This window comes from Anastrepha obliqua, chromosome 6 (genome assembly GCF_027943255.1).
Source record: "Anastrepha obliqua isolate idAnaObli1 chromosome 6, idAnaObli1_1.0, whole genome shotgun sequence".
Taxonomy (NCBI): Eukaryota; Metazoa; Arthropoda; class Insecta; order Diptera; family Tephritidae; genus Anastrepha; species Anastrepha obliqua.
This window is the reverse complement of record NC_072897.1, coordinates 69,592,802-69,664,890: the sequence shown is the minus strand read 5'-3', so window position 1 is coordinate 69,664,890 and position 72,089 is coordinate 69,592,802. Positions and strand designations below refer to the sequence as shown.

Below are 72,089 nucleotides of genomic sequence, written 5' to 3'. Positions count from 1 at the left end.
AGATGCAATTTTTAATATCTCTCTGCAGCTTTTTAATCGAACTGCCACATTCAGTTTCGATTGCCTGCAGATTCAAGAGGATCTTTAGCTGCGTATTAACCAGAATCCTCTCGCAAAGGTTTCTCCATGCCGTTGAAAAACCGTCGTAAGGGAGCGGGCACTTCCTCACTATGTCTCTGACTTCACCCTGCGTTTTCTGGTTGAGGTGGAATAGCTTTTCGACCGGGGTAAGGCGCTTATTCAAAATATAAATGGCCGTGAACATATCGCGGAATGTTAGCCAAGATTGTTAGTCACTTTTGTATCACACGGTGGAAGGTGACTGTTGTGTTCACGCACTGATAAATTTTCGCCTTCCTGGTCTGCTTTTTCCACCCTCGCAGAGAGATCAGCCATAGTCGACACGCCTCGCAAATATGTATGGGATACGAAATTTGCGCGGTATTTAAGAAATCGCTCCTTCACGAAATGGAGACGAATTTAAGACGAGACCCTTTATATAGTATATTTATTATTAAAAAATTATATATTATGTGTATTCGCGCCTTTAGTTTATTTAGATTGAAATAACTGCCGCGCGCACTTATAATTTTATTGTCTGTTTGCGGACAATGGGAATCGTTGACCTCTTTTGTATTATTTTTTTTTTTTCACCAGAAAAAAAAAGTGTGTGCAATAAAGTCCACGTACCTTGGTAGTGCTGGAACAGTGCTGGTCGAGCTGGAAATTCTTTGTCCACTACTTTTTCTTTTTGGAGTTTGGTTGGTGATTCCGTTGCCTTGGTTGAGTTGCTTTGGTGAGAGAGTGGTGGTTGGTGCTTGGTACTGGTGTAGGTGCTCTGGTTTAAAAATTGCTTGTTAATTTATTTTATCCGAACCATGTTTAAAAGGGGAGAAGCGTGTCAGTCTCGAGTTATTGTAATTTTTTTATTAATAGTTGGATGTACATATGTATCTATAAATGGACCTATGTGCATGATACAATATGACACGGTTTATGTTTGTATTAATATACTTATATGTATATGTATGTATGAAATTATACAATATATGGTAATCCAGAATCATCCTTACCTCTGTCGGCTGACATGTCCTGATCCTTGATGTACTAGAATCGCAGTGAATTTAAATTAAGAAGTTGAGACGAAAGTAACCTCGCCGAACAGTGTTTAACACAGTAAATGTTTTAACTGTTCGGCGGGGAAATGCCGAGGTTAACGGTCTTAAAGTTGCAGCGACTGGAACCGGTGGTTTGCAACAGTCGGAACGGTAGGCGCAATTAACATTAGGGTGGCTAAACATTTATGAGACCTTAGGGTGTGGCCTAAACACCTGCAAATCTATAATATATTCGGTAAAAAATGGGGACTCAAGCCACTGGTCGTACTTTGGATGTACAACGTAGTGGTTTTGCCAATTTTAACGTATGGATGCCTGGTTTGGTAGAAAGGGTGCAAAGAACTGCATTGGCATCACCGGAGCATGTAAAATTGCCCAAGTGCTGCCCTGAATGCAGTTTTGCACTTACTTCCAATCGACTAGTGTTTTACAAGCAGAAGTCTTTGTGATCCTGCAGGCATGCAAAATACTTAGGGAACGCGGGAGCGGGGGAGATATTAACATTTTCTCTGATAGTCAAGCCGCGACCAAGGCTCTGACGACGCTATGATGCAGAACGAAATTAGTAAACTCAGGGCAGGTAACATTTATCTGATCTGGGTTCCAGGACATAGGAACATGGAGGGATATGAAATTGCTGATGAGCTTGCCAGGAAGGGGACTGAATTGGCGTCAGAGACCTCCTACATGGTCATCGGCATCCCCCTGACAGTTGTTAAAGGGGAAATGCACAAATTATTTCTCAGGAAATCGCAGAAAAATGGAGCTCCATTTCTTCATGTGCTATTTCGAAAACTCTTTGACCCAAGTACAATAGACGAAGGACTCAGAAAGTCCTTTGGACTCCTCGCCATTTAATTTCCAAACTCGTAGCTGCGTACCGGTCACTGGACGATCGGCACACACGCGGAAATGCTAGGGTTGCCATTTAACCCCAATTGCAGCGTTGGACCTTTCAGTGAAAGATACTATTGAGCACTTTCTCTGTAAATGCCCGAGTTTGGCAGTTAGACGATTAAGGTCACTGGGCTCCTTTCTTCGATAGCCTGGGACAGTGCGCCAACCTAAATCCCATCAATCTTCTACATTATATCAACAGTCCTGGTTGGCTGTAGATATATGCCTGTTGGAGGTTTTATAATGGTATCAAAACGGCGCTTTAGTGCTACTTGAGGAGTGCCAGACTTACACTTCAACCATTTCGCTTCTTACGTACCCCAAGCATCGTAAATACTTCTGAGGGTTGTGGCCGTTATTAGAAAAATAGTTTTGTTTTTTATTATACTTCTTATGGAAGCTACCTGTGTTTGTGATGATACTAGTAAATATGATATTAAATTTATATTGCAATGTTCCCGCGCACTCTACTCATCTATTTGTGAGTAGCCTCCAGACCTTTCTCTGAAAAATGCATTGTGATAATGGATTTGTAGAAGCCTTAAATGTAAAACAGTCACAAATATTAGCCAATTAGTAAATCGCGAAACTTGGTCACCTCGCTTCCATGAAGAAAAGTGGTTATTTTGAAGAAGTCTTTGAGTGCGTCGATGTTAATAAACATTCCACATGAAAGTATTCGCAATGTACTTGAAATATTCTGAATAAAGTGTCCGTTAATGTCAGCAACTTCGGCAGTTGAAAAAAAAATCGAGCATTGTTTCTGTCAATTATTGTTTTGACTTGATATACTATCAAGCCTTATCTACTTTTAAAGTCGCTTCGAATCCTTGTTTTGTTTTATGAAAATACATTTTTCGGTTCTTTTTGTACTTGCCAGCATCCGAATGGTGACGGTATGCAAAGTGAAGTAAAGACACAAAACATCGGATCCATGCATGCAATGCATATTTATAATTATCATCTTTTGGTAGTTTTGCAAAATTAATCATGTTCGTTTCCGTCAGTGTTGCCAATTTAGCGACTTTGTCGCTAGAATTGACGACTTTTGCTTGAGTCTTGGCGACAAAAAAAAGTTTTGACGACAAAAATGGTTTAGCGACTTATCTGGCGACTTTTGGAGAGCAAATCAAAACCGTTTTAGGCAATAGATACTTTTCTGTCAACTTGATTAACGGTGAATGCCCTTTACCTTTCAATCCGTCGCCATTTTTTTTCAAATGAAAATTTTCGAAATTCCGTACGTACAACGATAACTACATTTATACAAATTAACAAGCAATTTCAATTTTTAATTCCAGATGATCCGTTTTTAAGTAATCGATGCGACCATGGAGGAGGAAATGCTCCACGAGATTGCTTATAATTTTTTTTATAAATTAATATTTTCCCATAAAATTTAGGATGACAGTCTCTAATGGAGATTTAATAAAATAAAAAAAAATCCGATCCACAAATTCCTTCATTTTCGCCCCAAAAAAAATCACTTATTTCATTGGCTGTCACAGTGGTGTTCCCCCTTAAAGCGTAACTTTTTTATGCCACTTTTTCTTTACTATGCTTAAATATATTTTATAAATCCATTTCAAGAACTTATTAATAATAATATAGTAAATTGTTGCATGATTTGCCTGGTTTTATTATAAAAGCGTAATAGTTAATATTATTAATTTATAAATTTTCAAATTTCCATTTGAATCCAGTACCGGATCAACTTCGTAAATAACTTTTTCAACATTTCTTGAATCACTCATGCTTTCCAATGATATTTTAAAGACACAAATGTTTTTCAGACACAAATTATAATAACAAATCGTTAAAAAATTTAGTAGATCTATCAAATCATAATAAAAAAACCAGTATTTCAGGAGATTGAAACTAACTTCCGTTGATCTCAAATCTCAGTAGAGTTTGTATTACTGGTTTAATTATTATTCATCTAAAAATTTTAAGTCCGCAGCTAGCCTCCTGTGCACCTCTCAGAATGAAATTTAGGATCCGCCCCTGATGGAGTTAGCGACTTTCTAGCGACTTTCTAGCGACTTTTGATATTAGCCCTAGCGTCTCAGATTTATTGGCGTTGGCAACACTGGTTTCCGTAGTTAATTTGTATAGTACTTTCCACTTTTGAAATTTCAATTACGAAAAATATTATTGTTGTAACTTAAAAAATTTTGTTGTTTATGGGAATAAGATTTTGTATATATATATATATGTATATATTAGGCCGAGTCGATTTGTGGAGAGGCAAAAAAATCGCCCATTGCTCTGTGAAAATCATATTCTAGGGATCAAAATAAGAAACTTTGCCGAAGGAACCATACCTCTAAAACGAATTCTGATGTCCCCTAATTTGGGTCGAACTTTTAGTGTCTTTTGTGGGGAGGCAAAAAAATCGCCCATTGCTCTGTGAAAATCATATTCTAGTGATCAAAACAGGAAACTTTGCCGAATGAACCATACCTCTAAAACGAATTCTGATGTCCCCCAATTTGGGTCGAACTTTTTAGTTTCTTTTCTCATGTAAAGGCCAAAAATGGTGATATTTTGAAATGATTGTATGGGGAACCCCAGGGGAGTTCCAGGGGGTATGCCACTGGCATGGGTGGATCGGCCGTCCAAAGTTAGGGGGGGTCGGTCATACATTTGGCCTCGATTGGAGCACTCTAAATGGGTCAAAGTGGGATTTTTCGTTCGACCCAAATTGGGGGCCATCAGAATTCGTTTTAGAGGTATGGTTCCTTCGGCAAAGTTTCTTATTTTGATCCCTAGAATACGATTTTCACAGAGCAATGAGCGATTTTTAAATCGACTCGCCCTAATATATATATATCTATATATATAAAATTGGCACTTACACCCTTTTTGGGTGTTTGGCCGAGCTCCTCCTCCTATTTGTGGTGTGCGTCTTGATGTTGTTCCACAAATAGAGGGACCTACAATTTCAAGCCGACTCCGAACGGAAGATATTTTTATGAGGAGCTTTTTCATGACAGATATACACTCGGAGGTTTGCCATTGCCTGCCAAGGGGCGACCGCTATTAGAAAAACCTTTTTCTTAATTTTGGTGTTTCACCGAGATTCGAACCGATGCTTCTCTGTGAATTCCGAATGGTAGTCACGCACCAACCCACTCGGCTACGGCGGCCGCCGTATTTCTTGGTATACCTTTACTAAAATCAGATTATTTCACAGCGTGCAAAAAAGTAGTAGATTTTATTTTTCAGCAGATAAATGTCCATACTTTTTATTTATGGAATCTTTAGTATTATTTTTAATTTCAGCACAAGGTCGCCGAGATAGTACATCAGCATTTCCATGCTGTTCCCCTTTTCGATGCTTCATCTCGAAGTCGTAATTTTGCAACCTTTCGACCCACCGTGCAATTTGTCCTTCCGGATTCTTGAACTGAAGTAACCAACCATCTCAATGCTACATGGTATGTTCTTAACACATACTCAACCACAGCTAACAGTTCTCGTCTGGTCACGCAGTGAATAATCTGCGGCTTTGCGAGGACTCTGCTATAGTATGCGATCACTTTTTCTAGTCCTTTGATTATCTGTGACTATACTACTCGCTAGAATTTGTATCCACATCGAACTTCTCTCCAGTTGCTGTAATGCTTCCTCCTGTTCTTTGAGTCCCACAAACGCGAAATTCTTTTTAGTGAGATTGTAGAGACTCCGGACAAAGCGACGAAAATATGTGTACAGTCCTAGAAAAATTCGCACACATTTCTTAGTCGTGGCCAATTTTTTACTGCTTTTATTTTCTCCTCGTTCATCTTGATACCCTCGGTTGACACCTCATGTCCAAGATATGTGTCCATGTCCACTTCTTTGGATTCAATCGTGATCACGCGGAGGCGATGCGCTGAAGAACTTCTTCCAAATTTTTCAGATGGTTCAGGCGCTCAAAGGTTGCTGGTGTTTTACATAATCTGAAAAGCATCACAGTAAACTGCCAGTCTCCTATTCTGAAGGCTGTTTTCTCACGTTCGTAATCCTCAATTTCCAAGTGCCAGTAACCAATTTTTAAATCAAGAGTGGGAAACCATTTCGCGATAGATAATGTGTCCAGATTATTATCTATTCGAGGTAATGAGTAGCTGTTCTTTCTTGTGACTTCAATAAGCTTTCTATAAGCCACACGAAATCGGGTGCTTCCACCTTTCTTCTTAATCAGCACAACCGGTGAGCTCTACGGGCTTATAGATGGCGCAATAACTCCACTTGGCTGAATATTCTAGAATATCTGATTTGCTTCTTCGCGCGTTCATAGCGGAACTTGGCGAATTGGTTTTGCTTCTGCTGTATCTATTCGATGATTCACGGTGGCAGACTTTCGAAAATCGCCATTGAATAGGTTGCCATTTTTCTCCAGCAATCTCGAGCCTTTTGATTTCTTGCAACCAAGTCTTTATGAAATCGGAGGTTTTTCTTCTTGCTTTCTGAAATTCTTGCCCTTTCCTGTTGTGGTCCATCGCAGTTTACTATGGCTTCTACAGCCCAGCATTTCCCTATAACAGTTCCTTTTGTCAAAAATAACTGGTGACTTGAAATTATTTAGGACCCTTACTGGAACGCTCTTGTATGTATTTTTCCGTCATCACTAGGGTCTTTCCCACGGTTATGTGTGCCGTCTCCTTAGGAGCTTCTATGACCCACACCTGCCCCACAGCCTCCGTCTATATTAGCCCATGTGACTACTTCAGATTTTGGCGGAATCTGTTGACGGTTACTTCTCTATATTGCACATTTGGCTCACACACAGACTTATTGATGCGAATTTGTTTCCTGTATCTATTCGCTGTTTCACAAAGGCATTTGTTCCAGGCATTCCACAATCACCATTGAATATATAACCGTAATTCTCCAGAAATCTCTTAGCTTTTTTCCTCTCTAGCCCTCTTATTTTTTGCAACCATGTCGTTATGACATCAGAGGTTTATCTTCCTGCTTTCCGGAATTCTTTCCTCTCCTGTTATGGTGCACCGCAGTCTATTTTGGCTTCTACATCCCGACATTTGCCAATAACATCTCTTCTATATTTGACCCACACTTTCCTCGTCCCACAGCCTCCTCTACATTAGCCCATATGACTGCTTCAGATTTTGGAGGAATCCGTTGACGAAGACTTAGGGTTTACTTTCTGGGCTCTTCAATTGGCTGATACCCGGTGTTCAGCGGTATCTCCATATTCTAAGACGACAGAACCCTTTTACCCACATCCAAGGTAAATCCGTGCAGGAGCATGAAATCTACGCCAATTATTACTTTATCCGTGATTTCAGCCAGTAAATATGTGTGAACTACTGATAGAGCTCCAATAACAACTTCGCAAACTATCTTTCCAGAAATCCACATTATCTTGTATCAAATCTGACCGGATGATCGAGCTCGTTGCACGTGTGTCCTGTGATCGACCATTTATAGTTCCCCTTATCGCCAAGTTGTTGCTTTTCCGTCCGATACAGAGACTGTCGGGCTTTCAATTGTGGAACAAATTCTCGCTCTTTAGAGCTGCTGTATATCGGGAGCACCAATACCAGTATCGGCGATACACTTCCTTCCACCTGGGATAGTCTTCGCAGCCCCTAGAGAGCACAAAATTGAGCAAACCTCATCCCGTAGAGAACAATTGCGTTCTTTTAGTTACATATTTATGCAATACATCGGTTCGTGTGTGTTTGTGTTGCTTGTATCGACCCAATGCAGCCATTGATATTTTTGCATACACACTTTTTCACACATCCGCGTTATCAATTACAATTTTTCATTGTTTAATAAACCAAAGCCAATCCAACAAATGCAAATAGTTCATTTATCTATAATTAACATTATTCAACATTGTTTTTAAGTTATTTTAACAAAAATTTAAATTTTTTTCAAGTTTATTTTGTAAATGACTTCGAAATGTACTGTTTGGAAACACTGTGTGGTGAGAGAGCAATCAGCTGACACGGATCTGCGGGAATTTTTAAAGATCCTGCGATAAAATCTACGATACCAAGAAACGGAAGGGAAGTAATTTTTCATTTACATGGGGTTCTCATTAGTTTGATTGTAACAGGTGACAGGGGACTGCGTTTACGTCGGTGACTGTTTGCAGCATTATTCATGTTTTCGTTTTGGCATCTCGTTTGCTAACTATTGTTGCCAGTCGGTTCGCCTAGCTTCTAGATTCACAACAATATTATACATACGTCAGTATGAAAAAACGAAATATCCAAGACGCAGGTAATTCCGCTGAATTTTTTAAAATCCTTTGCCTAAGGCGGAAACTTGGCACGGTTGAAACAGACACGCGTGTTATTAATAAAGGCACAGTTAGGACCAAAAATGTCACCCTGAAGCACACCAAAGGAGGCGACAATTGCTCCCTATTCATTATTTATTAAAAAAAAAAAATGAGATACATAAAAAGTCTTACGCAAACATTAGGTTTTCATTGAAATACAAATTACCCGAAATAATATAATAAGATGAAATTCTTATCTAATGATCAATCATTCTTATGTAAACACAAAGAAGGGAATGCACATATATAAATATAGGGTGGGCCATGTAAAATTTGTTTTTTGAATCGGCTATAAAAAAAAACGAATCAATATTTTTTCAAACTTTTTTTTTTATTTTGAAGATTGAAAATTGTGGTTTATGAATGAAAAATAATATCGTTCAAATGACTACCACGACTGGCTTTACAGTAGGCCTTTCGATCAACCCAATTTTTAAGCACATTTGCGATTGTTTGGGCTCCAATTTCATGAATGGCAACTTCGATTTCGTGTTTTAAAGCATCAATCGTCTCTGGATGGTTCGCATAGCATTTGTCTTTAACGGCTCCCCACAAAAAATAGTCCAACGGACTTAAATCACAGCTCCGAGGCGGCCAATTGATATCGGAATTTCGGCTGATTATTCGGTTTTCAAAAACGGTAGCCAAAAGTTCGAGTGTAACTTTGGCAGTGGGACAAGTTGCACTGTCCTGTTGAAACCAAATGTCGTTCATGTCATCCTCTTCAATTTTTGGAAACAACTCGTTGAGCATGTCACGGTAACGCTCGCCATTTACTGTAACCGCGGCTCCTCGCTCATTTTCGAAAAAAATGGCCCTATGATGCCGCCAGACCAAAAACCGCACCAAACAGTGACAGTGCTTCTCTACAGTAACGTGTTGATTTTCTGAGCCTCAAATCCGTCAATTTTGCATATTGACGTAGCCACCGATGTGAAAATCAGAAAAGAAGAAGAAGACTCACCACTTTGGAAATAGGTTTTCAAGATTTCCCAATTTTGTTCAAGCGTATAGCGTCCGATTTCGTAAATGTCAAACCTTTAAATAAATTATGAACACATTTGACATGTCATTTGTGTTACCATTCTCAAAAAAATAGGTGGTTCAAAAACCAAACGCTATATGGCCCACCCTGTACATACCAACATACAGCTAGAGTATGTATATACACCACAATGGGTGGGACAGGTTTAAAAGGCGAGATGAGTGTTCGCACATACATAAATTTTTGACGTGATAACGTTATCGTTATCTTGCGGCGTTACCTTGCTTGAACTACAAGCGAGAGCGCGGAACGAACGACAAAGAGGCACAATCGGCCCCGCGTTCGGCAACGTTCGACATCTGGCTATCTCCTACTTGAGTGAGCATATACCTATATGTATTTATATGCGCATATGTATATAAATTCACATATTTGTATTTGCATATGCCTTCTCCCTGTGTGCATGGTAATGAACCATTTCTCTATGAGGATTATTAATTTGATTTACTTGAAGAATTTAAAATAAATCCAATTGTATCATCATCATCCTTACCGAATTTATAATTAGTGACGACTAGTTGTTAATAATACCTGTTGTTTTAATGTTTTTATTATTAGTTTATAGGATAGAATAGGACTATGATAGGAAAATGAGGAAATGAAAGGGAGTGTCTCGAGTGTAATGTGTCTTGAAAAAGTCAAATCGATGATGGTGCCTCTTAGTGTAGTTGACTTATTAACGTCTAATGCACAATCGAAATTGAACATATCTTTCATGAACTTGATAAATGTTTCGTACTTTTTCGCGTTTGTGTAAATTTAACCTGATCAATTCCATTGCGATTCCATTTATCTCCATCTCTATATCCATACAAAGTATCAATCAAACAAATAAAATTAAAATTTTCTTTTGAAAAAGTCAACCATTCCATCAGTTTTTTCTTTCGTCGTCGTCACGTTAAACTATCGTCAGTAACCCGACTTTATAGATAACCTCTTTTTTTCACACTTCTATATTCGCGTTTTTGTCAACTTCTTTATTTTTTCAATAAAATTTGCCCCGATTTTAGTTTCATATGTATATATCGCCCTTAATTTTCCACAATGATGGCTGACTTTTGAACAAATCTATAAGTTCCTTAATAAATGTTTCGCTTAATGCTGTCATTTGTTTACTCTTGTGCACACTCCTTTTTTTTATGTAATACTCTACGGCTTTAATATGTATTCAGTAAATTCAAAGGCTTTTTAAAATGTATAAAAAGGCTAAAACTATCGACAAATGGCCAGGGACATCAGTTTGGGCAATTAATAGAAAGGGAAAAGCCCAGTATTATATAAGTAGATTATAGGACTTAGTAAGAAAGATGCAAAGGTGCAAAGTCAAAAAATATAGTATAAATATGTATTAAATTATTTTCCTCAAAAATTATGTTAACGCATATACGCTATTTTTACATAAACTAAATTTTCTGTTTATTCAATAGAATAGTAATGTACACTCATATACTTTATTTTAACTTTTAGGAAAAAAATCAATTTTGTCATGACAAAAACACCTAAAATGACGTATAATGATATACGTTGTTGTTCAACAAATATTTTCAATTTGTTCATTTGTATGAATCTTATAGGCCGTTATATTCTCAGAACAATTAACATGTGTTTTAAAATTACAAAAAAACAAAAGTAGCCTATGCAATGCTTACGTTGTTTTATCATGTATGTAAATGCAATAGAAATAATGTGTGCAATTTAGGAATTCAGTTCGTTGTTGAAATTCGCTCGTTCATAATCATTTAGTCGTTCATTCGTTCCCAATCATTCATTTAATCAAGGATTTGTCAAGGTGAGTATCTGCTATCTTAAATTGCAGGAAAGAATATTTAGGTACATTAATAGTCAACAGAATTTGCGACGGAATCAACCGGAGCCCTATGTGTGAAACTTGCTCCAAACTCTGTTGGATTATCTGTGGAACCAGTGGATTCAAATATATCGGAAAATGACGAAGAGGATGGAGAAGAGTTTTCAGCAGAATCGACAGATTATTATATTCCAGAAACGGATGAAGAGGAGGATAATCTCGAGGGGAAAATTGAAAAATCTTCACAAATTTTACATCAACTCACAAATATAAAAAAGAACTATCAATTTCTGACACAAAATTGAAGGATCTCAAAGATTTATGCAAAAAAATGTAATTCCTCCCGGCTCACAGACATTTTTTTTGAATTTACAAGGAGAGAATAATCGCGATTCTTTGGATGAACCAGACAGATTCGAAGAAGAGGACGAAGACGACAATAAATAAAGACCATACTAATCGATTTACGATCTTACTGTAATTAAAACATAATTTTATAGTAATAAAAATTCATATTAAATTTACTTATTATTCTGGTGTATTTCTTGAATAAAATAGTGTATACCATACAAAATAAAATAACGTATCAGAAACTTAATAGAAAACATTAAAAAATAAAATAGCCTATCTGATGTATTTGTAGTTTACACATTTTTTTTGTTCACTAAAAGGATGATTATAATAATAAAAATTGGTCAGTTAACAAAATAGACTCATTTTTATACAGTCTTAAAAAAAACCTCGAAAATAATAAATATTTACAGACATAACGAGATTTGAGTGAGAGCTACTTTCGACAAAAAGTTTGAATTTCATTTTCTCGAAACATCAAAAAATTTATAGGCTACTAGCATTTCCCAGTGGGCTTCGCACCACCATACATAAAATGTTTTTTTTATATCGCAAGAAATTTTTCATATTAAGTTTTCTTTATAGAACTCGTAAAATGTTTAAACAGTTGAATTAGTTGATTTTTTTCATTCAACATACTTTCTAAAGATGTCACAATAGCCTTTTCTGCACTTTTTTAAAATGTGAATGTGGTGGTCACCTATACACAGGTAAGGTGAAAGAGCCGATAAAAACTTGTAATTAAACTTTGATTCTTTACTTTCCATTTCAATTTTTTACGCTAAATAAATTATGCTAAAATAAATAAAGTTAAAAATGTTTTTCCATTTCCTTGAATGCTCCAGTTTTTATTATATTTTCGTCCAAAATTAATATTAACATAATACACTTGCAACCACAACAGTACAACAGAAACGCTCATAAGCGGCTGTGTATTTGTTGTTGTTTTTCCCATACAGGCATTTCGTATGAGAGGAAACCATTACTCACGTAAAATGTCATAACTCAGGAACGGCTGCACCGATTTCAATCAAACTTCACACAAACTACCTCCTCAAAGATAGAAAAGAACTCTAAAATGTTTGTGTCAATCGGTTCGGCGGTTCTTGAGTTATAAGATTACCAAATAAATGTAACTTCTTTTTGTATGTAAAGCAAGGCACTAAGATGCTGGGGTTATCAAACGATAACTGCTTTCAACAAGGCAACAGTTTTGTCTGGCATCACCTGTATTATACAGACTAAATGTCCATTCATTAAATCACAATTTTTTCACTTCCTGTTTAATCGAATATACGAGACCATATACTAGAAAGACTCTGCGTTTCAATACGTATTTTCAATAGGTTATGGGCTCAGTACAATTCCACTGCGCCTGGATAGTGCCCATTTTACCACAGCTGGGAATATAAGCCTCAAAGGAAAAATTTGGCAACAGAAGAAGTAAGCGGAAAATACAACACTAAAAACGAGTTTTTCGACAATTAATACTGAGCGTCTGAATAAAGAAAATTTGGTACCTGGAAAATACAAGTTGAGGTCATCCTAATAAAAAATGAGAAGTGAAAATACGTGAATGGCAGCTGTGTAGAACCAGAAGCGAGACCTGAAGCAGTGAACAAATGGGTAGATAGCGATGCCAAAGCAAAGTCAGATTATCAGTTTGTCCAAGCGAATTACAGCAAACTAAGCATTGTCGTACTTCGAAGGATATTTGGGATAAGTTTCATACGGTATATCAATCTTGCGGACCTGCACGTCAGGCGATGTTTCTCAAATCGCGAATATTGCACAAAATGGCACTCTGTGATGATACGCACGAGCATTTACGACAACTTTTTGACATTGTTGATCGGCTAGTAGAAATGGATACGGTCGTCATAGATGAACTCTTGACCATCCAGCTATTGTACAGTACAGGGTTGCCCATATTCAACGGACCCGACGGATTTTGATGACTCTTTGGGCAAATTCCAATCGACGAGGCTTTTCCGCAGGCAACAATCTTTGAGTCAATTTAATCTTATACGGGAATAAATGCAAATCAATGCGGATAATTCGTTGTAAAGTGGCCCGAGCAATGCCCAACTGCTGAAAACGGCGATTTTGGGATGTCCTTGGCGACGCCTTGGTCGGTTTTGATTTGGCCTCTTTGGATTAAAAAGAGCATCACCAGTCGAAAACCTTTTGTTCAAACGATTATTGGTGTTCTTAGAAAGCGCACTTTTCACATTATTTAATTTTTTATACGCACGTTGAGTTTTCACAATTGACTTCTTTTGTTGAATGTAAATTTCAACAATTTGGGAGCGCTTGCGTGGCGTATACTGTTCCATGGTAAAAATCTTCTTGGACTGACGCTTCCAACGCGGTATGTCATTAAGCGATCTGACGTCTCTGTCAAAAGATACAGGGTTGCCAGATGGGTCCGTCAAATATTGGCAACCTTGTAGTCCTAACGAATACGAAACGTTTAGAATTGCAATTGAGATACTACCGAAACTTGAAATGCTGCAAGTGAAGTTATTAGAGAAGTTCGAAGTACGGAAATGAAATGAAGTAGCAAACCCCGACGTATGGCGCAGAAGCGTGGACGATGACAATATCCGATGAAGCGTCGCTTGAAGTATTAGAGTGAAAGACTCTGCAGAAGATTTTTGGCCCTTTGTACGTTGGCAACGGCGAGTATCGCAGGCTATAGGACGATGACATGTATGAGCTTTACGACGGCATAGGAATAGGGCAACGACTAAAGATCCAGCGGCTACGTTGGCTTGGTCATGTGGTCCGAATGTATACAAAAGTATTCGATGCGGTACCAGCTAGTGGTACTGGTGCCGGTTAGCACGAGAAAGAAACGACTGGCGCTTCGTTAAACTCGGCCAAAATCGCGTAAGCGGTTATCGCTTCAATTAAGAAGAAGAAGAAGCAAATCCCGAAGACGTATTGCAAGCGAACAAAAGTAACTTAAATAGGAGCGTAGCTCGACCACCAAATACAACAAAGGAAGATCAACAGACACAATCTTTCAAGTACGCTTATCACACATTTTCCGCATGATAGGCCACAGAGTAAGGGATTGTAAATCCAAAAATTTCAATTCCAGAAAGCCACAACAGAGGCAAGAACAAAACTGTCGTGCAAAGTTGAAGAGATCGTTTTAGGTGCAAACAGCGTAGATATGAGTGGCATATGATCCAAGGGCATCGTCGCACTTGTGTGCGTTGCGTGAAAATTTTCAATTTTTTGAAACCTTAGATGTCAAAACGTTGGCGTTGGCGTATGATATGAGAACGTTAATGTATGTATAGAGAAGTGTCACGGACTTCGAATAGTGTGAATTGTCAAAAACGATGTCTAAACGTCGCCGTGGTGTGGAGAAACTTTTAACAGAGCTGAATACAGTGAATTCTCTCCTTAGTATGTAGACCCTGCACAGTTTTTGGCTTCTGTAAGAAATCAAATTCACGAATGGCCAACGTCATTTTGCAAGGCATTTGATTATGCGTTTCTATGATCCCTTGATAATTAAAAAATAAGAATGTAAATAAAATACAAAAACGAACTCACATTTTGGTGCGTTCGTTTTATTACATTTTAAATTTTATATAATACAAATTTGGTGAAAACTGTTGCAACTTTTTTGTGATGAAAATAATTTTAGACGAGAACGCATGGTGTACGCTCCAGTTTTTTGGTATATTGATACATATCTATATTCAAAAATATATAATATTAGTTGTGTTTGTACAAAAGATCAATTGCCTCTTTAATTGCATAGTGTTACACACATATACATATAATATATGCCCTGTAGCAACCATGACCTACCCCACGACGCATCGCCTTATCATATCTAGTCAAATCAATGTAATCAATACTGGAATATTTCCTACAGAAATATTTCCCAATATTTGGTGAATCTTGAATTTTTACTAGTCGAGTGGCCGCCGCTCCGTACATATATATGCATCAATATATGTATGTAAATATGTCTTCTTCAAGTGCCCGCATGAGCGTACAGTAAAATGCAGAAGACAGCAACAAGTAGCTTATAAAAAAGTTTTGTCCCAGACATTTCGATACCAGGAGAAAATCTCGAAACAATTATTTTATTTGATAGTAGGTAAATAGTTAATTAGTATATTACTTTACATATGTAGTTCTCTAATTGATGAAAAGTGCACCACATTTACTCTGAAATCTGCAGATATTCAAGCAATTTTGTTGGCACTTCATAATTCATAATTTTTGATACAATGCTGTGCTTATGAATGTGCGCTGGATTTCTTGAGAAGTCCTAGGGTCTAGAAGTCTATGTATATAAATTCACGCATTTAAATTTACATATGCCATCATATGATTTGGTTTAAGGAATTCAACAAAGTTTTAACAGAAGATGCCTTAGACAGACATAATACATGTATATATACATATGTTTTTGGATGATTTTTTCTTTCTAAGTCACTATTGAACTTAGCATATTTGTTTTTTATGATAAGTGCCTGTAGCTCGCCTATAGCGTTAACATTCTTTCTTCTTACTTACAAACGAATTTTGCTCAACTCCTGATTAATTTGATCAATTGCGTATATTTCTGTTGACTTTTGGTGAAAAATTGCAAAACGAGTACCCCTCAAAATTCCATGCGTTCCCGTCAATGAGACTTCCTTATACATTAATGTTCTCTGAGCTTTATCTCCGTCACTTCACGACCATGCTGAGTCATTTTTGGCACGGACAACCAATTTGTTCGGAGGTCCGGTACATACAACGTTTCATTAAGTGTAACATTACAGCCGGTATTCGATTTGATTTCCACTATTCCGCACTCTTCTATTTTCGTAAAGCTATCATTCAGATATCGTGGTCCGGGACAGAACTTTTGTATAAGCTACTTGTTGCTGCCTTCTGCATTTCACTGTACGCTCATACGGGCACTTGACGAACAAGCAGCTGCGGTTGTCGAGCATTTAGAAGACATATTAACATACATATATTGATGCATACACAGGTATCTACGGAGCCGCGCCCACTCGACAAGACAAAAATTCAAGATTCACCAAATATTGGGAAATATTTCTGTAGGAAATATTCAGTATTGACTATTTTGATTTGATATGTTCACCTTAGATGTAAATTTTTGCCTTCATTGAGAAAAATTGGCATATGGGCGGCCCGTTTTATGAATCAAAGTACTTTGGTCATAGAAATATGAGTTCGAACTTATCCATGCTTTTTTTTTTTGTTGTGCTGTACAATAGTTGAAACTATTCAGCGCCGCCGCGAGTATTTTAGACTGTTCAGCGCCATGGCAACTAGAATCATAGCCGCTACGACTGCGCATATTAATGCCTTTTGCTCTTGTAGATGCTAGGCGTAGAATTTTAGTTTTGGACGACAGACGCATTTAGAGTAAGAAGGTGAGTGGCCCGTGTGTACGGTTGTATGCACATGCATATGTGTATATTAATAAACATTATTTTGCTGGGAGTTCAGAATAAAAATATGTACGTAAATAGGCTAAGGTATCAAGTGTGCATACGCACATACATACAAATATGTTCATGCATATGCAAAAGCGAATTATTTCAGCATATGTTATGCAGGGATTCGATTATTCGGGTGTTTACACCCTAATTATTGCATGTAGATATGATAAGGCGAAGAGTCGTGAGATAACTCATAGTTGCTGCAGTACATATGTTTGTACATACATAGATATGTAACACTATAAGAGTTCAAGATGCAATTGAACTTTTGTACACATATAAGTAACATAATATAAACATTTATACAGGGTGCGCCATCTGTTAAAAAATAAATAAATAATTGGCGCGTACACTTCTGTTAGGTGTTTGGCCGAGCTCCTCCTCCTATGGTGTGCGTCTTGGTGTTGTTCCACAAATGGAGGGACCTACAGTTTCAAGCCGACTCCGAACGGCAGATATTTTTATGAGGAGCTTTTTCATGGCAGAAAAATACACTCGGAGGTTTGCCATTGCCTGCCGAGGGGCGACCGCTATTAGAAAAATGTTTTTATTAATTTTGCTTTCACCGAGATTCGAACCAACGACCTCTCAGTGAATTCCGAATGGTGATCACGCACCAACCCATTCCGCTACGGCGACCGTATGTTATGTCGGTATATAAACGCTGAATAACTTAGTCATTTACCAACAGATAGACTTCAACATACATGTTTTCGATACGTCAATTCAGTACAATTTCAACCATGGACCGTTTTACACCAAAACAACGCGCTGAAATAATTACGCTATGCATCGAAAATAGTCGTTCTATTGTTCTAACTCTCAGCTCAGGGAAAACATTCGTGCCGAAATCGACGCTATAAAACCCAAAATGCTTGACAAGGTGATGACAAACGCAGAAAAAAGATCGCAGTTTGTGATTGCTAATAAAGGTGGCCATTTGATTGATATTCTTTTCAAAAAATAGTTTTACTAAATTGTAAATAACCAAACCAAATAAAAATACCTCATTTATACAAATAAGTTGTTTTTTTTTTTAATTATTCAATGTTTTCATACCGACATAAAAGATGGCGCACCCTGTATATGCGTATCAGTATACCAAAATACTCGTACGCCGTATACATTCTTGTCTAAAATTAGTTTCAACACAAAAACTAGCAACAATTTTATCAAATTTGTATAAAGTTTTAAATTCACCGAAATGTGAGGTCGTTTTACAATGTATTGCGTAAATTCTTCTTTTTAAATTAAGGCAACGAACATTAAAGTTACTTCGATTTTAAATGTTAGCGCTTATAATTCAAATATTATATATGTATCTTTGATTGTAGATTTAAGATTGTTTGAAAATATAAATTTAATACAATTTCGTTTATTAAGGGAACATAGAAATACATATTCTAACGCCTTGCAAAATGTCGTCGGCCATTTGTCAATTTGATTTCCTACAGAAGCCAAAAATTGTGCAGAGCCAATATACTAAAGAGAGAACTCGCTGTAATCAGCTCTGTTAAAAGTTTCACCACACCACACTTCATTTTTGACAATTCACACTATTCGTAGCCAGTGAGACTTCCTATACATTAACGTGCTCTGCAAAGCTATTGTAAAAAATGCTTCCACAGGCGTAAGAATCTTCGTTGCAAAAAATATTTAACGGCAATTATTAAAAAGAAAAAAGTTATGGGAATAAATGCAAACACGAAAACCATCTTAACTGCATGCAGTCCTTGCATTCAGGAAAGCGGACACAGAAACCATTTCAGAAGTCGACTTGCAAAGCCATGGATGTTTTAGAGTTAGTACAGCCTTTTGCTGGCTGACGTTACTTTCTCACATTCATTGATGACAAGACTCGATGGCGGGAAATTTAATTTCTAAAACAAAAAAGCGAGATTTTAGAAAAATTCAAAGAATATGTATAAACGTTTAATGAAAAATCAATCTGGTTAGAAAATAAAATGTCTGTGGAGTGATAATGGCACTGAATAAACTAGCAGTGCTATGAGAAATTTCCTCAAAGCTGAAGGTATACGACAAGAGTTTACCACCGAATATATTCCACAGCAGAATGGAGTATCCGAACGGATAAGTCGAACCATCGTAGAAATGGCCAGATGCAGGCTCATAAAATCGGGACTTCGTCCAGCATATTGGCTAAAAGCAATCAATACTGCAAACTATTTACGCAATCGCTGTCTATCGCGAAGTTTAAATGGTAAAGTTCCCTACAAAAGATGGATAGAGAGGACTCCACATCTCGGCTATTTACAGCACACATGTTAGACAAAACTGCAAGTTTAAATTCAAATCGAAGTTCATAAAATTCATATTTGTAGGTTATTGCGACGGAAGGGTTACCGCCTGTGGGATTCCATAGCCAGAAAAATATATACATCGAAGTAGAAACGTTGTGTTTCTCCAGCAGCAGAATAAAGACACACACGAAGAATTTTTAACGAAAGACACCGAAATACATTCGCAGTTGGAACAAACGAAAGGAAAGGCACCGGCAAATTTTTCCGAAAACCAACAACAACAACCTCGAGATTTAGGCGTCCAAGCGCCACGAGCTCTTGAACGAGGTAGAGGTCGCCGAAAGAAACTTAAGGTTACGTCGCGCGGTACACCACGGCTAGAATACAATATGGTACCAATTTTCGAAATGTCAACAAGTGGAGAAAGTTCCACCAGCGATCCGGAAGCGGTGCTCGAAGATAAACTTCACAGTACAGCGTTAACCCACAGCATCGCCCCAGAAAGGAGAACATAAGCCTTCTCAAGTCCTGAAGCAACCGAATGGAAGAGAGCCATGATAAAAGAATACCGAACGCTCATGTAAAATAATACTTGGGAAATCGTGGATCGACCGGCTGGGAAAAAGATCAAATCTAAAGAGGCTTTTTGAAATAAATACAAAACAGATGGCAGCGTTGACTCCAGAAAAGCTAGACTGGTAGCAAGAGGATTCATTCAAAGGGCTGGAATTGACTACAATGAAACCTTTGCACCTGTCGCTAGGCTAAACACGAATGCCTTTTTCAGCAGAAATGGGTTTAGAGGTCCACCAACGCGATTTTGTAAGTGCATATTTAAACGAAACTATAGAAATCGAAATATACATGACTTTGCCAATGATTTGCATGAGATATTGAACGAAACTGAAGCATCTCAATACACGAAAGACAACGCCGGTTTATTACAAAAAGCAATATATTGCCTAAATCAGTTGGGTAGATTGTGGTACCAAATGCTTGACAGAAACTACGAAATATGAACATGACAGCATGGAAATGTAATCTGTGTCTATACATATACGTACAAAAACACAGGCACTATTGCACTTATTGACATATATGTTAGCGTGGAACAGCAAGCAAAAGTTAGAACAAATAAAAAATGAACTTGCATCTGTTTCGAAATGAAGTATCTAGCCCCGGTAAAGTTTTGCCTCGGACCTGAATTTAATCAATGTATAAAAACCAAAACTATTACAATGTGTCAATCGAAATATGTAATATACCTCAATTACTGAAAAGATTTAACATGGAGGAATGTAAGCAGGTCGCCACACCTCTAAACGCAAGCATAAAGCTGTCTAAAGCAATGTCTCTGAAAATCGAAGAAGAACGTCATTCTGCAAGCAAACTGCCATTCCAGAGTTGGCTCACTAATGTACTTGGCTATTACAACACCAACTACGGAAATGCATACTGGGCGAGACAGAAGTAGCTGGAAAATTTGAGTTGCCAAATCTAGAAATTACGATAATTATTATGTATGTAGGCAGAGATGTACGCGCGAGTTACATATTCAATTCCAAAGACAAGCTCATATTTTAAGACAGACGAAATTGATGAATTTGTAACTAAAATAATAAACAATAAATAAAAGTAATTTGAAACGCATTTCCTGTTCTGCAACAATTTAACATACTTAACAAAATATAAGAAAGGAAATGCTGAACAAGACATTACCAATAATTTTGTAAAATTAAAAAAATATTAAATGCCAAATAAGCAATTACATATGTACATTAATTTAAGTCTGAATGTAATGATTGAACAAGTAATAAATCAGTTGTTGAGAAGCCCTTCAAGGCAAAAGTTATTCTTTTTTTAAAAATTCTCCTGCTTGAGAAAATTATAAAATTGGCGCAGTCGGTAGGATCCTTTAAGAAATAAAAGGATCTAGTGATATGAAAATATGGGCAGTGAAAAAACTAAACATTTTATAACACCCAAAACTAAACCTGCGAATCCGTAGCCAGCTCAGGAGTTGACCGGACCCTCCAGGGTATAACTTAACATACGTAACGTATAACTTAACCGAAAAGTGCAGTGAACATTTATTCAGTACAAAGAAAATTGAACACCACAAAAGATAAAGTGCAGTGAATACACAGGAAAAGAAAATCCGTGTACTAACCACTAAGCGATAAGCAATTGAAAAGGTGCAGCAAACACTAAAGTGAAAATCTGAGTGAAAGCCACAAAGGAAAGTGAAAAATTTCTTGTAAACAGCCACAAGAAAAACAATAAAATTCGGCAAGCCAGGCAGAGAGAATTTGACAGGAGAAGAATGGAGCAGGCCCAGCAAGAAATGGCCCCTGTAGATCTGGTAGAGCAGCTTGCAAGAAGGGAGGAGCAACTCGAGCAATTAAGATTGGCCTACATAGATTTACAACAAAGACAGCAACAGGATGAAAACAGACTAGAAAGAATATTGAAAAACATGAACCACCTTCCAGCATTCACAGGACAAGGAGATATAACCATAAACTCATTTTTTAGTAGCGTAGAATACTTAATATCAACGCTCGAAGATGAAGGACAAAAAAAAGAAGCAGTGAGAACAATATATTACAAAACCATCCAAGGCGAAGCTAAAAATGCAATTATTTAGATCCCCGAACCGGACAATTGGAAACTCATTAAGGACACACTAAAATTGAGGTACAAAACCAGACACAGAGCCTCATGAAATTTACAAGCGAGTTGCCAATTTACGAGTCAAGACGTTAATGACCATACTCATACTGATAATGACCTCGACACCGATAATTAAAGAAGAACTGACCACAAATGAGTTAAAAGACCAAACAGGATTCACGGACATTCAGTTAGGACTTCACGAAATAGTCAAGGAGACAGACTTAATACTACATATAATAGACGTAGAAAACTTAGAGAATATAGTAAACGAAATGACAGACAACATAATGTTAATGAGAACTATACATAAAGACATACTTCAACAAGAACTATTAGAAGTTAGAAATAAAGTATTAACTATGATACCAAAAAGTAATAGACAAAAACGAGGATTGATGAATGCCGTAGGAAGCATGACTAAATGGTTATTCGGTACAATGGAGGATTATGACAGACAGGACATTCATAACCACCTTTTACGAACGAACGAGTCAGTTCACCAACAAATTTAAGTTAATGATTATTTTGATTCAGCTATCAATCAACTGGGACTAATTGTAAAGAGTAATAGGCCTGAAATAGAGAAAGACCTGAACTCCATAAATAAATATATTGATAAAGAACACGAAGAAAATATGTATTTAGAGCAACTAATGAAAATACAATTGTTAAAAAGTAAAGTTGAAAATATTCAAGATAATATTGTTTCAGCTAAATATGGATTAATTCATCCAAATATTTTAACGAGTAAAGAAATCTTAAAATATGAAATAGACTACAATAAGTTAAAACATATTAAACTAGGCACAGCAGTTTTCAATAATACATACTTAATATTTGGTATAAGAATGCCTAAATCATTTATACACGTAAATATAAGAAATATAATACCAATACCCAATAATGAACATAATGAAATTGATTCCAAAATAGAAAAAATATTAAGCTATGAAAATATTAACTATAGATTTGAAGAAGCCAAATAATTTGGACAATTAAAGCTTAGCACACACTTTTTTTTTTTTGGTTTTTTTTTTGTCGGGACAACTAGCAAGTGCAGCACTCAGACATTAATTGAGTCCATTGTGCTACACTTGGATTCCCTTTTAATTTTCTTTAAATCTACCCGATCTCCGAAGAAATATGAGTAGATCTTGTGGTGCCAAGGAGCCAAGGTGGTCGCTTCTTAACACATCAGTGCCAAAAACCTCAAACCTGATTCGAGCGAAGGCGGAGCAGACACACAGGAAGTGGTCCGCCGTCTCATCCTCCTCTTCACAAGCTGGGCAGAGTACACTGTCTGAGATGCCCAACCTTTCCATGTGCTTTGCCCACAGAAAGTGGCCCGTCATCAGTCCAACCAGCCGTCTGCACTCCCCTCTGCTTAATGACAGAAGGGTTTGCGACAGTCGATCGGACATGACAGGTAACATCAGTTTTATCAATCTGCAGCCTCTCTCAGTCTGCCAAGCTCGCTTGTGGGTGGTAGTTACCCATTTGCTAACCGTGGCTGTGATGGCCGCAGAGGGGAGTGGCATCTTAGCTAAGGAGTCAGAGGTCTCGTTACCCGCGATACCCACGTGTCCCGGGACCCATGTTGGCATTAGGCTATTATGTCTACCGACATAGTTCAGCCTGGATTTACAGGACTGGGCTACCCCTGATGTGGTTGCGGGGCTGTCTAAGGCCATAAACGCAGCTTGGCTGTCGCTGCAGACACATATAGATCTGCCTCTCCATCGTTTTTCCACAACAAAGTTCATCGCTTCTTGAACTGCATACACCTCCGCTTGAAACACAGATGCATGCATTCCAAGAGCAAAGTACAGTTTTGTCCCACTGTATTCCACGTAGACCCCAGAGCCGGAGCCATGCTCGGTCCTGGAGCTATCCGTAAAAATGCGAAAACAGTGTTTGCCGGGCTCATTTTCTGAGTCTTCCCACAACTGAGCCTCTGGTAGCACTACACTGTATCTCTTTTCAAGTACGACTCTTGATGGCATCGAGTCAAGGGGCATGGGGAGAATCGTTGGATCGATGTCCATGCATTTTCTGTATTCCAATGCCGGACAAGGGCCGTACCAGTTCCCAATGTGTTTCAGTCTGCAGATGGCCTTTTAGGCCTCTCTTAAGATGAAAGCATCAAGTGGTGGTAAACCAATCAGAGTATCTAATGCCGGGCCTGAAAGAGTCGGAAAAGCTCCGGTGCAACAGATAGCCACAGTGCGTTGTAGTCTCGATAAGGTCCTCCTGACTCCCACTAGAGAGAGTCTACTCATCCGGACCACTGATGCATAGGTGATAATGGGTCTTATCATAGCCGTGTAGATCCACAGGACCTTGCTAGGAGAGAGACCCCACGTTTTCCCAAAGACACCTTTGCACTGCCAGAAAGCTGTCAGTGCTTTGGATGCCTTTGTTTCAACGTGTGATTGCCATAGGAGCTTACTATCGAGGATTACTCCAAGATATTTAATTTCCTTGGATAGCTGGATTGTGACTCCTTTTAGCTTTGGCAGAAAGAGTCCATCAAGCTTCCTCCTTCTGGTAAAGAGGACAATACCGGTCTTGGCGGGATTTGGCCAATAGCCCATTCGCACAGCACCAAGTGTCAATGCGATCCAGAGTTTTCTCCACTTTCCTGCAGATGTTCATAAGCGAAGGACCTGTTACCAAACAAGCAACATCGTCCGCATATGCTTGTGCGTAGACTCCCGAATCGTTTAAGGTGGTGAGTAGAGGATCGATTATCATGCACCAGAGCAATGGGACAGCACACCGCTTTGGGGGCAGCCTCTATTAACCCCAGATGACACCAGCAGATCTTACTCTGCCCTCACCGAAGCAATTTTTTGGGCCAGCATCGAACGAATCCAATTTACTTGCACCCGGTCTACGCCGTGCCTACTAGCAGAGTTACACATACTGTCGAAAGTGGCATTATCAAACGCCCCCTCTATGTCTAAAAAGATGCCCATAGCGTAATCCCTCCTGTCGATGGCCAGCTCTACCCTAGCAACAAGGTTTTGCAGTGCCGACTCGCAGGATTTTCCACTCTGATAGGCATGCTGAAATAGAGACAGAGGGTGAGCCTTCAGTGACTTCTGACGTATGCGCAGTTCCACCATTCGTTCGAGACTTTTCAGCATGAAAGAGATCATGCTGATGGGTCTAAAGCTTTTAGGGCTGGTGTAGTCGTCTTTTCCCACCTTTGGGATGAATGCCAGTGCCAGGCATACCGAGAAGATTTTCTTCAGGGCTGCTGTCACGAACTCTGCACCTTCCTTCAGCATGGCAGGATATATGCCATCTGGTCCGGGTGACTTGTAGCCGCCAAAATATTTGATGGCAAATCGAATGGCGGCCTCATTCACCACAGATCTGGCAACGAACCAGTCATACCGGAAAGGTGTAACAGCTCTGACAACTGCCTCTATCAATAAGGGCTGTTGCCGGCTAATGCTTATCTGATTACCAGAAAAGTGAGACTCCATCAGCAAGCTGAGTGTCTCACTTTGCCGCTCCGTGAAGGAGCCATCAAATTTCCTAAGTGACCCCGACTTTGCAGTTGGGTCCCGTGTCACTCAGAGTTTCAATACTGCTGCAGAATTCCCTAAATGAGGCTCTTTTCGATTCTCGAATAAGCCTCTTGTAGTTCTTCTGAACATCACGGTATCGCTCCCAGTCCTCTGTAAGGTTAGTCTTGAGGGCCCGGTTTAGAAGTTTTCTCGACTCACGCCTCAACATCTGGAGCTCTTGATTTCACCAAGAAACGGGAGTCCGGTTAGGGAGAGGTCGAATTGGACAGGCTGACTCAAAACATTTGGTTAGGGCAACGTTGAGTTTCCTAACAGCCGCCCCAATGATCTGTTCTTTTCGAAGTCTTGGCTGCGCAGCGTCAAGGTCCCGCAACGTCTCCCTAAACTTCTGCCAGTCTGTTTTTCATTTGTGCCTCCTCGCCACACTGAAACTCAATGTACCTGTGGTCCGAGCACGAGTCTTCGGCAAGGACTCTCCAGTTCTTGATTGACCACCCAAGTTTTGAGTTTGATAGGGTTAGATCAATCCCCTCCTGCCTCCTAGCTGTTACAAACGTTGGCTGTGAGCCCTTGTTATGTATGTCTAGGCAAGAGGACGCGATAAACTCGAATAGCCGAGAGCCCCGTCCATTACACTTGCTGCTGCCCCAGATTGTATGCTGGGCATTAGCATCGCAACATAGGATGAAGCCCAGACTGCGCCGCTCACAGAACCTTACGAGACTAGTGGCCTTCCCGGTGGTGGCCCTTCCAGAGCATCGTAAGGAAAATAAGCAGATACAATCACAAACTTCGACCATCCGCGTCTACCTCTGTAACACACCTCAGCCGCTACCAGGTCTTGGCTCAAGCCCCGTCACAGTGAGATGGGATGATACTATAAGAGCGGTCCTAGGTCTACTGGAACTCCTGTCATATAATAACGTGGCCTATTTCAGCGCACTTAAGCCACAGAGACGGCCCCTAAAGACCCAGGGCTCTTGCACGTGTAAACGAAAAGAAAAGCAATAAGATTATTCAATGAAGCAAGCAAGTTGTATTGCCATTAATTTGTGAAATCTATTTAGTAATCCAGTGATCGAAGTCAGAGGAATTATTGTAAGACATTTTATTTAGATAAAAACGTAGCAATGCGTGCATTGTGGAGCCTTTAAATTCCTTAATGAACCTAAAGAAACTTGTTAAGCAAATGGCTTAATACATAAAATGCAACCTTTGCATTGTGTTTTTCTTAGAATTGAGCAAGTATGATAATAACATAAAGTCACAATCTGGAACAAAAATTATTTTGTTCGGCCGGTGTCAGTACTACCACCCCATGTCAAATCTGTAATCCTATTCCCACTAAAACATGCCGTGCGTCTAACTCTTGTGAAGTAGGAAAAATTTTTGATTTTTTGATCGCTTAAACAAATGCCATGCCGGGTGCACAGGAAAATATCATAATAACAACTTCATGGCTATTTTAGTTATTTTGACCATTTTTTATTTGTTGGAGAATCGCATAAGTAAAGGTATATATTAATTAAATATTTTTCTACTATGATAGAACAAAAAGGAATGACTTCGAAATTTGTACTATTGACAAAATGTCGAAGACGCAAGCTTTTTGTAAGCTACCGGAGGTTTTTGTTTATATATGTATATTGTAAGCTTCTGCACGCGCTTGACACACGGCAGTTGAAACAATCATGGAGCTGAAACAAATACGGAGCTCCGGGCATTCGCCATAACAAAAATTCATGGTTCACCAAATATTTTTGTCTCCTTCGAAAACATAGACGATTTAGATACGCGAGGGAAGATGTGGTACTCTCGTTTTATGAAATAATGAGTTTTGCTCTTTATTTTTGCTCTGTACGAGTATATGAGCAAAACCATCATTGCACGTCTCAATAACTCGACAAGATAGTTTGCCTATCCTTTTCATTTCATACTTCTTACCTCATAAAAAAGACACACAACATATTTGAGTGGAAATGAAGTGCCAGTACTGGCACCCCCATCCAAAATAATTTTTGTTCAAGATTGTGAGTCTATGCTTTTAATATTCTTACTCAATGGTCGCCTCTTACAATAGGCATCTGTTACCGCGGGAAAATTGTAATAACCCAACCTGATAGGGGAGCTCAAAGAACTTTCGAAATGGTAAATTGATAGCGTCCACTGGATGCATTAGTGCATGTAAATTAATAAAATATTTGTTAATTTTATTTTTTTTAAAAGAGAGGACTATGTCCTCTATGTCTTTATTTTATTATTTAAAAAGAGTGGACTATGTCCACTATATCTTTTATTAATAAATTATTATTTGCCGAAAGACTACGTCTTATTGATCGGACTTTATTATTAATACTAATTATTACATTGTTATTTACTATCTGCTTTATATTAACCTATCAAGCAGCAATCATCACGTTGAATGCAACGTGAGCTTATTTTAAGTCGTCAGCATTTTGGGTTAATAAAATAATTAAATTTGGAGCGAGCGGAACTGTGTCAGCAATTGTTGTGTCAGCAATTGAATTGCGACAAGAAGTATTGGAATTTATTAAAATGAAAAACTTGTGTCAGCAATTGGACTGCGACCAGGGGTATTGAACTTTATGAAGGTTAATATTTTAATTATTAACTCCTCCCTTCTTAAATTGATTGTCCGCAATCATTAAAAAAACGGAATATTGTTCAATCTTGGTGGTTTGATAGGAGCTTCTAATGTTATTGGTTTATGGGATTCAGCCCAATGTTGCACACTCATTGTCACATGAGGCTCGTTATTAGAGTGTGGAATTTGAGGTTCCCACACAATTATTTTTTTTGTATTTTTAAAGACAAATCGTAAGCATGCTATGGAAATAATAATTAGACTGAGAATAACAGAGATTGACCATCCTCCAATTTTCAAATGTTTCCGAATAGTTGAAATTACTTCCGTATTATTAATCTGTAATTCATTAAGAGCTTCAAGTGATAGGAAATTAATATGGTCGCTTTCAAAAGGAGTGGGCTGCATTAATGCGGGGATGATTTGTAAAGGTGAGGCTTCTATATTACTAAAAGTCCTATTGTTAATTTTAATAGTGCTATTATGAAATTTAATAAGAAGTGTTCCAGATATATTTCTCTGCGTTTTATCGACATAAATAGCCATGTTGCAATCATTTACTAGGATAACTCCTGACTCGATCTCTTCGATTAATGGGATATGATGATTGTTGCTCGTTACACATGTAGAATTTTTACTATTTATTATATTAGGAATACATTTAGTATTTGAAATATTCGTTATTTGGTTCTGTTTGCAAATTATTATTTTATTATATTTTTCACAATCATTTATTATACCATAAATAGTGTTGTCATTTTTTAAAATCTGCTTAAATTCTAAATTGAATACAGAGTTTTTTCTTTTTACTGGTCTTAAAATTAGGTTTTCATAGGTTTCCTTTTTTGTTAAGGGAATCTTAACCGAATAAAATATTTTTTTTATTAGTACTGTATAAGACAGATACTTTGGCAAATTGGAGTGCCTCTTCGGGGCTCACAAAAACAATATTTTCTTCTTTAATTTTACTTGTAGCAATTTCAATTTCTTTTTTATCTAATATTAATGGGTTGACGATTCCAAGCTTCGCCCATTCGATTCCATTTTGAATATTTACTAACTCTTCCTTAACTAGTCTTACTCTATTTTGTAGATTTATAACTATTTCGTTTTCTAATATTACATCTTTTCTTATTACATTAGAAATTTGATTTACAATATCTGTTAAATTTTTTAATCTTTTATTAAAAGCTTCATTTACGTAAACTTGTTTATTATTATTTTTGTTTAGATCATTTATATTACTAGCTATTATTTCAAAGTCGTCGTGATCTGGAGATCCTGCGACATATTTCCAAATAGTACCTATGGCATTTATTGCTCTCTTATTTTTTATACTAGGTGTTATATTTTCTAAAATATTTTCGGTAAGGCTTAATTCGTGGATAAGGATGGGATGCAGGTTATGGTGATTTGGGATATTTTGTTGGATAAATTTGTGGGTATTGGATATGGATATTGCGTACTGTGCCAGATCTATTGAATGTAAAATAGTAAAAGTTCCTTGCTGGATTTTCGCTGTACCTCTATTAATTGTCACGACATACGAAGAAGTGTAATCCAAAATTTGAACTTCAGTTTTTACAAAGGTTAAACATAATCTGTAAAGGTAATTTATTTTCTTTTAATATTATTTTTATAGACAATTCTGCCTGTCATTGTCAAAACAGTTGAGTTCCTATCTTCTTTGACTATTTCCTTTTTATACCTAGGAGTTAGTTTTGATCCTAGTCTCTTATTAACTTTGACAAAAATTTCTTCTCCTGGTAAATACATTTTTATTTCGTGCCTATTTTGATTATGGTAGTTTAAGTCCTGTTTCTGTTTTTCTGTTAAACGATTGATGATTTCTTGTTTGTCTAAAATTGCTTTTTTTGGATCATTACTTGAATTCCTGTTAAAAAATATATCTATCGGTTTTTTGCCGATGATGGAGTGAATCGACCTGTTATACTCGTGTATTGCTCTGGTAAGTAAATCGTGAAAAGTAGTGTGAAGTTTGTCTGGTTTTAAGCATCTCATAATCTCTGAAAGGGTTGAGTGAAATCTTTCTATTTGACCATTAACAGAGCTAGAGTATGGTGGTGTAGTGTAGATTTCGATGCCAAATTGATCTTTAAGAAGAAAATTTATTGATACGGAATTTAGGGACTTTTCATTATCTATGACTATGGACTTAGGGATGCCAAAAGCTAAAACGATTTCTTTTAATGGTTCTTTAATATCTTCTATTGCCCTAGACTTTAGAATTTTGACTAAAGCGTATTTCGAAAATTTGTCTATTGCTGTTAGCACGAGGTTTCCTTCGGTGGAGTAAATATCAATGTGGACGATTTCTCCAGGATTTTGTGGAATTGGTGTGGGTTGGAATTGTGGTTTATTAGGACGACGATCGTATTTTTGTTCTCTGCAAATTTGACAATTTTTAACAATTCTATTGGACTTTTCCGTCATTTTTGGGAAATAAAATTTTTTTTTTATTTGCTCTCTATTTTCCTTAGCATCTCTGTGGGCTCTTCTGTGTTCCTTGATTAAGACCTCTTCTTGTTCTACATCCTTAGTTATTTCTTTGACCTGTGACTGTGTGAATCTAATTTTGTAATTTATGAAATATTCAGAATAAAATTCTTGAATTATTCCCATGATTGGCTCGGTAGTAAGTAGTCCATTAATTACGCTAGGATTAAGGTATTTTTTTAGAATTGAAATTAATATATTTCTGGTATATTGCGGTTTTTTTATTATATGCCTGTGATAAGTTGGAAAGGGAATTTCAAATTTGTAGTTATCATGCTTGTCTATTAAAATATGAATTTGGTTTTTGAAGGCGTTTATAGGACATTCCACTGCTGGTATTTTATTGTCTGATGAGCTTTCGTCGCTAAGTTGGGTCGCTGTCATTGAGTTTATCTGTGGTGGCCTAGATAGTGCATCTGCTACCACGTTTGTTTTACCGGGTTGATATCTGAGTTCATAATCGTATTCTTCTAAGATGGCTTTCCATCTCTTCATTTTGCTGTTAGTGTTTTTACTACTAAGAGCATATGTTAAAGGTTGATGGTCTGTGAATATGATTACCTTTCGGGATCCGTACAGATAATTTCTCAGTGAATTTAATGCCCAAATTATAGCCAACATTTCCTTTTCATTTGTGGCATAATTTTCTTCGGTTTTACTCAGTGTTCGGGAAAGGAATGTTATTGGTTTTTTATTTTGAGATAAAACTGCGCCTATTGCGTAGTCGGAAGCATCTGTCGTTAACTCGAAACATTTTTCAAAGTCGGGATGAGAGAGAATTATGTCACTTGAGACTAACGAATTTTTTAATTTTTGAAATGCATCTAGAGCGTTTTGGTCTAAAGATATTTTTGTATTCTTGGAGGCATTTTTTGAGATGCCTCCTTCCTCCCCTCTTAAAAGGGATGTCAGGGGTTTAGCAAGTTTCGCGTAATCTTGTATGAAACGCCTATAATAACCTGACATGCCTAGAAAGCTTCTCAAATCTTTTAGAGTTTTTGGGGGTTGTAGTTGGGCTATTGCTTCTACTTTTTGTTTGTTAGCTTTTATTCCTTCAGTTCCTACAATAAAACCTAGAAATTCAATTTCTGTTTTTAAAAATTCACACTTGTCTAGTTGTATTTTGAAGTTTGCGGATTCTAATGTTTCGAATATTTTATATAGATTTTCGAAGTGTTCTCTTTCGGATTTGGAAAATATAATTATGTCATCTATGTAGACATAACATATTTTACCTATGTGATGCCTTAAAACATCATCCAAAGTACGTTGGAAAATTGATGGCGAGTTTTTTAATCCGAATGGAAGTCGGACGAATTCAAATTTTCCGTTATTGACTGAGAATGCGGTTTTTTCTATGTCGCATTCTTTTAGAGGAATTTGGTGAAAACCACTTTTAAGGTCTACCACTGAAAAGTACTTATTTTTCCCTAAATTTGCGAGAACTTCATTAATTTCCGGGATAGGGTATCTATCGGCTACGGTGACAGTGTTCAGCTTTCTGTAATCGATGACCATTCTGAATTTTTTTTCACCGGATGCATCCATTTTTTTCGGGTCAATCCAGACGGGTGCATTATAAGGTGATCTAGAAGGCCTGATTATACCATCGCTTAAAAGTTCATTTATTTGTTTTCCAACTTCGTCTTTAAGTGCCATGGGATAAGGATATGATTTGCAATATATCGGTGAGTCAGACGTGGTTCGAATTTCTCCTTTGATTCGAGAAGTAAATGTAAGTTTTTTATTAGGGTCTTTGAATAAATTGGGATGGTTATTTATAATTTTTTCTAATTGAGATTTTTGAACTTCGTCCATATGACTAGTTCTAAATTCCATTTTGTTTACGGATTGGGAAATTTGTTGGTGAATTTTAATTTTGATTTTTTTATTTATTAACATGTATTTTTCCTTAATATGAATTATAGCATTTAGTTCCTGTAAGCTGTCATGGCCTAAAATACCATGAAATGATTTTAGAGAAGGTAAAATATAAAATTTAATAGGATGATTGGATAAATTAAACAGATTCGCGAATGTATGATGCGTGATTTTAATGTCGCCAGAAACTGAGTTGGCAAAAAAAGATTTTTCATTTTGTTTAGGATTGTTAACGAGAGATGATTGAATATAATTTTTATTAGACCCTGTGTCTATTAAAATTTTTAAAATTTGACCATTCTTCGCCTTACATTCGAAATATGGCAGCGAAGAATACGTCAGCCTAAAAAATGAATATCAGTCAGATCTTGGGTAGGTATTCAATATTGTTGATCCTGTTGATCTAAGGATTCAAGGTAGTTTTCAATACCTTCGTTTTGCAGTTGCTGGTAGTAGTTGTCCTCGTAATTTTCGGGTTGAAATTCTTCAGATTCTATTAAATTGTCAAAATTTTGCTGTTTAGTTTGTACGTGAAAATTTCGTTGTTGTTTAAATGGTGGTGGGACGTGATTCATTGATGCAGGTCTTTTGCCTTGCAGATGCATCATTTGACGGGGCCTGTTTTGGTAGTTAATATTTCTTGTTTGTATCGACTGATCAACCTCCATTGGTTCAGATCGTTGGGGTTTAGGTGCTGTCGGTCTTGTTGGTTGAAACTGGAATTGTTGTCGCATTTGGTGATGCGGTTGGAACGCAGGTTGGGGGTTATGGTAAGGGAAAAGCGGTTGATTTTTAAATGTATTTTGTTGCATACTGTTCATAGGGGTACTATATTTGGTAGGGTGTTGGAACGTTAATTCCGGGTAAAATGGTCTGTTATAATTTCCATTTCCATGCAACCAATTTTGTTTAGGATCAAGGATAGATGCGAGTAGACTTGTTGATAAAAAATTTGAATACTATTTCTTCCTTGGATAAGTGACTTCATTTGGTACTCCAGTGTACCTAAGTCCCGTTTATCGGCGTAATGTAGGGTCAAACATCTTACTATACTATTCCAGTCCAGAGGTGTATTGTACGATTCTAATGCAATATCTGCATTCCCTACTATTTTATTTCTAATTACGCTTAGGATTCCATAGAATTTTGGAGTTCCCCTCATTGAGTTGTGGATTTGTAATACCCTATCGACACTTTTTTTCCAGGAGTTAAATTCGGATGGGTTTCCAGAAAATTCTCTCAAACTTCTTACTATGTCTGGAATTTTGTCTAAGTCGTTTAAGTTTTCCCTATATCTTTCGTCTATGGTTTGGTCATTTCCGTAATTTATGTCCGCGTTGGGGTTTATTATAGACTGCACAATACTCCTACACTGTTGCGCACAAATGGAAGCTATCCTATTTTCTAATTCGGCATTTATTTGAAAACTTTGTGGCCGTACTGATGGGTTTGGTGTTGGGTCGGGGCTAGGATTATTAAGGATAGGTGGTCTTATTATGTTGTTAGGATTAGCCATAGTATTTTAAAAAATTTCTTTGTTGGGAAAAAATTGTTTTTCTTTCTTTTTACTATATTTTTATTTATTTTTAACTAAGGTAAGATTATTTTTCCTTATAATATTTCTTAAAAATTAAAAATTAATATATTTTAACTTACACAATAATTAGAACTGTCGATGACATTGTGCTGCTGCTGGTTCTTGGTGTTGTTGTTCTTGGTGTAGTTCTTGATGTAGTTCTTGGTGTTGTTGTTGTTGTCCTTGGTGTAGTTCTTGGTGTTGTTGTTCTTGATGTAATTCTTGGTGTTGTTTTTGTTGTCCTTGGTGTTGTTGTTCTTGGTGTTGTTGTCCTAGGTGTTGTTGTTGGTATTGTTGTTTTTTTCTTAAAGTTGATTTTTCAATTGTTTAGTTAGATTAGAACGCACTGCGTTTATATTGAATAGTTCTATTCTTCACACCAAATAACGCGTTTTATTTAAAAGTTTATGATGATTTTTTTTTATTTTTTATTATCACTAAATTTACTTAGTTTAAAACCGTTCCGACTGCATGAATTTTTTCCGTTTTGTTTGTCACTACTAAGGATTCATTTGCAATACACTTAAACGAACGGGTGCCTGCGAACGGACACCTGTACGCTTAGGTTCCGTGGTATATTTTTTATACCAGGCTGCTCGGGCGCCAATTAATAAAATATTTGTTAATTTTATTTTTTTTAAAAGAGAGGACTATGTCCTCTATGTCTTTATTTTATTATTTAAAAAGAGTGGACTATGTCCACTATATCGGACATATGGCCAGAGAGTGTAAAAATCCGACCTTTTCATTTTTTTCAAAAAAACGATTCACCAACGCATCTGCAATAAAAAATTGTGCTCTCAATAATGGCCAAAAAAATTTAAAACTGTACTTTCAAAATGTTTCTGGATTGAGAACTAAATCTAATCAACTTTTAGCGTTTAGTTCGCACATGGACTATGATATTTTTGTTCTCATCGAGACATGGTTAAATGAGAACTTTTTCGATAACGAGTTTTTTGATCCAAATTTATACCATGTCTATCGTAAAGACCGTGATGTCGAGAAAACTGGTCTCTGCAGAGGTGGAGGGGTTTTAATAGCTGTTCAACGGAAGTATAGCTCATCACTAGTATCTCTGAAAAACAATGATACACTCCTGGATCAGCTGTGTGTCTCTGTGTATGGTGTTTCAAATATATTGATTTGTGCGTCATATATTCCTCCGTCAAGTATTGTTTCACTGTATAAAGCACATGTGGATAATGTTTTAGCTCTAACTTCAAATAACGGCAACTTTTGTGTTCTTGGGGACTTCAATCTGAGTAATATTGAATGGTCTAGTTTAGATGATAGTACTGCATTATGTCCAAACAATGTTAGTAGTATATCTGAAATTTATTTGATTGATAATTTTTTAAGTTTTGGACTGGTTCAGATAAATAATTTCTCAAATAGTCTTTCACGAATTCTCGATCTCATTTTCATTAATGACAACATAAATTTTTCTTTATTAGAATGTGTAGACCCTCTGTCTACTCCTGGTCTGCATCATGTACCACTTGTCCTTCATATAGAATTCTATGAGTTTAATGATTTTTATTTTGAGAATGTGACTACCAATTTTTGTTTTAAAATCTTGCTGTGTTCTCTGAATATTGTATATCATCGTTTAAAAAAAAAACTCAAGTTGATGCTGTTTACACAGACTTTTCAAAAGCATTTGATAAGGTTAATCACAGAGTTTTAATTTCCAAATTGAGTGCTATAGGATTCCATTCCACTCTTTTAAAATGGATTAAATCCTATCTCTCCTCTCGGAAATGTGTTGTTAATGTTGATGGTGTGTCATCTATTTCTTTTATTGCGTCCTCTGGTGTACCTCAGGGAAGTATACTGGGTCCCCTACTTTTTATACTTTTTATTAATGACATTTCTAGTTGTTTTAATAACGCAAATTTTCTCTTGTATGCCGATGATTTAAAGATATACTCGAGGATTGCAAGTACAGTGGACTCTTTAAACCTTCAATCTGATCTAGATAACGTTGATTCTTGGTGTAAAAGAAATAAGTTAGATTTAAATATAAGCAAGTGTTTTTATATTTCTTATTCTAAATCTTGTTCTCTTATACCCACTTCCTACCACATTTGTGGTTCTAGCTTATCTCATCGAAGTGAAATAACTGATCTTGGTGTGGTATTTGATTCAAAATTCTCTTTTCAAAAACATTTAAATCACACTATTTCAAAGTCTTATTCCGTACTTGCGTTTATTCGACGTTTTAGTTCAGACTTTGTTGATCCATATACTCTAAAGTTGTTGTATACGTCTCTGGTGCGTTCCAAGTTGGAATATGCCGTCTTTATTTGGAGACCATATTATGCTTGTCATATTAGTAGGCTTGAACGTGTCCAGAAAGCTTTTGTGCGATATGCATTGCGTTCTTTAAATTTCACTGATCCAATTCCATCCTATAAAAGTCGGTGCTTGCTTATAAATCTAAAATCACTAGATATTAGAAGGACTATTCTCTCCATTACTTTCCTCTTCGATTTGATAAATGGGGTTATTGACTCCCCATCGCTACTCGAGAAAATCAATTTTAATATTCCTCAGCGAAGTTTACGGAATCATGATCTTTTCTGGTTAGGGATGGAAAGAGCTAATTATGCTTCCAATGCTCCGATTTCTAGAACTCTGGGTGATTTTAATTCGCTTTCAAATCATACTGGCCTGGATTTCTGTTCCACAAAGAATCACTTCAAACTGGTTCTAAATGAATTGTTGAATTAAATTCTTAGTATTAATCTAATCTTCTTCTGTAAATTATAAAAAATGTATTCTTTTCCTTTCACTCATTACTATTGAAACTAATTAATTATAAGTTTAATTTTACTTTGATTAATTTATTCAGCATTAATCTGTTTTCATAGTCTGTAAGAAATATTGTATTTTTAGACTATTAATCAATTAAATAAATAAATAAATAAATAAATAAATATCTTTTATTAATAAATTATTATTTGCCGAAAGACTACGTCTTATTGATCGGACTTTATTATTAATACTAATTATTACATTGTTATTTACTATCTGCTTTATATTAACCTATCAAGCAGCAATCATCACGTTGAATGCAACGTGAGCTTATTTTAAGTCGTCAGCATTTTGGGTTAATAAAATAATTAAATTTGGAGCGAGCGGAACTGTGTCAGCAATTGTTGTGTCAGCAATTGAATTGCGACAAGAAGTATTGGAATTTATTAAAATGAAAAACTTGTGTCAGCAATTGGATTGCGACCAGGGGTATTGAACTTTATGAAGGTTAATATTTTAATTATTAACTTGTATAACACTGTGGAACAAATTCAGGTTAGCAAAAGTTAGGTCCATTCTGAGAGTGGCGGGTGAAAATAGAGGCGAAATTAGAAGACCCGTATCGCGGCGTTTGTTTATGTTAGTTCGAATTTTTTTTTAATCGGCCTTCGAAGTTTGCAGTCAAATGCCGATTTTCAGTATATTGTTTATATGGTTTTTTGGCTATAACTCGTCGACTAATTGATATTTTTTCAATCTGTAAAAGCCAAATTATTGCTAGAGACCTGTGCAATAATTACAATTTTTGAAAAAATTGATTTCGAAAATTTTTATGGTACTTATGAGGCAAAATGTTGGAAAAATTATTTTTTTTTCATGTTTTTTGAAAATATTTTCAACAAAACTAAGTCTTTTTTACATTTTGTGTGGTCTATAATATGCTTCTCAGTTTCTTAAATAAATGTAATTTGAAAAAAAATTGTCTTAGTCGACAATTTGCGCTTTAGGCATACAGTCATAATACAAAACTTGCGTTTTTTGAGCTTAATATTAATTTATTTCTCATTTTTTATTTACCAATTTTGTTCAGTGTTGGTTTTGAAGAAACATAGAAAAAGAAAATATAAAAATATGGAAAAAAATATAATTTTGAAATGTTAATAATGAAAAGTTTTAAGTAGAAAAATAAAATAAATTAAATTAATAATTTGGCCAGCTGCCGTTTAGCAGGCGGCTGTGGATCAACATCACTGCTCTCTCTAATGTCTTGGTCATCGTCATCATCATCAGAGAGATCGATTATTTCGTCCAACAGATATTCTGGATTTTCATCTGTGTCTTCCCCTTCTTCCTCTGTTTCCTCGTCTTCCTCTTCTTCAAAGGTGTTTTTATACCACCAACAAATTTCAGCGAGTATCGCATCTGGAGATTTCTTTCCTCTGTACCTGAAACGAAAATAGTTTTCAATCGTTAACATGTTTAAATTGTGCACTCTGACCAAGATATTAGAAAAATCTAGGAATTCAAAATATGCACACTCTATAGTTACCTTATTTCAAATGGAAGCGCAGTTTGGTGATGACGTTCGCCTTGCTCATCAGATTCAGTTGGCAACTGTTGAGCGAGTTTTTCAAGATGCTGATGCAAGAGATGAATTTTGTATGACATATTAACCCCAATTTCAGCGAAAGCTGCCAACATGTTTGCAACAGATTGCCTGTAGTTTTCTTCACGTTCTTTACCCAAAAGTCCTTTGATGACTGCTTTCAATGCGAGCCATCCATTTAATTCTCGGTCTGTCAGAACTTGCTCAAAATCTTGACGACTCATTAGTTTCCGTATGTCGGGACCATTAACAACCCCTTCCTGAATTTTGGCCTTACTTAGTCTTGGGAAAATATCTTTCAAGCGGTTGAATACTGCTGGTCTTTTTGCGATACATTTCAAAAAATTTTTAGCAATGCCAAGTTTAATGTGGAGCAACGGCAACAAAATTTTCATTTCAGGAACAAGACTTTCGTGTAGCCTATTGTCATTAGGCCATTTTCGCCCAATTCGACTACTCCAGTTATGTTGTTTGTACTGGTTTCTTCCTTTAATACCTTCTTCGTATCGTGAATCCCAATCGCACAAAAAACACGGATATTTTGGACGGCCAGATGCTGTTAAGCCTGTAATCAAGGAAACTACTTTGAGGTCGCAGCAAATGCGCCATTGGTGTTCGTTATATTCGACTACTTCCAGAATGTCTTTCAATTTATCGAAAGTTTCACTAGTGTCAGTGCTATACGCAATCGGAACAGAAGGCATTCTATTTGTCTTGTGCAAAAGCACAACTTTTAAGCTGATTAGTGAACTATCGATAAAGAGACGCCAATCATCTTTTTTATAGGTTAACCCTATCGCCTCCATTAACTTTTCAATATCGTTGCAATAAGCGAAATTTTTTGCATCATTGACATTGAAGAACTTTTGTAACTCTTTTTGGCGTTTTCGATATGCTGTTACTTTTGTACCTTTCGTCAGCAAATTATTTCCTTTCAAAAATGACGCCAGTCGTTCTGATTTTTTCTGAGTCAAACACAAATTTGCAACAATTCCATCCAATTGGTTTTGTGTTATTAGGATTGGGTCCTTTGATGTTTTATTTGATGTACCTTCACCAGGGTTGAATTCTGAGGAGAAATCCATGGGTGTGGCAGGGGTGGTTGTAGTACTGATACCTGTTTGAAGATCAGTACTTCGGTATGTTGGTACTGGAACGAATTCTGAGTTATTGTAGTTGGTACATCCATAGCAATTTTCTTCTTGATGTGGGCTATTATCTGACCAAATCATTGGTACACCAAAAGGCATAGCCTTCTTCTTTTCACTTTTCCATTGCATAAGAATTGAATAGCAATTAAAGCAAACTTTTTTAGGGGCATAGTTTACGTCATTGATAAACTCTTGCGAGAAATATTGTCTATAGATTTCCAAAAAAGAATCAGTCACATTGCCGCATTTTTCATCGCTTACTATGAAACGTCCACAAATATTACAAAAATGGTTCATTTTACATGTTGGTTCCGACATTTTTAATACAATATATATTATAGAATGTTTTTTTTTGTTAATTTTATGAAACTGATACACTTAACTTAAATCACTCAATAAATGAAATAGGTTCCAAAAGAATGAATAGCAAATTTTATCACGACCGAGCGAAAATTAAAAGACATCAGCTTCGGCTGAGTTTCGAGTCTTAACTGAATCTTTATTTTTAAAATTAGTTCGCATGCAACACAAATGTTTACAAATATTATTTTAATAGCTATTGATTGTTCCTGGAAATTCCCTTTCTTAATTGTATTCTGGGAATTTCCTTTTCCTTAATTATTTTTGGAACATGCATTCTTCTCGGAAAATCCCTTTTTTAATCCATACTTAGCATTTCCTTTTCTTTAATTGTTTTTGGAATGTTCCTAATTCTTGAAACATCCCTTTTTAACTACTTCTACCGAAATCGATATTTATTTAATGGTTTCGGGAATTTTTAATTACTATGTGTTTACTAGGAATTTTGGGTTTTTTTACATTAGTTTTATGTAATGAATGTGTGTATATCGCACAAATTTTCGACTGATACTATATTTTTTTCCATGATATATATTTTAGATAAGAAAAAAAGCGAAAAAAATGAGTTGCTTGCCAGATATTAAGAAATAATAAGGAAAACGTTAATTTTTCGAACATTTTGTGACTTTCGTCAAAGTAGCTGCCAAAGTATTTAATCCCGTAATTTTCTTTTCAAATTACATTTATTTAAGAAACTGAGAAGCATATTATAGACCACACAAAATGTAAAAAAGACTTAGTTTTGTTGAAAATATTTTCAAAAAACATGAAAAAAAAATAATTTTTCCAACATTTTGCCTCATAAGTACCATAAAAATTTTCGAAATCAATTTTTTCAAAAATTGTAATTATTGCACAGGTCTCTAGCAATAATTTGGCTTTTACAGATTGAAAAAATATCAATTAGTCGACGAGTTATAGCCAAAAAACCATATAAACAATATACTGAAAATCGGCATTTGACTGCAAACTTCGAAGGCCGATTAAAAAAAAATTCGAACTAACATAAACAAACGCCGCGATACGGGTCTTCTAATTTCGCCTCTATTTTCACCCGCCACTCTCAGAATGGACCTAACTTTTGCTAACCTGAATTTGTTCCACAGTGTAATGCGTTGCATTAAGAAGCCGCACCACACTGGTAAGCACTGACATACCTTACGAACTATCAAGATAAAATAAATAACCCGTGAGCAAACTCACCCAGTAGCGCAGATAGTCTTATTTGTTGTTGTTTACTACTAACTAAATATGTATTTCAATTTACTGTAATTTTTTTTTTACTCAAATGAAGTTGATTTGAACTTCGGATAGAAGAGGCGGATATATATTAGATAAAATCAAACATTTATATTTATGGATTCATTTACATAGCAAACGTCTTAGAAAAGCGTGTAGCGTGTCATATTTAAGGTGCTACCCCACCCGGTCGCACTTATCAGACATCTAATTTAGTTGGCTGCTCGCCGAGTTCGTTTTCTTTTTAATTTTAAATTTACTGACATCATGGATTATCTCAAATTTTCTGATAAATGGGCGCAAGTAACGGATAATAATGGACAATATTTTGCATTAATGAACTAACTCTGTAATGCTCAGTATGCCTATTATCTAGTTTATATTCAATGGTATACCCAACAAGGTTTTCGATTGTTGGTATTATATTCATACGCTGATTTGAATATTATTCATTAATTGCAATTAATTAATTATTAATATGCAATTTGTAATAAATTATATGTGCAAGTTATTTAATATTATATTTAGTATGATAACTACGGTGGTCGCCGTAGCAGAATGGGTTGGTGCGTAACTAGCATTCGGAGTAATTAGGTTCGAATCTCCCTGCATGAAACACCAAATGATAGAAAAAATTGTCTCTAATAGCAGTTGTCCCTCGGCAGTCAGTGGCAAACCTCCGAGTGTATTTCTGCCATGAAAAAGATCCTCACAAAAAAACCATTTGCCGCTCGGAGTCGGCTTAAAACTATAGGTCCCTCCATTTGTAGAACAACATTAAGACACACAACAAAGATGTGAGGAGGAGCTCGGCCAAACACTCAAAGGAGTGTAAGCGCCAATTATACATATGCCCGTTCCTCAAGCAAAACATCTTTAAAGTTGGTTGGTTTGGTTGGTTAGAGTGGTGATTCATCCTGAATCCAACTAGCGCTTCCGCACCATTTTGTTGCCACATCCTCGTTACCAACTTGTTATTTACGGCATGACTATACCCAGTCTGTGCGGTTCAGGAACCTTATTAGGTTGTTGACATCTAAGCCAGACAGTTGTTCGAGCTCCTCGAACAGCGGTTTGCCCAGGGTTAACATTCTGTCCTTCCATAGGGCAGGGCATTCACAGAGGAAATGGAAGATTGTTTCCTTTTTCTCCGGTTGTTTGCAACTGTGACAGTATGTGTTGTGAGGGATGCCCATTTTGGCTGCCTGTTCTCCGACAGACCAAAAGCCAGTTATGACTGCCGTTAGTCTCCAGGCATCCCGTCGTTTCATGTTTAACAATATTGATGATTGTTTAAGGTTGTAGGTGGGCCATAACGTTCTGCTGATTTTGCATTTCGTCTGGCCCCTCCATCTACACTCCGCCATTCGGAGGTATTTTAGGGAAATTGTACTCTTGACTGCACCTAATGGTGTGAATACCGGTTCTGCAAGAGCGTTATTCATGGCAGATCCCCCTCTTGCCAGTTCATCTGCTTTTTCGTTACCTTCAATATTCCGATGTCCTGGGACCCAGATTAAGGTAACATTATGTTTTTCGCTCAAGGTGGAAAGGCTATTCCTACTTTGTTCCACCACCATTGAGGTTGTAGTCGCTGAATCCAGTGCCTGGATTGCAGCTTGGCTATCCGAGAGAATAGCGATATTGCTCTTAAAAGAGAAGTCTGTGATTAGTAGCCTACAAGCTTCCCCAATTGCCAGTACTTCCGCCTGGAAGACACTGCAGGTATTGGGGAGGCGCACAGATTTTTCAATTTTAAGTCTATGAGAATATATACCAGCTCCAACACCACAATCCATTTTAGAACCATCTGTATAGACTGTAGGGTCGAAGTTGTTTAATGAGAATCCCTTATTCCACTCTTCCTTAGATGGAAAGAGAGTGGCAAAATTCCTATTGAATGTTACCTTCGGGACGATGTAGTCAGTCCTCACCGAGGTTAACTGAGTTTGCCGCAATAGTAGACTGGCATGACCATAAGTGTTTTCTTTCCAGCGGCCCGCTTCGTTTAACCTAAATGCACTCATGGTTGCCGTCTTCTTAATATGTAGGTCTATTGGAATAACGTGTGTCAGTGCGTTCAGAGCCTCCCTAGGACATGATCTGATTGCGCCGACCGTTATTGCACAGGCTGATCTTTGTATTCTGCCGAGTAATTTGATGTTGTAATCTCTCCCTAGAGCTTTCCACCAAACTACCGAACCATACGATAAAATTGGTCGTATAACCGCCTTGTACAACCATAATGTATGCTTAGGTTGAAGACCCCATCTTCTTCCAAGCATACGTTTACAGGCATATAGAGCAATTTCATATGAGCAGTTTTCCTTACCCGTTCTTCGACGTTTAATTTCCAGCTAAGTTTGGAGTCCAAAATTACCCCTAAGTACTTTGCACTGGGTGAAAGTGAGAGGGTTTGTCCATTAATATTTGGTAGGGTAAAGCTTGGTACCTTGTATCTGGTGGTAAAGAGCATGAGTTCTGTTTTACGCGGGTTTAAACTTAAGCCACAGCCTGTTGCCCAAGAATTAAGCTCGCCTAATGCCCTTTGAATGATCCCACTGATCGTATTAGGACACAGTCCTGACGCCATTAGCACCACATCATCAGCGTACGCCACCGCTTTTACCCCTCCTCTATTAAGTTTTATTAGCATTTTGCTAATCACACATAACCAAAGAAGTGGAGATAGTACTCCCCCCTGTGGAGTACCCCTGTGGACTCTCTTAGTTATGTTGATGTTACCCATATTAGCTCTAATGATCCTGGTTTCTAGCATAGAGATGATCCAATTGGTGATACAATTTTCCACCCCTAAGTCTATTAACGCCCGTTGGATAGCATTCGTGCTAACGTTATTAAATGCGCCCTCTATGTCAAGAAAAGCTGCCATCGTATACTGTTTGTTTACTAGAGACCCCTCTATTGTTCGGATTACCTCGTGAAGCGCTGTCTCCGTCGATTTGCCTTTGAGGTAAGCATGTTGTGCAGTTGATATACTAAAGCTCTCCAGCGAACTTCTAATGTGCATATCTAAAAGCCGTTCCAAAGTTTTAACAAGGAAGGACGACAAACTGATCGGCCTAAAGTCCTTCGCTGATTCATGTCCTCTTCTGCCTGCCTTTGGTATGAAGACGACCCTAACAAGTTTCCAGCTGTTTGGAATATAACCTAGATTTAGACACGCTTTGAAAATGTCCATTAGCCATGGTATTTATTATTATTATTAGAAGGCCATTACGCACTGCGACCAGAGTTGATCTATTGTGCAAGACCTATTTTTGTAACCCTAGAGTTTAAGGCTTTTTATAAATTTTAGCACTATTGTGGGTTTATTGTTCCAAAGATTACATGGAGATACTACGATACCACCAAGGTGGTGAAGTCTTTGTCTGCCCAGCGCAGGACATTCACAAAGCACATGTTCTGAGCTTTCTATATCCATTTCGCAAAAGCGGCAGACATTGGTCTCTGATAGACCAATGTTATTTAAATGATACCTCAGGCTGCAGTGACCTGTGAGGTATCCTGTTAAAAGACGCAGATCTACTCTGTTTGAGTAGCTTGTCTGATATTCCTTTGTTGGGACTAAGAAATTGTTTGGCTTGACGCTGACCGGCACAATTTAGCCAGTGTGCAGCAAATTTCCTTTCTTCCCATTTCCTGAGGAATTCATTAATGTGGCTTTTCGTGAGTCCACAGAAAGGCTCAGGACCAGTAAGTTGCATATCTGCTCCTTGTTTTGCGAGGTCATCAGCCATTTCATTCCCCTCATGCCCTTCATGTCCCGGAATCCAGACTAGAGTTACTGTGTTGAGGTTTCCTAACATGTTGAGAAGGTTTAGACAATCATTTACCAATTTAGAGGTGATAGTTGTTGATAGAAGGGCTTTTAGAGCCGCTTGACTATCTGAGAGTATGTAGATGTGAGTGCCTCTCATTTTCCTGCGAAGGCATTCTCTCACACATATTTCAATGGCATGTATTTCTACCTGGAATATTGTTGGGTAGAGTCCCATCGGAATCGATTTTTTAAATTTAGGCCCATTGATTCCTGCCCCTGCTCTACCATCTTCAAGCTTGGATCCATCAGTGAACCATAATTGAGATCCAGGCTTGAAATTGATAGAATTAGTTCTCCAAGTTGTTCGTTCATTAATAATAATTCGGAAGTTTCTGTAGAGAATGGGTTTGGGAGATATTGTATCCACCCTGTGTAGTATAGGAGTGTGTCGAAAGTCTTCTAAGATCTTTTGATGTCCTCTCATATCTCCACTTTTAAGATCGGCGTTGCCTTTTAGTCTTAAGGCACTCAATCTTGCTTCTTTTTCAATTAAGATGGGAAGCGGTGGTATACCTAGGAGCACGCCCAAAGCGTCAGTTGGGCATGTTTTCATTGCTCCTGTTATACCGATGCAGATGAGGCGGTACAATTTGTTAAGATCGCTTGCCGCCTTTCGTTGCTTAACTTTGGGCCACCATGCTATGGAAGCATAAGTGACTATAGGCTTAACAACTGTGGTGAATGTCCAGTAGGTCATTCTGGGGCTGAGCCCCCATGTTTTACCAAAAAGCCTTGTGCAGGCATAGAATGCCCTTGTGGCTTTTACAGTAACTTTCTCAAGATGCGAGTTCCAGGTAAGCGCTTTGTCAAGATTGATACCAAGGTAGTTCGCCTCTGTGGAGAGTTGTAGAGTCGATTCATTCAGGACAGGACATTTGATGTTGATATTCCTTTTCCTGGTGAACGGCACTAGCGCAGTTTTAGATGGGTTGATAGAGAGCCCTTTGTCAGTGCACCATTTGTTTATTATGTTGAGGGCTTGTTGCATGCGGTTAGAGATGGTCTCTTCATGCCAGCCCACTATATATACTACCAGGTCATCAGCATAGCCCTGGGTGTGGAATCCTAGGTTGTTCAGTTTGTGGAGAAGTTCATCTATTACTAGTGTCCACAGAAGAGGAGAGAGTACTCCCCCTTGCGGGCAACCTCTTGTGGCCTTGATAGACTTTATTCTTCCTCCTAATTCTGTACTGATCGTTCTGGATTTCAGCATCGATATAGTCCATCGTCTGATGGGTTTAGGTACGTCCTTTTGAGATAGGGCATTGTTGATTGCCTCATAGGACGTATTATCGAAAGCTCCTGTTATGTCAATAAAAGCGCAAAGTGCGATTTGTTTTGACTCAATAGCTTTTTCAATAATGGTTACCAGACTGTGTATTGCAGTCTCAGTAGATTTACCTTGTTGGTAGGCAAATTGAAGTTGGTGCAGTGGGAAATTAACCAAGTTATTCTCCCGTATGTGCTGATCCAATATTTTTTCCATTGTTTTTAGGAAAAATGAGCTAAGGCTAATCGGTCTGTATGACTTAGGCAATTGTTCGGGTTTTTTCCCTACCTTTGGAATGAATACGACCTTTACCTCAGCCCATTTCGTAGGAATATAACCTAGCAATAGGCTTGCTTTATATAGTCTGGACAAAGTAGGGACAATGTATTGGCTTCCCTTTTGCAGAAGGCAAGGGAATATCCCATCAGGTCCAGGAGATTTGTATGGGCTAAATGTAGATATAGCCCATTGTACCCGATTTTCATGGAATAGCTTATTTGCCAGCTTTAGGTCCTCCCTGTCAGCATAAGTGGTAGGTTCTACCAACATTGTGGACTCATGTAAAGCATGGCATCCCGGGAAATGGGTGTCCAGTAGAAGTTGGCTAGTTTCTTCTGGGTTTTTAGTGTAGCTACCATCTGGCTTTTTCAGGGTACATATGCCGTTTGAGTGATCCTTTGATAAGGCTTTCTGGAGGCGGATAGCATTAGGAAGATTTGAAATCTTATCACAGTGATCCCTCCAGGAAGCTCTCTTAGATTTCCTCAATTCTTTGTTGAAGTTGGTTAGAGCTCTTGAGTAGGAGTCCCAGTCCCCTGTTTGTTTAGCTCTATTCCATAATACTCTGGTTTCATGGCGTAGTCTTGAAAGCGTACTATTCCACCAGGGGACATCCCTTCGTGGTTTTTTCACTTTTTCCTGACAGCTCTCATGAAATGCAGACGTAATGTTTGAGTGGAGTTCATTTGCCTCCATCTCAAGCTCAGATTTAAGCACCAGGTGATGCTTAGAGTAGTTATCACTTTGTTCTAAGTTAAAGTGAAAGACATTCCAATTTATATTCCTTGGATTTCTGTAAATTGTTATGTGCGGTAAGGTAGCACCTAAGTCAAACCTGATAAGACTGTGGTCCGACATTGATGCTTCCCCGGACACATGCCAATTTGAGACTTCTGATAGTACATTTGGACTACATAGGGTAAGATCAAGTACTTCCTCCCTTATTGCATTCCTAAATGTTGGTTCATTGCCCCGGTTTACTATTGATACATTATATCTAAGTAAGAATTCAAGAAGGCACTCACCTCTCGCATTGATGTTTGTGCTGCCCCATATCGTATGATGGGCATTCGCATCGCATCCTATTATCCAGCGTAGGTGGTTCTCCTTGCAGTAGTTGACTAGGGCTACAAGTTCCCTTGTTGGAGCAGTTTCCTCATCTCCTGGAAGGTATGCAGAGGCAATGATTACCTCGTGCTCGCCTTTGTCTGTTGGCACCTTGCTCCAGATCGCAACGAGATCGGTGGTAGTGAACTGCGAAATGGGAATGAAAGTTAAATGATTGCTAATTAAGATTGCCGCTCTAGGGCGATCATTGTTGGCATAGATTAACTTACCATTAACATCTTGGAGTCCCTCAATGACTCTGTCACGTACCCACGGTTCTTGGGTTAGAGCTATATCCAAGTTTTGTTTGTTAAACCTCCTTGCTAGTTCAGCCGAGGCAGCCTTTGCATGGTGGAGGTTTAATTGAAGGCATCCGAGTTGCCTTCTATTGTTGCTTAGGATAGCGTGTGGCATTATCGCCTCTGTTTTTTGGCACTGGCTGCCTTTTTCTTGCCTCTGTTGCTACCCAGCAAGGCCGCTTCCTCAGCAGAGTGACGCTCGCCTTTTTTGGTCCTCTTTGGACCATTATTTTTCTTGTCGGCACGAAGCGGGGGTCGCATTCTTATGCCTTCCTCTACCCTTTGAGTACTTGACATTGGTGCAGGCTTGGTGGCGTGTGGCGCATCTTTAGAGCAACATGGTTGCTCATCAGTTTGCGTTACGCTCACTGCGGTTGCTGCGATCGCCGATGCCGAAGTGCAGGGTTGTTCCTCGGTCCGCTGCAATGCGGGAGGCTTGGGCGCTTCTGGTTCAGCATCCTTCTCCGGGGTTTTGGCCTTAGTTCTAAGTTGAACTGTGCTAAACCCATAGTTCAACCCGTAGTGATGTTTTTTGATCACAATGGCGGAGATGGGGTCTATTGCGATGGTTAGCTCCGTCACCTTACCCTTTTGTACTCTACGTAGTACCCGCCATTCCTGAACGTTCAGGCCAGAGTTTTGCCCATCCAGGAGGTTGAGGATGTCCTCTGTGGATGTGCTGTCCAGTTCTGGAAAGTGGCATGTGAAGATCAAAGGCCTTGGTATGTCCTTTTCTAAAACGATCTTAATTTGCGCATCTTTCCATGGTTCAAGTTTAGGCATTGCTGCCTTTAACCAGTCGGTAGTTTCATCGTTGCCACATGAGACAACTATGTATCCTGCGCGGAAGGTGCAGCTGTTAAAGATTGGCTTGGCACCACCAGTCTGCTTTTTCTTTATGCTATCCAGGATAGCGTGTTGAATGGCCTTTAGTTTATCCGTAGGCCATATCGTTGCCGGATAATCAGGTGGTATGATACCCAGCTTGGTGCTACATGCAGCATCTTTGTAGGACATTTTAGCCGTCCCTTCTTTCACCTCCAGGTTAGGCACTGCTGCCTTTGCCCTTTCGGCTTCTGATGGGTCAGTTGTCCTTTCCACTAAGTTAGCTCTTTTGGGAGATCTTTGCTTAGGGGTGGTGCTGCTGGAGCGCTGACGCTTTAAGTTCATTGGCTGCTGTGCTAGTTGTCGCGCTTCTTCAATGGAGTGACCTTTACCCAGGTGGTACCTGAGTCGCTTTCTGGCGGCACCGCTGAGCCGCAGCTTCACTTCCATTTCCGCTCCATTCTTAGCCGAACTTGTGTTTTTTGAGGGAGAAGTTAAGAGTTTCTCCTCTTCCTCTGGTGATAAAGCGGAAGTTTTCCCGATGGGCCCAAGGTCCATTTCGTCTACTTCCATCTCTAATTGCGCTATGGCAGAGGTCGGGCATTCGCTGCCTTTTGTTGCCTGCGGCAATTGTTGTTGTTCGACAGTGGCTGCCGAAAGGTCACTGCTGACCTGGTTTGTAGAAGGCATTGTTGCCTTTTCTTTGTTTTCGTTAGTTTCAGACATAAGTGAGTCCCACGAGTAAAGGGGAATGGAGGTCGAGCCGCAACAGTGCCCCGGTGTTGCGGTAAGGCTAATTACAACCAGAGGGCGCCCGGTATCGTTAAAAGACACACCCGTTAAAAGACACACTGACGTAGTGCCATTCATCACTTAGGCACGTTACGAATAACACCTGTGATTACGGGTTTTTTCGAGTTTGCCTCTCTAGATCCGCCATTTTCGGTCGAAAGCAGGGGCACCTCGTGCAGGAGTGGAATATTACCACAATGGTCGGTCTTTAGGCTTTAGGCAGTTCCTGCCAGTCGCCTCTGTGTGCCCTACCTCTATAATAGAACCAAAACACACTTAACCCCCTCGCCATGGTAGAATACTATCAAGAGTTTCCTGTAACATCTTAGGAAAGATCCCATCAGGGCCTGGAGATTTGAAAGGTGAGAATGATTTGATTGCCCATGCAACCTTCTCTTTCGTAACTATTACATCGACAAGATGCTGTGGGTCATATCGGCTCCGCCGGATTCTCCCAGCATCACTGTCATGGGTGCTACATCCCGGAAAATGTGTATCTAAAAGAAGTTCTAGAGACTCTTCCGCCGTAGAAGTCCAAGTGCCATCCGGCCTCTTGACCCAAGAAGCCATTGAATGATCCTTGGACAGAATACGGCTAAGTCTCGCAGAATCTCTGGTAGATTCGATAGAAGAACTGAAATGTCTCCAGCTCTCTTTCTTGGCGGCCCTGATTGCCTTCTTGTATTGTCTCCGACTTTCTCTATACAACTGCCAATTACCTGTTGAGTAGCTGAGATTGAAATTTGATCTGGCTTCTTCCCTTAATTTTGAGAGCTCATTGCTCCACCAAGGAGGATAGGATTTTTTGCTATATTTAATTGGACATGACGTTTTGTAGGCCCTACTGAATGTCTTTTCCAATGTTGTGACCCTACTCTCAATGTTTTCTGCGAGAGTGATTTGATGGATCGGAATCCTTCCTATCCTATTCCCTACTACATTTTTGAACCGTTTCCAATTTGTTCTAAGTGGGTTTCGATATGGTAAGGGTGGATCTACCTCAAGATCCAGGTGGTAGAGGATCCAGCTGTGGTCCGAAAAGGACTTTTTGCTTGAGACTCTCCAATTTTCTACCCTCACTGAAGTATTTTCAGACAGTAATGTCACATCTATTACTTCCGCCCATCCTCTAAAGCTCTCCGTGCTTGGAAAGGTGAAAGTCGGGGTATTACCCCTGTTACATACTGTTAGGTTAGTATTGATGATAAATTCATATAGGGACTCACCTCGATCATTCGTTTCGTCACTTTTAGAAGAAATTTTATGTTCCGTCACTTTATCCTCCAGAGAGGTCCAAAAATTCTCGAAAGGTTTTATGTCATGACTTTGGGAAGGTGTTGGCAAACGTTTTTTGTTAAAAAGTATCCACATTTTAATATAGTATGTTTGAGACCGTTATCGTGTTGAAATAAAGACACCCTCCTTGGTATATTCACTTATTTCTGCACCTCAATGTAAATTTTCCTTCAGAATGGAGGAATAAAGATACTTGTCAATCGTGCATTCTATAAAAACTAGTATTCTGACTACCTGAGCTGACATGAACTATGACAGAACCTCCACCGTGCTTACCGAAGACTTTTGATATCCGCCATACCATATGACGACCATCCGATTCAAAATAATGGCTAGCAAGCTTTTGTCACTATTGATTACGTTTTTCCAAAACTCAAAACATTTTGTTTTATAGCTGTTGGCGCATAAAAGTCCTTTTTCTGTACTAATTTTTATATAACCGGATTTTTCCGAGCTGGGAGAGGCCAGATAATGTTCGGATAATTGGCTGCCCAAACGAGGCTTCACTTGGACAAAGAATCATATTCGTCCATTATGATGCCCTACAGAGGGGAGAAAAACAAAACAAAAACCGAAAAAAATGAAGAAGGAGAATGATGACCAAACGGTGACTAATTACGTTAACCACTTCAATCTGTTCACGAATTTCATCAGGTGCGTAATGTTTAAACCTGCTATAACCACAGGTGTAATAAAAAAGTGAAAGCCCTGATATCAGAATCTTTGTGCGACGAGAGCAGAGCAGCTGAAGAGAAAGTGCTGAGATGATTCCACATCATCCTGCAAACAGCTTCTGCGGAAAGGACTTAAGGCAATCCCAAGTTACTGCTTTAACACCTAACAGACAATGGTAATTTTGGTATTTCACCGAGATTCGAACCTACGCTCTCTCTGAATTCCGAATGGTACTCACGCACCAACCCATTTGGCTACGCCAGACGAATTGTGAAGATATAACATTTAATATTTTGTATAGCTAATTTTTTACCCTTTGGCATTTTCGAGTTTATTTCTTCCACGAAAAAACTCCTCATAAAAATATCTGCCGTTCGGAGTCAGCTTAAAACTGTAGGTCCCTCTCTTTATGGAACAATATCAAGATGCACACCACGAATAGGAGGCGGAGCTCAGCCAAACACCCAAAAAGGGTGTAAGCGCCAGTTATATTAAGCTCGTATCGTTTCTGCCGAATACAATAATTATTTCAATAAGTTATTCAATTATATATTATATTCGATATTTCCCGTTGCTGTTTACAACCTATTCCCAGCTCTAGACCAATTTGTTGATGCCGTTCCACCAAAAATCGCCTGGTCTGATGTCAAAGAAGTTGTTGAGCCAGTTTTTAAGAACCTCTTTGTTCGAAAACAACGCTCTTTATATGGTTTGACAGCGAGCGGAAAATATGGTAATCGGTCGGTGCAGGGTCCGGAGAATATGGCGGATGCTGAAGAACCTCCCATTTGAGCTCTTGGAGTGCGGTTTTGACGGCTTATGCAACAGGAGGCCTGGCGTTGCCGTGAAGGAGTATGGTTTGGCCATGTCGATTAGATTTTTGACGTCGAATGCCCTCATTCACGCGGTGTATCTGGGCAATGCATGCTCCTTGTTGACCGTGACATTCTTTTCGAGCATTTCCCGGTGCACCATGCCCTCCCAGTTCCACCAAACACATATCATGATCTTCTTTGAATGGAGATCTGGCTTGACTCTCGACTTTGCCGTTTCTGCTGGAACCACCCCCTCTTTTCTTTGCTTCATATTGACCATTAGGCAGCATTTCTCATCACCCGTGACGAAAAAGCGCTGTTTAGGACCGCGTGTTGCTCGATGGCGGCCGAGATGCTGAGAAACAATTTGAAGGCGACTTCATTTTTTTTTGTTGAGCTACTGATACATATTAGTCTTGCCATAAATTCTTTTCGGTTCCGTTAATTTTGCCTTTGTTCGTATGCATTGTCTACTCATAATTTACACTCAGTTTCGTGGGAGACTTCGTTTGTTAACAATGGTGTGGGGAGCTAAGGAAAATCGCATTGCAGTGATTACATTACATAGGTGGGGTAAAAGTGCAAGTGAAATTTACAAATTGCTGAAAAAATTTATTATTTAGAAAATGTTTGTTTAACGCACCATCAATCGTTTTTCTCAAACTTCTGAAGTGACAGACAGAAAAAAAAGTGGTCGCCCAGTACAGCCCTAAGAAGCCGTTCGAGAAAGAATCCGTCCCTCCCCTGGTCATCTTTTGACAACGCAGTTGAAGAAAGCTCAACTCGACAGATACAAGCAGGTGGCACGCGGTAAACGGCCATAGAAAATATTATTTTCACAGATGAGAAAATGTTCACTGTTGAAGAAGTTTGTAATATGCAAAACGACAAAATCTATGCTTAAACTTCTAAAGATACAAAAAATGTTGTTCCCAGGGTTCAGCATGGGCACCATCCCGTCTCCATAATGATTTGTTGGGAGCGTCTTGTAAAGGCGTTTCATCTCTTCATTTCTACGAAAAAGGGGTTAAGACCGGGGCAAAAGTGTACCAGGAGGAGGAGCAGTTGAGCAGTACTCTCTTTAGCGAAGAGCGTTGGATCTTCCAGCAAGATTCCGCTCCAGTTCATTAAGCAGAAGATTGTCCATCTGGAAGTCCAGAAATGAATCCATAGGACTACATTTTATGGTCAGGTATTTGAGAACATGGCCTGTCGAAGATTTCAAAGAAATTTGGAGAGTCTCAAACAATCTTTGGTTCAAGCAGCGAAGCCAACATCCAAGGAAACCGTGCGTGCTGCAATAGCTGAATGACCTAATCGTTTGAAAGCTTGTGTGTGTAAAAGCAAATGGTCACCATTTCGAATGAGAATTAAAATTCTTTTATATTTCCATGATTAAATAAAACTAACTTCATTAAAAGAAGTATTACAATTTTATATCTATAACGGAATATTAATAATAATACACATGGGGCTAACTCTATTCTAGTAAATCTCTATTCAAGTAAACCAATAAATCAACCACAATACATATTACAACTGCTGAAGTTTTATTTCTGCGAAATACAGTTAAATGGAATAATATTTTGATGCATGTTTAGTTTTCGAGCAAATTCCAGTCTTCATTTGAATTATCAGACTAGATCAAATACGGTTGAAATAAACTCAATCTATTTTATTTATTTATTATTATAATTTATTATTATTATTACAGCATCTAATTTTTATTTCTAAGCATACGCGCTTACGTACATGTACAGCTTCTTTGGTAAGGCATGGCAGTGTATGTTTGGGCATCGCGGTAAGGCAAAATCAAAAAAATAATTGATAATGTAAAAAAACTTCTTCGATTTTTTTTTCGAAAAAAAGATAAATCTGTTCGCGAAGTTCTTTGAGCATTGGCGGCATCATCGGTCCATATTTTTCTCAATTTATTACAATATTGAAGCTACTCTTGATGCCATACGGCCAAATTTACTGCAAAAAGTACTCAAACATTGATCGAATGGACTAAAAAAATGTATGCCATGAAATTATCTACCAGATTATAACAAAAAAATGTATTTCAACAATATTTCTGTCATAGCGCTTAAAAAACACCCGATGTAAGGTATATGCATAGGTATATGTTTACATGTATTATGATTTTGAACAGAACATTTACGAAATCTACTTGTACTTACTTGTACATACTTATGTCCCTAAGGTCCGCTGCCTTCAAACATTATTGAAAATCAACAATTATTTTTTAATTGAAATTATTTAAAAAACGTTGCCATTATGCCGCTAACGGCTTCATCACTAAAACCGCAACATAAATATACGCTCGATGTTATGAGCATCGATGGTAATGACGGTCATTACAAAAATCAGCTAAAGTTTCAGCGCCAAGAACAAAATAAACAGTCACATGAAAAAAAACAACAGGATAAGAAGCTGCAACAGTATGAAACCACATCAATAAGTTTACTCAAAAAACAGCAAATACAACACTTTCAACAGCTTCCAACGAATAAACAATATCTACACCTGGAACAGGAGCAGGAGCAGCAGAGCCAGCAACAGCAATACCAACGGGAGCGTCATAACCATAAGACGTTTAACAATGCTCTGACAGATCATATGGCAGCGGATATGATTGGTACGATATCATCGAATGACCAGGATTCAAAGTCTGTGTCTCAACAAGAGAAAGAACAATTAGAACAGTCAATACAATATGGAAATGTGGACTCTAAAAATGTATTAAAACAAAAGTATACAAATCAACAGATTTTAGAAGTCTCTGCTAACTTGCAGTCAAGGCTACGTAAGCAACAACAAAAGCAGCAACAGCAAAGACGGCAGCCATTACAAAAGGTATTATTAGCAAATAAGCCGCAGCAACAACAACGTAATGATGTCAGTGTAATTAATAGCAACCATAACTACAGTTATAATCATGAAATGAAAGTAATCGGTCATTTCAATAATATCAATAACAAAAATATCACCTGTGATGATGACGCTTTACATGAAAACAAAAATCACAATATCAACAGTATTGGTGAACACGATAGCTTTGAAAGCGAAAGTGACGTTGGTAGTGTTGGTATCATTGGCACTGGCGGGGTTAGCGCTTATAGTGTTGATGCCAGTTCTCTGAACGAAATGAACGCCAGCAACTCTTTGACAACGACTGCTGCTAATCCATATGCAGGTAGCATGGCTTCAATCACCAGCGAGCAACGACTCTGTCAATTATATAACTCGCAACAACACTCCGATTACATAATATCCGACTACATGGAAAAAATAGCTACGCGCATTAGTTTATTGGAAACAGAGTTGAAGTTTGCTTGGCGTGCTTTGGACTTACTGTCCGGAGAGTATGGTAAGATTTGGGCCCGTTTGGAGAAACTGGAGAAAATATCGACTGAGCAGCAATCAGTTGTCAGCAATTTAATGGGTTTGATAGCATTGAAGAAAGAACATCAGCAGCAACAACAACTCAATCAAAACCACCAACATGGTGCTGAGTATGAGACACATTTAGACTTTATTGACAACGATGCGGTCGATCAACAGCGACCCCTTTTTGACTATCTTCTGCGTGATGAGCATTTGTTGATGTCAAATTTAGTTGAAGCCGAACAGCAAGCTATTTTATTGAATAATTCAGCCGCTGCTCTATTGCATGATATTAACATGGAAGGTACATCGAAACATTATAATAATCTATTACAGGAGTTAAAAAACGACACCTTAGACGCATTGGATGCTGTACGCATGGACAGCGAATTGGATGCACTCGGTAAGGTACTGCAACAGCAGACGAGCTTAACGTACGACGAAGGCGCCATTGTCGCTGATAGCGTTCATTTTAAAGAAACAAAACCCGGAAATATGATGTATTCACTTGGTAGGCAAGAAAATTTACAGCTATCCGATTGTTTTGATGTGGGGGATGGCGTTAATCATGTACTGTCAAAACTTGTTAAGCATGGCGAACTCAGTGGATCCCTTTCACCGTTAAGTAATGTTCAGCAAAGAAAATGTCATCAAGTGGCTGCTGCAATAACTGCAGCTAAACTAGCCAGGAACAAACTTTACTCGGATTCAGAACTACTGCTTTATGAGCAGCAACAAATGCAGGCAAATGATGCTAAAAGCGAATTACTGCAACAATTTCGGAATAGCCGGCAAATTCTGGAGAAGCTCGTACCCGGTGACAATAATGCGTGTAGTGACCGCCTACAACATTATACAAGAACAGCATCAGGCAGTGTGCTGAGTTTACCATTTGTGTACGGGGGGATTTTTGGCACGACTCGTAAATTGGCAGATGCGACACTACAAAAGGCACACTCATTGGCACATATCAGACCGCAAATATTTAGCGATTTATCTGGTGAAATGGCGTCAAATTTATATGAAAACAACGAAGGTAGTGTATCTGTCGACAATATATATGATATTGATATGCCATTGAGTGATTTTGTTGAACAAGTTAAGTTTTTTCGGCAAGCGGCCTCTAAACATGGCGAGGGCGGGCAACTGGTCGTGCCCATAGAGGATACGGGTGGGACATGCAACAGAACTCTCCTCAATATTGGAAACAACAGTGAAATGAACGAAGAATTTTACAAAAAACTTAATGAAGCGTATCGCGATAATAGTCTGACTACGGAAATTTCAAATGTTGAGCGGTTGTTGCAGCAATCGGAAGCGACACACGAACATGTATTAGGCGTATTGGGTGCGCATACGAATTCCACGCTGGATATGATCCGCGAGGATAATGAAGAGGCACCTGAGGGGATCGTACGTGGAATTGGTTGTATGATGGATATTGCCGCTTCAGATTCTTCACAACTAATACCAACCACAATAACCACCAATTTAACTACTACAGCTGCAGAACCAACAACAACAAAATCAGTAACGAAAAAGATTAAAGAGAGCAAGAAGCAAAAAAAGAAAAAACATTACAAGGATGAAATGGAAATGCTGAACAATTTGAAAAGTGCATTAGCGCAAACTGCTGTGGATGAAAATATAAATAAAAAAACGCCAAAATATTCTAACGGTTTCTTTAGCAGCGCCAATGCAACTGGTCCTCCCAATGTAGGTGATCGACGCTCAACTGCTTCTTCATCTGAAGAAGAGTATAACGTTATCGGCACTCAATTTGACGGACAAGATTATTTCTTTTCCCAATTAAATGAGGATAAAACTGTTGTTCTCGATAGTACTGGCGAGATATTGCTTATGGAGATAAATAAAATTCAAGATTTGCAAGTATTGAGTGCTGCGCAAATTCTTAAACTAAGACAATTGGTTAAAAATGATATTGCTTTTTTCGAAAATATCTACCAAGTCAATAATAATCTTTTACTTCTGCTATTAAATCCCGTCACAATTGCCGAAGAAATGCGTGCTTTCGGTAATGACAAGCACCGCAAATTCGAAGTAGTAATGAAAAAATTAGAAAGAAACATTGACACGCTGAAAAAATTGGTCGGAAATTCATTTGATGATTACAAGCGAAAGTACCTGACCGACGCAGAGTTGACATTGATGAAAGCAGCTGGCGAACTCACCTGCGATAAAATTGAAACTGCAAATAAAACTCCGAAAAAATATTTAAAAACAAAAAGAGGAGCAATGAAACAATCTAAAATACCACTAGATTACAATGCTGAGGACACAGACTTTACTCACATAACGGATAAAAAAGATAAGCTTTTGGAAAGTAGAATCCCATTGGAAAATGATATTAGTGTTAAAAGTAAGACCAATAATAATGCACATTTCGATTATAGTGCGCAGTTATTACGCAACAATTCCAATTTAGACGAACAACTTAAAATATTGGAAACACAGGAACATGAAATGCACCTTAAAAAATTTCATGACCCCACCAAAAATGCGGGTAGCGGTAACAAAGGTGTTGACGGTAATTCTAGTACAGACTTACATCAGCCATATACCAGTTATTTAAATACAGATAATTATTTGGTTGACATGGATGCAGAGTTTGAACGGATGATTTTGAGAACATCAACTAGTAATATGAATAACATAGCCCGAGAAAACCGTATTTCCCAACCAGTTGGTCGAGCTACTTCTGCCACAAATCTTTACAGCAATGATGAGTACATTAAGTCACTGAAGCGTAGCTTGGAACGGCACAACAGTATGCTCTTCCTACTACATTTGCAGCATCCCGACCATCAACATAAAACTAATGCATATCAAGATGTTTTGGCTATGGATATTGATGGTATTCTATTAGCTGGAGTTGGAGGTAAACAAAGTCCCCCACCGCCTGCACCGAATGATGCCCAATCTGACGTGCCGCATAAGCTAAGTGAGGCTGAAGTCGCTGCTGTTGACATTTCAATATCATCCATGCCAGCCCTGAATCCATTTCATCAACAGGCACAAATGGCGGGATATGGCAGTGCACATCTGCAGATTCATCATGCTGGGGGCTCACCAAAACAGACCAAATCTGACTCCGGACTTTCATCTATGAGCGGTCTATCCAGTTGGGAAAAATCACCGAATTCGCCTGTGTATTGCGGGAGTAGCGCCGTTGTTAGTATTGCTGATATATGCAATCCTTTCCTTAACAGTTATCAAGGTATTAATATGGATATGCAGCTATTAATGTCTAAAACCATTTCAATGAATAACAGCAATAACTCAAACTTAGACAATTCTGGCTTAATTACGGATCTTGATGGTAGCCTTGATTTAGGTATAAATATCACTAATGTACATTTAAATGTTGAAAATTCTGACAAAAAATTGGTGACCACTACACATGCCATTACCATACAAACTACTTGTTCCATCATACCGACCATAATCAATTCAACTATTGCCACATTCTCCAACACTCTCGATAAAATCAAACAGCAAAATCATTTGCAACAGCTGCTAACGTCACAGTTCCAACATCAAAGTTACCAGCAAAAGCAACAACCTGAACTACACAAACAACAACAGAAGCACCCACCTCAACAAACCGAAAAAGATTATATGCTTAGCGAAGAGAATCTGAATTATATTCGTGAATTATCAAAGAACATGCCCATATGTTCGGTATACGAGAACAAATCTATTTTTAATATATTGAAAGACGATACCTTGGATGACAACATTCGAACTGTAGATGAAATGCTTGAATGGGATAATCAGCAACAAACACAAAAGCAACAGCCAAATATATCATCAACTACCATTAGATCTGTGGACTCAAACCGCCGCATTCCTGACCTCTTGCGCACACCCGTCTATGAAGCGTTATCTACAGGTAGTAGAAATTCTTCTACAAGTTCGTACGAAGAAACTGAAATTGATAGGGTCGCATTGCGTGAGTCGCAAACACGTAAACAACATCTTACAGACCATCTGGTATATTATCCAACATTTAATGGGATTACTGATTATAACAGCAGTCAAAATTTGGATTATTTGGGCAAAAGTAACTTTGAATATCGTCGGCAATTCCAGCATCAACAATTGCAGCAGCGGCAGCACTATCTCGATTCTAGATGTGTAAATGTCCTTGGTTATGCAGATACGTTGTCATCGCCAATTGAACCACCACGAAAGGCACCACAGCACCAGCAACAGCACTGGTTGCAAACACATCGTCCAGCATCAGTTGCCACTTATGAACTATACAATCATCAGATGCAAGAAAGAAATAATTTAACTGGTACTCTCGCATATGCATTGCAACGAATGCCGTCCAATTCAAATCAAAGCATCGATACAGAATTGCCTATGTTTATAGATCCAAATACCGCTTATTTTAGTGTTACACCGCGAGATGGTGCGACAGCACAAGGTATAATGGTATCCTCGGCATCTGCTGCCGCAATTGGGTTGGATGGTGGTATATCCACTTTGAGTACCTCTGTGAACAGCAGTGCTGTTGCTGGGCAATCTATTTTCCATAAGCCTCCTAAAGTTTGGAATAGACTCACCAATTTTCTCCCGGAAAGCTTTAAACTGAAACGGTCACCGACATACGGCCGCTCGCGGTCTTTACCCACTGGATATGATAATGAAATGCACGGTAATAACATTAAAGTTCGTGGCCAAGCTGGCTCTTACCCTTCTGTTGCCGGTCACATCACTCCCAAAATGCCAAATTCACACATCAAACCTAATGGACGAGATGTGTCCGAGTTCATGGTATATAAGATGACGGCTTCAACGATGTCAACTGGCGGCCAGCAGCGTAGAATTAAGCATTTGGGAGGCAGCTTTGACTTTTCGAAACGCTTTCACAAGTTGCCTTTGCAGCTGATGCAGCGTGCTACACATCCGGGCGCACGCGCGGTTGTTAGCACATCTACATCATCCGCAACTGCTGACACTGGTTTAGCTGGTGGTACCAGCATTAAGAAGGCAATGGTCGGCAAAGGCCACAAGACACGCTCAAAATTTTCCGTAACTGTAAACAATTTCATGCAGAAAGCAAGAACTTACCGGCGGCGCAAGTTTGTGACCCATGGTAGGAGTGGTGTTGAGATGGGGGTGGCGGTGGCCAATGTATCAGACACCGAGGCAGATTTACCTAGTTTCACATCATCGGACAACGAAGACTTGATAGCGAATGAACTTGAAGAATTAAGTGCAGTTGCAACCGAAGAACGTACTTTTGGTGAGCATAAGGTACAAGCGTTCGATGAATATAAAACGTTGTTACCAAAACGTCATAAACAACACATAAAACTACTGCAACAGAAACAGCTAGTACAAGAAGAGCTGAATGTGAAATTGCTCAGGAAAAAAATCCACTCCGGAAAAGATGACCGAGAAGAAGACTACGAAGAAGACGTCCCTTCTTTTGGAGAAATTGGTGAATTTATTGGTATTAGTAACAATGGCGAAGAGCAAGGTCGCCACCAAGACAACGAAATTGATGAGGACATTGATGCAATAGCTATGAGTATGTTCCCTCAAATATGCCAATTAAATCCTAAAGAATCATCAACAAGTAATATAGAAAAAGAAGTTACTGCTTCGCAGTCGCCGCTAGCATTACATTTGGATCAAACTATGACCAATGATAGAAGTAATATCTTTCCTGTTATGAGCGACATTAGACGTCAACAGCAAGATCAAGGCAAAGTGCTAAAAGAAACAAAAAATACAACATTCACACCTGCTACTACTAAAGAACCAGTGTCGGATTCTCGCCTTCTACCAAAACCTATGATGTTATATAAAAGTGCTTCCATTTGTGTAGATAATGAAGAATGTGATTACAGCGGCAGAGGTATGACCGTGAAACCACAAATGCAGCCAGTATCCATAATCTCTTCAGAATGCAATAAAGCACCATATTTATTTATAACAAAAATTAATAATGACTTCGAAGACACCAATATGAACACAATGCCTGACATGGAATATAAGTTGAATGGACATGGTCAGCGCAGCCTTTCAACACAACAATCACTAGATGTACCAGCAGCAGCACTACATGAAGAAGACGACAATCGTAGTCAACATTCGTATCGCACTTTGTCGTCATCGCGTCGTCAAAGTACCGAAGATAGCATCGACACCGATGATGAATACTTTTGTTATGAACTAAGGCAGTTGGAAGAATTGGAACAGCAACGCAAAGCTGAAATCGAACCCGTAACGTTTGAAGCAAATCACTCAGTTGACAACGCCCAACTGTTCTCTCAAATCGATCAATTGGCGATAAGCAGTACAACTGGATATCATGATGATAGAGAACGCGATTTCTTATCTGATGAATATGCACCAGGCGAGAACGTGAAACAAGTAATGTCCGAAGTTTTGAAAGAATTGAAATATGTTGTCAAACAGCTACCAGCAATAGATGACGCTATGCTGGAGACAGCGATAAAAGCCACAACGAAACCCCAACATTCACATGGACGCAGCTCGACAAAATCAAGCATAAGTACTTCTGAAAGAGTAACTAAAGTGGCGGATATACATAGTGCTTGGCAGGATATCAAAGGAGACGAGTTGCAACTCAATTCTTCTGATGCTGATGCGGAGGAATATGCCTGTGTGGATGCTGCCAGCAGCGATGCTTTGGAAGAGACTAATACATTTCATGCCATAAAGAGCATCGAAGACCCTGTTCCGCAGGATTTTGAGAAATGCCAGCAGCATCAGCAGCGTCAGTTTACACAGCAGACACATAATCTAATAGGGAGTGAACGTATAGGGCCCCATAAACGTTTTCGAAAACGACGAGACCGCCGTCGTACGAACGACAGTTGTTTTGACAATGAAGCTAGCCAAGAACTGCATCATTCAACAAGCTCCTCGTATTCATCGGAAGAGGATGCTGCCAGCGCTACGAAGCGTTATAAAGAGAAAACAAAATCTGCTCTAAGACGTGGTAGCAGTAGCAGTGATAAGCAAAAACGTGTGTATGTGACACAAGTTATGTCACATGAACCCGAGTTCCATAGTGAACCCATACAATTAATTGAAACTATGCAATCATCAATTGATATCGGTGTTGTTGCAGCTGATGAAAATCTCGATGATGAAGAGTCGAAAAATCTGAGTATGTCATCCGGTGCCACACTTGGTCCAGATACACCAGCTGAATTAAGTGAGGAATTGGAAGGCGACCAGCGAGTATTTAAGACTGCACCAAGCTACCAAGCATTTAGGGATAATCAGGGAAGAACAGAAATAGTTACCGAAAACAGGCAATTGAAAGCTAGAGAAACCAATATTCCTATCTCTGCTCAGATTGACTTTAAAAACATCTCGGCCCCAGCAAATAACAATGCCGAACTCGATTTGATCCAAGCAGAAAAAGAAAGAGAAGTACAAAAACAACCAGCGAAACTTTCCATACGATTCCTAAGTCATGATTCTAGTGTTGAAGGTTCTCAAGTAACTAACGCAGCTGTACTTGGAAGTAGCAAATGGAAGCTTTTGAAAACTCTTAAAGAACGTAAAATAGAAGAGAAAAATAATCAGGAAAAAATTAAAGACGATGAGCTCACAAAAGATCGGGAAAAGGTAAGAATTAATTCTATAGCACCTAAATAAAGTCTATTTACCCAAAACTCAAAAGCGAATTTCACATTTATAACTATAACCCAAAGCAATATTTATGGCCTAATTCGGTTATTATCTCATTATTTCACATGCATCAGGCATTAATTACAATAGAATGGTAGAAAAAAGTAACATCAGCATTCTGTTTCGGATCAAAAGTACAAAAATAGGGTTCTTTGCGCTTTGTTTTTTAATTCCACGCCATTCACGGGCATCGCAGAGCCCAACAAAGAAGTCAATTTAACTTTCCTTCTTACTTAACTTTCGCAGCAAATTTCTGCTTCCGGGTGTGCAAAACATAGCTGCAAGCTGCTGAAATAATGGACGCTTCTAATTTTATGTATTTTGTACTAAAGGTATAGTAAAAAAAATGGTATTTTTTGATATAAATGATCGGATGTTTATTTCATTATAAAGAGGAAGGTATGTCGTTAATAGTGGAAACACATCAGGCAAATGATCAGCACGACCACGCTTACAGGACCATATCCTTTTCATGAAATTTTCCATAACCGATTTGCAAAGTGATTGCCCTATGACCTCGATAGCCTCACGAATTCCCTCTTTGAGGTATTGAATCGACCCTGGGCTGTTGGCGTAGACCTTCTCTTACACGTGGACCCAAAGGAAAAAGTCACAAGGTGTTAAATCACAAGATCTCGGTGGCCAATTGTGATCACCTCTTCGAGAGATAACACGATCCGGAAACGTTTCCTGTAAAAGATCAATGGTTTCGGTAGTTGTGTCGCACATAGCGCCGTCTTGTTGAAAATAAACGTTATCCAGATTAATACCATCCAATTCCGGACATAAAAGTCGTTAATCATCTCTCGATAGCGCAATTCATTCACCAATAACACCTGTTATTGGAAAACCCTTTCCCCTAATCCTAATTAAGGGAAATCGTATGTAGCGAGCACTATTGCTCAGTGGTCTAAGGGTTTGGAAAGTTCTAAGCATAAGCCACGGTCCTCGTTATTAGCCTCTTGGGTTCATTTGTCGTTTGAGACACGTCACGCACTTGTTTGCCGCGGGTGACGTGTTTTGTTTTTATCAATTTATTTCTGCTTTACAATTCTAATTACCTGAAGTCATGTAAACCCTACATATGTCACAAACAGGGGGCGCCATCTTTTATGTCGGCATGAAAAGATTGAATAACTTAAAAAAAAAACAAATGATTTGTATAAGTAAGGTATTTTTATTTGGTTTGGTTATTTACAATTTAGTAAAACTATTTTTTGAAAAGAATATCGATCAAATGGCCACCTTTATTAGCAATCACAAACTGCGATCTTTTTTCTGCGTTTGTCATCACCTTGTCAAGCATTTTGGGTTTTATAGCGTCGATTTCGCTTGTTTCGGTATAAAGTGATCCATGGTTGAAATTATACTGAACTGATGTATCAAAAACATGTGTGTTGAAGTCGATCGGTTGATAAATGACAATGTTATTCCGCGTTTACATTACCGACATAAAAGATGGCGCACCTTTTACATAATTTAGAAATAAATGAATTCTTACGTAAAATGTATTGCTTTTACATACTACTCCAAGCTACCAAAAATTAAATCCGTTCCTAATGCAAATAATTTTTCAAATAAACCCGTATCCAAGGGGTTTATATTATATGTAGAATTGACACGACGAATGAACGATAAATAATGCTAATTAGCTCGGAGGTTGTAACTCTAGTGGCAGCTGACGATAAGAGTCTGAGTGTAATATAAATTATGTTATTGGCCAGTTCAGAATTGAATACTAATATGTCGGACGAAATAATAAGCAAATAACACAATTCACTAAAAAAACGGTTTCAAATTCGGCTTCAATTGATTGAAAAGTTCCGATTTCATTTGGAGCTCAGCTTGTCGATATGAAGATATTCTACTAACTGAGAGTTATCCTAGTCTCTGGTAACCCACTCTTTACTTTCTCTGAGAGGGTGTAAGTTATACAGATGGAGAATGCAGCTGCGAATACTTCAGAGATTTAAAAACTGGTTGGCATTTTTTCCCAATGCAGTCGTCCTTCGGTAAGCAGTACTAATCCTTCCAGGCTTTTTGGAAGCAACATAAAACCGTAGGGTAACAATAAAACGTACGACACATATTAGCGTTCGTAAAGCTCGAAGTAAATTAAAGCCTAAGAAAGTCGAATTTTAAGTTATTATTTAAGAAAAATGGTTGGTGGAATAATGGTCCGAATGGTCCATAGGTTCGAATCTCCGTGCATGAAACAGCTAAATGATAGAAAAAGTGTTTTCTAATAGTGGTCGCCCCTCGGCAGGCAATGGCAAACCTCCGAATGTATTTCTACCATTTTTATCATCATAAAAACCATTTGCCGTTCGGGGTCGGCTTAAAACTGTAGATCACTCCATTTAGCATGGTACAACACATAACATAAGTGTCTGCGCCTTTTGTTTTTTAATAATATAGTAGCCCAAGTAAAAGGTTTAATAATTATTGAAGTATGAAAAGCTTTTCGTTTTATTATATATATTCTAATTATTATTATTATTAGCCTAGAAAAAGTTTTCATAGAATACTTATTATATATAAAATTTATTTCAAATGATTCATATAACATAAGCTTTAAATAAAGACCAACAGGCTCAAACCCAATTCACACATTTATGTCTTTCCATGCAGAATGGCAATGGCTCTGGAGATATTGGTATACGGGGCAGTGGGCATCCTGGAGATAACCCGTTCTACAGTAATATCGACAGTATGCCGGATATTCGACCACGCCGAAAATCAATACCGCTTGTATCTGAACTTGTAAGTAGTTAGAGTATACGCACTTATATGTATATGTAAAAGTAATTATACATACATACATATGTACCTGTTGAAAATATCAATTTAATCATGTACTTTATTGTAACAAATACTTATGTACATACATAAATGCAAATATTTTCTTTTTACCAAAATACGCATACAGTATTCAAGGTATACTTTTAATTACATATAAAATGATGGTATGCATGCATATGTGTATAGATACTGGCAGCCTTTTTCCGCTAAAAATATTCCCAGTATCTCCGTCAGTTGCTTTACACTTAAACAAGTGTGGGATATATCAACTAGGAGTTATTTCATCTGCACGGCTTTGGTGCACCTAGAGATCGAAATTACCGAACATTACACTATGCGACAAAATAAAATTTGTTGCCTCGCCATTTAGTGAAACTACATTTAGGTGTCAATAATACTATGTATATTAATGGACATTTCTTAATCAAGTTGAAATAAGGAAGATATTCTTAATTGAACCCTGGCACAGTATCACACTACTTAGTGATTAACTAGGTTAAGTTTCTGAAATGCTCGTTATACGATTTTATGGAACAAGGAGTTAATTTCTCAGGTTTATTTTTTATTACCTCTACTCTGGCGCTGTAGAACAATTTTATTGAATTTTCTTTTTTTATTAATAATTGTTGTCGAAAAGCCAATGTACCCGCGGAGAGCCAATGTATTGTCTGGTATAAATTTGTAGCGGCATCATCGCCATTCGTCGACATTCCCATGGAAGCCGGTTCTACGTTACCGGAATGACTCGGATTTTTCCCGCCAGGGCTGAAGAGGTGGTCCGCGAACTATCAGAGTGGTCGACATTCGTCGGTAATATAATCTCTAATCAGAGGAAGATAAAGCAAGGAGTTCCGCAGGGTATTGTCCTTTCCCCTTTTCAACTTCTATATCTCGAAGTTCCCCCAGTTACCAGAGGGAATCTCCCTGGTCTCTTACGCCGATGACTGCACAATAATCGGGCAATGACATTGATGGCCTGCCCGCCAAAGTGAGCGTATATCTCACCCGCCTTTGTCGCTTCTTCACTACGAGGAACCTACAGCTTTCCCCCACGAAGTTTACGGCGACCCTTTTCAGCTCCTGGACAAAGGAAGTCAAGCAGCAACTTAAGGTAACAGCCGACGACACACCAATACCGACTATTACCAACCCCAAAATCTTGGGAGTTATCTTCGAAAGTTTGCTCTCCTTCTCTTCGCACCCAATAGCTATTGCCTCTAAAGTCTAAAATGGCAACAAGGTCCTCAAATTGCTTGACAGCAGCTCTTCGGGCAAAGACAAAAAAATGTTGCTATCTACATTTAAGGCAATTGGTCGGCCGGTTCTAAACTACGCTGCGCCTCTCTGGTCTCCTGGAACTAGTGATACGCAGTGGATGAAGCTTCAGACTTGCCAAAACACTGCCATTCGGACGACGACGGGTTGCCCCCTGATGTCCCCACTAAAACATCTACACGATAAGGCACAGATGCTGCCTGCGAAGTAGCACAATACGCACAATTACGTTCTGGATACTGTAACAAGTTAAACTCCTACTTATCCAGAATTGACCCCGACGTATTAAACTTATGCCCAGCATGTGAAGGAGCTCCGCACGACACTAATCACCTTTTAACATGCCCCATCACACCCACTCATCTAACACTCCTCTCTCTCTGGATCCAACCTGTCGAAACAGCAGGTTTGCTGGGCCTAACGTTAGATGAGCTAGACGAAGACGACCGGTGATCTACACAACACTGAAAGGTATAAGTATACTGCTACAACAATAACAATCCATTTGTCGCGTCCCTATACCGCTGTAGCTGAATAGACGGGTGCACGACCAACATTCGCAAGTGCAAAGGATCGAATCTCCCTGCATGAAACACTAAATGATAGAAAAAGTTTTTCTAATAGCAGTTGTCCCTCGACAGTCAGTGGCAAAGCTCTGAGTGTATTTCTGCCATGAAAAAGATCTTCACAGAAGATCCATTTGCCGTTCGGAGTTGGGTTAAAACTGTAGGTCCCTTCATTTGTGGAACAACATCAAGACGCACACTACGAATAAAAGGCGCCATATTACACAATCCATCAAATACGGTTTAAACCCATTAGACTTTTGATTCAGGACATTAGGGAGGTTTCGTACAAATAACTAAAAAAAAATAAACAAAAATATTCTTTCACTACAGGTAGAAACCGAAGCTAAACTTTTTCATTCACTGAAAGTGAAGCCAACGTTGCCATCAATTGTAATTTATACAGGCAAACTGTTATCGACATTTTGATTCCATATGCGAATACCAAAGGTCAAAAATTCCACACAGCGCATGAAACGAACTTTTTGCGACCAAAACATCCTCAGAAATGTGGAAATAGGATTATATGTAGGTACATACTCGTAACTTGGCCGCCTGGGCCTTGTATAACAATTTTCCTCTATTTGATTACGTTGTGTATAAACATATCAGATCACTACTCTAAGCAGATAAACCAGCTGAGATTCATGATTTGGAAGCCAACGTGCAACGCGTTATTATTTTATTATTGAGACAATGCCGGTTATGCTGTCAAAGCGTTACACAATTGCACACACCTAATAGTGCTTATATGATGCAGTTGAGGTAGCGATGCTTCTACCTCGAAGAAGGACGAAAATTCTACATCTGCTACCTAAATACCAGTAAAAAAGGGTGATCCAAAGGATTTGAAGTACTTCTTCTACAACCATTGCATAATCCTATTTGCAAGATATCTCCTCCATAAAATTATTGGCTGCAGGAAGGCGTACAAAGAAAATGAATATCGGAAAGATATCTAAAATATTTTATTCAATAATCATTATTATGCATTTCGCTTTGAACACGCTTAATTCCGATGTGTTTGTATATTTAAGAGGTTGCATCCCAAAGTGCTCTGTCGAATATCGAATGTTGAATTAGAATCAGGTAATCTCAGCTGACAGATTGATTCGTACATTGTCTACAGCCCTGAGCATGAAAATGGTAATTGCAGTTTTTCTTCATTTCAAAAACTTTTGCAGAGGCCGCTTGTAGGTGTACGCCTTCACTGGGACGTTTCTGAAACAGCAGAGTGCTTAGTGATGACTGAATAACCTGAGTTGTGGTCTAATTCAGTCTTGGCAAAGGCGAATCTGTTCAAGGGGGTGGCATTCGATCAACAACAACATTTTTTAAATTATAAATGTCAAGGGAAAGCCAATAGAAGAATGGAACTAATGACAAATAGATCAAATTAGTTTGTCGCACATTCACAACACAACAACTTTACGTAATTTCGTTTTACTGGCATTTCTAAATTAAAGGCGAAATGAAGAAGAAGAAATCAACTCTTCTCATCACACCACCTTGTATAGATACGCCTTGGTCTTGACCATATAGACCTTGAGGACTTTATGGTATATTTGTCAATTTTCCCCATATGTATAGCCTTTCCATCCACTGCCAGCGAAGAGAATAACGTTTTCAGTTTAAATTGCGTTCCCTTCTCGTGCTAACAGGGATATCTGTAGAAATTGGCATGTATACATACATATACATAAATATAATATAATGTATTCGCATTTTAATATGATCTTACAAATGGGCTTTCCTACAGTGTGAACCGATCTCCAAACCACACATGAGTTTTATGTAATTTTCGTGGCAGAAATACACTCTACCATTTAATGTTTCAAGTGGTTGCATTTTGGTTCTCTTTAATCCTAATAGTTTAGAGGCTATGTCGTAAGTGGCTTAGTGCTTTGGCGAATGACGATCAGCTAGGATTTCAAAGGTCCATGCATATAATTCACTGTGCCAGGTTCTTCATCACTTGTGCATATAGGTAGGTTGTCTTTATGTATGTACATATGCTTATATATAAATTTCTGTATATACATATGTATTTGTACGAGTTTATTATTTACATATCCACATACCCTTACACAGTCATATATATTCGTTTATTTACTGTAAAAAGCGTGTGGTGTTCATATAATGTTTATACATAGATCTTCCTACTGCTTTAAAATATTAAATAATTTTATATATTTAAAATTATAATATTATTTTCAATTTAAAACAACTTCGTTGTTGTACTGTTATAAATAAGTTTAATTTCTCATGTGTACAATTGAACAACACAAAAATATGTATATGTAAATATGTATAAGCCAATATTCGTTTTAATTTTTATATTAACTCACAAATGTTTCTCCCTTGCATCTTCTATTTTCGAACCGATTTTAAATATTTCGAATTAAAAAAAAAATGTTCAATAAAAATTCAAAACTACTCAACCAAAAACATACCAATATGCTGTATTTTCAAATGTGGATCAAAAGGTGCTCAAGGTATACGAAACTATTCAATTAACATAACACATGCCGTAAATCAGAAAAATTATTTATTTTTTTTTTGTTATTCATAGAAAAAAAAATGTTAACTATATCGCTAATTCATATTTCATTTATACATAACACTTCTGTTAAATAAATAATTTCTTTACGTGCTAGCACATACATGCATAATGTATGAATGAATGATATTTTGAAAAGAAAGTAACTATTTAGAGATTACTTACTTCTATTTTTTATGCTACTTCAATAACTATTGTTAGAGGTAATCAGAATTTGTGCACACTTGCTTGACTTGTTTTTTTTTTTTTTAGCAAGACATTTAAATTTTTAAAAGTTTTGTATCAGCCTTTAACATTCAAAACATAAATTCATACAATATTTCCTTTTCTCAAATTTCGCCACGAACACAGATATGTATATATATGTATTTAAGTAATAGACTAAAAACATATTTAAACTCTCTAGTACGAGTAAGTAGTCGGATTTCAGTAGACACTGGGTAATGACTTCTCTTTTATTAACGACGACGTCGGCTGTAGATTATCGCCACAACATCGTAGTAGACAACGTATTCGCTACTTACCCGGCATACACAGTAGGTAGTGTATTGGCTACTTACTGAATCCATTTGACATCAATATACAAGTTAACCCAAACCAAGTTAACAAACTCTTTGCTTCTTATATTTTTCATTTATTCTTTTTAATTAAATTGCTTATTCAAATTTCATACTGATTTCTGCAATAAGCTTATAATGCAAGTATTATAAAATTGCTTACTCAAATTTCATATTGATCTCTGCATTAAGCTTATAATGCAAGTGTTATAAAATTGCTTACTCAAATTTCATATCGATTTCTGCAATAAGCTTATAATGCAAGTATTATAAAATTGCTTATTTAAGTTCCTAGAATTAAGTCACGCCACTATTTTTATTAATATAAATTAAGTAGTTTACTTGTTTGAGCGGCTTTTTGGTTTAAGAACTGTGAGTGAATAAAGTGCAGTCAGTTGGACCGATAACAAAAAATTTTTTTTAGAACTTGTATTTTTCAAGTTCTTAACTGGCGCCCGAGCAGTTCATTAAAAGGCGGTAACTAGGCTCCGGAGTAGCGCAAAGCAAAACGGGGGCATATATGTGCCAGCCTGTGCCGCAACAACAAAAAAATCCGTAAAGGATAAATGCAACAAAAAAATCCGTAAAGGATAAATGCAACAACAAAATCCGTAACGGATAAGTGCAACAACAAAAAAATCCGTAAAGGATAAGTGCAACAAAAAAATCCGTAAAGAATAAGTGCAACAACAAAATCCGTAAAGGATAAGTGAAACAAACAAAATCCGTAAAGGACAAGTGCCATCCTTGATGCCAACAAAAATCCGTAGGGGTTAAATATTGACAATTTATAAAAGGCAAGTACTGAATGGAAGGAAGTCTTCTGAGAAGCAGAAAAAATTAACACC

The 72,089-nt window shown here is 38.0% G+C and overlaps 2 protein-coding genes across 2 annotated transcripts; one reads left to right on the top strand and one right to left on the bottom strand.

Annotated features, from left to right (window-relative positions):
* Positions 1-34,156: 34,156 nt before the first annotated feature.
* On the bottom strand, positions 34,157-47,924 carry LOC129250679 (involucrin-like). The gene is made up of 3 exons (XM_054890285.1): positions 47,916-47,924; positions 47,604-47,832; positions 34,157-34,341 (listed from the first exon to the last, which is right to left on the bottom strand). The coding sequence occupies exons 1-3, from the start codon at positions 47,922-47,924 to the stop codon at positions 34,157-34,159; spliced, it is 423 nt and encodes a 140-aa protein (XP_054746260.1).
* Positions 47,925-55,248: 7,324 nt separating this feature from the next.
* LOC129250678 (uncharacterized) lies at positions 55,249-66,256 on the top strand. The gene is made up of 2 exons (XM_054890284.1): positions 55,249-63,418; positions 66,113-66,256. The coding sequence occupies exons 1-2, from the start codon at positions 55,334-55,336 to the stop codon at positions 66,254-66,256; spliced, it is 8,229 nt and encodes a 2,742-aa protein (XP_054746259.1). The 5' UTR covers positions 55,249-55,333.
* The last annotated feature ends 5,833 nt before the right edge of the window (positions 66,257-72,089 follow it).

What these genes read in the sequence shown, in the direction of transcription:
- LOC129250679 (XM_054890285.1), bottom strand. An exon ending in CACAAACATCAATGCGAGAG is followed by an intron (nt 34,342 to 47,603) that starts GTGAGTGCCTTC and finishes AACAACACCTAG; the next exon opens with GACAACAACACCAAGAACAA.
- LOC129250678 (XM_054890284.1), top strand. Translation starts at nt 55,334, where the DNA reads ATGAAAGTAATCGGTCATTTCAATAATATCAATAACAAAAATATCACC. An exon ending in TCACAAAAGATCGGGAAAAG is followed by an intron (nt 63,419 to 66,112) that starts GTAAGAATTAAT and finishes CTTTCCATGCAG; the next exon opens with AATGGCAATGGCTCTGGAGA.